Raw genomic sequence first — 71283 nt, forward strand, 5'->3', positions numbered from 1 at the left:
ACGGGTGGCACGGAGCCTCGGTGTGCGGCGTGTTCCCCGGCCGCCCGAGGTGGTGGAGACTGAGTGGGCCGGCCGGGGACGGCCACCGAAGAAACCGGCATCCGCCGGTTGGGCTCCGCCGGCCCCACGTGAGCCCCCTAGGCAGCGGGGGCTAGGGCCACTTAATGCTCTCAGGTGGGTGGCACCTGGGCAGTGGGGCGGGGGACTATGCCACAGGCAGGCAATCCACCCCCTGTCTATGACCCCCACCAGGGCCATCAACGGGGCCAGTATCGCCTGGGGTGACTGCGACCATGCCGGCCAGACTGACGAGGAGTCGGGCGGGACCCAGGATACCACGGGTACCGTGGGTCCCCAAGTGGGTGGAATGGGTTGTGTGGGAGCCGCGCCAAGGGCCGGCCAGCAGCTGGCTCCCCAGGTGCCTTGGCCCAACGGCGGACTGCCACCCCGGGCCAAGGCACCGCCCTTCGTGTCGCCCTCAGGTGCAGCGTGGGGGGACGCCCCGGACAGAAGCCCAGTGTCCCCGAACGTGGCCTCCGAGTTTGATCGACCGGGGCAGGGCTCTGCAGGTACGTGCCACGGCGCGGAGGGCCAGGGGGGTGCCCTGGGAAGCTCGGTCCCCAGCAAACCAAACCTATTCACATATGCAGGTGAAGGCGGTGGGGACGGTGACGGCGGCGAGGAAGGGGAGGGGCCAGCCCTGGACCTCGGGGCGCTCTCTGCCGAGAAGCGCCTACAACGGGAACGCAGGTGCCGCCGCCGCGTCGCGCTCCTCACCACTGTCGGGGAACGGCTACTGGAGCAGGGGGAGGAGGACCTGGACAAGCTGCGCTGTTTCCAGACAACCCTGCTGGAGCTCAGGAGGGCAGAGGGAGAGCGGGAACGCCAGGAGTGGGCGGAGTTCCATGCCCTGCACCGGGAGACGATGGCCGGACCAGCTGCCTCCCTCGCGACAGCAACAGGGGTCCTGGACCGCATCGCGACAGCCTTGGAGCGGATGACTCCTATGGATGGCGACTCTGGCCCTGCCCCTGCCATCCCACCGGCCGAGCCACCCCTCCACGTGCGCAGCATGGTCGAAAGTGACCAGACGCGCCCAGGTACCGCCCCTTCCCACCACGCCCCCCTGCCATCCGGCCCACAGCATCGCGAGGGGTGTGGGGACCGCCCCCGACGTTCCGGGGAAGCCGGCATCCCCCGGACGCACTGACGTGTGCCAGGAGCGCCTATCGCCGGCCACGCTGTCCGTGCTCCCTGGCCACGCCGTGTAGACCCCGTTGCCGGCCACATTCTTCGTCCGACATTCCAAGGTGCTGCGGCAGGAGTACTACCGTGTCGGCGAGCATAACGACCGGACGGGAGCCGAGCCAGCCACATGCCCGCACTACCGGAGGCTGGCCGATATCTTGGGGACGCGGGGCAGTGGGTGGCACGGAGCCTCAGTGTGCGGTGTGTTCCCCGGCCGCCTGAGGTGGTGAAGGCTGAGTGGGCGGGCCGGGGACGGCCACCGAAGAGACCGGCATCCATCAGTGGGGCTCCGCCGGCCCCACGTGAGACCCCTAGGCAGCGGGGGCCACGGCCAGGTAAAATACATTTATTACTTTGTATGTCTTCGTATACTTAGCAGAAATATCCCACAAGTTTATCACATGCTGCAGACGGAGTCTCTTGGCATTGTTTCTTAAAACTAGCAGAAGCCCTATGATATTATAACTTATTTCGTAGGACTTCAACTCACATATTTAACTTTGCTAGCAAAAGCTACTAGTGCTGGTTCCAAATTCTCCATTATTACTACATAGTGTCATGAAAATCTATCTTATACTGGGTATGATAGCCTAAAATACTTGTGTGCTAAGGAATAACTTTATGTCCCAGATTACATCCATACAAGGAATAGGAAATATACCTGCTAAGCATGGCTCACTTGAACAGGACCTGTTCTGCAGATTCATATAGCATGCATGCTTTCACTTACACCAGTGCGGTGTACCAAAATGTAAACAACATTTACAAAAGACCGAGTCATTTTACCTTTATTACTTTGTATGTCTTCGTATACTTAGCAGAAAAGATCCGGCAAGGTTATCACATGCTGCAGATGGAGTCTCTTGGTATTATTTCTCAAAACCAGCAGAAGCCCTATTATATTCCAAGTTAGTTTCTTAGGACTTCAACCGTGTAACTCACATATTTAACATTGCTACATATAGTTAAAGCTACTAGTGCTATTTCCAAATTCTCTCTTATTACGTAGTATTATGAAATTCTGTCTTCTACAGGGTATGATGACCGGAAACATTGTGGGCTAAGGAAATACTTTATGTCCCTGATTACATCCATACAAGGAATAGGTAATATACCTGCTAAGCGATGCTCACTTCAACAGGACCTGTTCTGCAGATTCATATAACATGCATGCAATAAACACCGTTCGTTTATACCAAAGCGGTGAACGGAAATGTAAACAACATTTACAAAAGACCGACTCATTTTACCTTTATTACTTTGTATGTCTTCATATAGTTAGCAGAAAAGATCCTGCAACGTTATCACATGGTGCAGATGGAGTCCCTTGGTATTGTTTCTCAAAACCAGCAGAAGCCCTATTATATTCCAAGTTAGTTTCTTAGGACTTCAACCGTGTAACTCACATATTTAACATTGCTACTTATAGTTAAAGCTACTAGTGCTATTTCCAAATTCTCTATTGTTACATAGTATTATGAAATTCTATCTTGTACTGGGTATGATAACCGTAAATACTTGCAGGCTTTATGTCCCTGATTACATCCATACAAAGAATAGGTAATATACCTGCTAAGGCCCATTATGCACGGCCCCCGAAACGGGGAATTTGGGTCACATGGAAAAAGCGGAGGGGGAAGACGCGAAGCATACCGGTTATGCACGGAACGGGTGTGACGGCGGCAAAACCCGGAGCGGTAGGTGTTGAGGCATCGATGCGCAGGCCAAAGGAAGCGAGGCTAGCGCGCAGCTGCGTCGGCAAGCGGACGCCGCGTCGGACATTGGAGCCAGGAAGGGCGGAAGCAGGCGCAGTCCTGCCGGGTACACCGGGCACGGAAGTGGAGGGAGCAAGCGCTGTAGCCGTGAGCCCCAGAAACACGATGGACCATAGGGTACCGGTGGTGGTGGCCGCACAGGTGGCATCAGCAATCGCTGTCATAGTAGGCGGCGTACACGCTCTAATGCTGGCGACGGCCACAGGTGTCCTGCAACGCGAGCGGCGACAAAGGAAGCGGAGGCGGTGCCGAGCCATGTCTGCATGGCGGAGATGGGGAATATGGTGGGGTGCCTCTCTGTCCTGGAGGCGAGGTGCCATCCGCCAGTAATTCCATTAGCCATTACATTTCGGTACACCGCATTGGTATTAGTGAAACCATGCATGCTATATGAATCTGCAGAACAGGTCCTGTTCAAGTGAGCAACACTTAGCAGGTATATTTCCTATTCCTTGTATGGATGTCATCTGGGACATAAAGTAATTCCTTAGCCCTCTATTTATCATACCCAGTAGAAATCATGCATGCTATATGAATCTGCAGAACAGGTCCTGTTCAAGTGAGCAACACTTAGCAGGTATATTTCCTATTCCTTGTATGGATGTTATCTGGGATATAGCCCACTATTTATCATACCCAGTAGAACATGGAATTTCATAATACTACGTACTAATAATAGAGAATTTGGAAAAAGCACTAGTAGCTTTTGCTATATGTAGCAACGTTAAATATGTGAGTTACATTGTGGAAGTCCTAAGAAACTAACTTGGAATATAATAGGGCTTCTGCTGGTTTTGAGAAACAATACCAGAGACTCCATCTGCAGCATGTGATAACCTTGCGGGATCTTTTCTGCTTATATGAAAACATACAAAGTAATAAAGGTAAAATGAGTCGACCTTTAGTAAATGTTAAATATGTGAGTTACAAGGTTGAAGTCCTAAGAAATTAACTTGGAATAGGGCTTCTGCTGGTTTCGAGGAACAATACCAAGAGACTCCCATCTGCAGCTTGTAAGCTATATGAAACTGCAGAACAGGTCCTGTTCAAGTGAGCAACACTTAGGAGGTATATTTCGTATTCCTTGTATGGATATAATTAGGGACATATAGTAATCCCTTAGCCAACAGGTATTTAAAGTTATCATACCCAGTATAAGATAGATTTTCATGACACTATGTAGTAATAATAGAGAATTTGGATACAGCACTAGTAGCTTTTGCGAGCAAAGTTAAATTTGTGAGGTACATGGTTGAAGTCCTACGAAACTAATAATAACTTCTGCTGGTTTTAAGAAACAATACCAAGAGACTCCATCTGCAGCATATCATAACCTTGCGGTATCAATTCTGCTAACTATATGAAGACATACAAAGTAATAAAGGTAAAATGAGTCGACCTTTAGTAAATGTTGTTTACATTTCGGTACACCGCATTAGTATAAGTGAAAGCATGCATGCTATATGAATCTGCAGAACAGGTCCTGTTCAAGTGAGCCATGCTTAACAGGTATATTTCCTATTCCTTGTATGGATGTAATCTGGGACATAAAGTTATTGCTTAGCCCACAAGTATTTTAGGCTATCATACCCAGTATGATACATTTTCATGACACTATGTAGTAATAATAGAGAATTTGGAACCAGCACTAGTAGCTTTTGCTAGCAAAGTTAAATATGTGAGTTACATGGTTGAAGTCCTATGAAACTAACATAATATCATAGGGCTTCTGCTGGTTTTAAGAAACAATTCAAAGAGACTCCATCTGCAGTATGTAATAGGCTTGCCGGATCTTTTCTGCTAAGTATACGAAGACATACAAAGTAATAAAGGTAAAATGAGTCGGTCGTTTGTAAATGTTGTTTATATTTCCGTACATCGCATTGGTATATGTAGCTATATGTAGCAATGTTAAATATATGAGTTACATGGTTGAAGTCCTAAGAAACTAACTTGGAATATAATAGGGCTTCTGCTGGTTTTGAGAAACAATACCAGAGACTCCATCTGCAGCATGTGATAACCTTGAGGGATCTTTTCTGCTAACTATATGAAAACATACAAAGTAATAAAGGTAAAATGAGTCGATCTTTAGTAAATGTTGCTTACATTGGTGTTAGTGAAAGCATGCATGCATGACACTATGTAGTAATAATAGAGAATTTGGAACCAGCACTAGTAGCTTTTGCTAGCAAAGTTAAAAATGTGAGTTACATGGTTGAAGTCCTACGAAAGTAACTTATAATATCATAGGGCTTCTGCTGGTTTTAAGAAACAATACCAAGAGACTCCATCTGCAGCATGTGATAAACATGCGGGATATTTCTGCTAAGTATACGAAGACATACAAACTAATAAAGGTAAAATGAGTTGGTCTTTTGTAAATGTTGTTTACATTTCCGTACACCGCATTGGTATAAATGAAAGGTGTTTATAGCATCCATGTTATATGAATCTGCAGAACAGGTCCTGTTCAAGTGAGCAACGCTTATTAGGTATATTACCTATTCTTTGTATGGATGTAATCAGGGACATAAAGCCCGCAAGTATTTACGGTTATCATACCCAGTACAAGATATCATTTCATAACACTATATAAAAATAGAGAATTTGGAAATAGCACTAGTAGCTTTAACTAGATGTAGCTATGTTAAATATGTGAGTTACATGGTTGAAGTCCTAAGAAACTAACTTGGAATATAATTGGGCTTCTCCTGGTTTTGAGAAACAATACCAGAGACTCCATCTTCCGCACCTTGCGGGATCTTTTCTGCTATATGAAAACATACAAAGTAATGAAGGTAAAATGAGTCGACCTTTAGTAAATGTTAAATATGTGAGTTACATGGTTGAAGTCCTAAGAAACTAACTTGGAATATAATAGGGCTTCTGCTGGTGTTGAGAAACAATACCGGAGACTCCATCTGCAGCATGTGATAACCTTGCGGGATCTTTTCTGCTAACTATATGAAAACATACAAAGTAATAAAGGTAAAATGAGTCGATCTTTAGTAAATGTTGCTTATATTTCGGTACACCGCATTGGTGTAAGTGAAAGCATGCATGCTATATGAATCTGCAGAACAGGTCCTGTTCAAGTGAGACATGATTAGCAGGTCTATTTCCTATTCCTTGTATGGATGTAATCTGGGACATGAAGTAATTCCTTAGCCCACAAGTATTTTAGGCTATCATACTCAGTATAAGATTGATTTTCATGACACTATGTAATAATAATAGAGAATTTGGAACCAGCACTAGTAGCTTTTGCTAGCAAAGTTAAATATGTGAGTTACACGGTTGAAGTCCTAATAAACTAACTTATAATATCATAGGGTTTCTGCTGGTTTTGAGAAACAGTACCAAGAGACACCATCTGCAGCATGTGATAAACTTGCTGGATCTTTTTTGCTAACTATATGAAGTCATACGAAGTAATAAAGGTAAAATGATCTTTTGTAAATGTTGTTTACATTTCCGTACATAAATGAAAGGTGTTTATAGCATGCATGTTATATGAATCTGCAGAACAGGTCCTGTTCAAGTGAGCAACGCTTAGACCCATTATGCACGGGGATTTTAACGCACATTCGGGGTGGAATGGCGGCGACTAAAATCACCGATAAAACACGGTGCCGGCAGCAACGGGCTGCAGATTCGATGCACGCCACCGGAAAAGTCGCGTTAGCGGAACGCGGAAGAAACCGCACCTTCCTTGACAACCAGGGTCCAATCAGACGTGGTGCCGAAGGCGCCGCGTACGTAATCGGGGAGTTCCGGGTTTAGCGGCAGAGCCAGAATCGAAGCCGCGGCTGGAACGCCGCGCCACAGAGGGCACCCAAAGGGAACGGGGATAGAAAGGCGCCCGGAGATCCCCAAAGGGGAGGGGAAGCAGGGGAGCCCTGGATGCAATGGGCTGGGGCGGTGAGGTCCAGCGCGGGAGAGGGGCAGCATGTCCCTATGAGGAACGGCACAGAGGCCACCACAGCGACCACCCACCAATCCCCGAAACCTCCCCCAAGCAACCCTCCCCCGGCATCGGCAAACACCGGCGAGCAGGGGGGACGGGGCCCTAGCTGGAGGGAGCATTAGGTCGTGGCTCTGTTGGAAGTCTGGGGCGCCCCGGACGTCCAGGAGGCCCTGCATGCATCCCACAGAAACCGGGAGGTGTTCGAACGTGTCTCCAGGGACCTCCGGGCACAAGGGGTCGTCCGGACGAAGACCAAGGCGCTGCGGCAGGAGTACTACCGTGTCCGCGAGCATAACGACCGGACGGGAGCCGAGCCAGCCACATGCCCGCACTACCGGAGGCTGGCAGATATCTTGGGGATGCGGGGCAGTGGGCGGCCGCAACGGGTGGCACGGAGCCTCGGTGTGCGGCGTGTTCCCCGGCCGCCCGAGGTGGTGGAGACTGAGTGGGCCGGCCGGGGACGGCCACCGAAGAAACCGGCATCCGCCGGTTGGGCTCCGCCGGCCCCACGTGAGCCCCCTAGGCAGCGGGGGCTAGGGCCACTTAATGCTCTCAGGTGGGTGGCACCTGGGCAGTGGGGCGGGGGACTATGCCACAGGCAGGCAATCCACCCCCTGTCTATGACCCCCACCAGGGCCATCAACGGGGCCAGTATCGCCTGGGGTGACTGCGACCATGCCGGCCAGACTGACGAGGAGTCGGGCGGGACCCAGGATACCACGGGTACCGTGGGTCCCCAAGTGGGTGGAATGGGTTGTGTGGGAGCCGCGCCAAGGGCCGGCCAGCAGCTGGCTCCCCAGGTGCCTTGGCCCAACGGCGGACTGCCACCCCGGGCCAAGGCACCGCCCTTCGTGTCGCCCTCAGGTGCAGCGTGGGGGGACGCCCCGGACAGAAGCCCAGTGTCCCCGAACGTGGCCTCCGAGTTTGATCGACCGGGGCAGGGCTCTGCAGGTACGTGCCACGGCGCGGAGGGCCAGGGGGGTGCCCTGGGAAGCTCGGTCCCCAGCAAACCAAACCTATTCACATATGCAGGTGAAGGCGGTGGGGACGGCGACGGCGGCGAGGAAGGGGAGGGGCCAGCCCTGGACCTCGGGGCGCTCTCTGCCGAGAAGCGCCTACAACGGGAACGCAGGTGCCGCCGCCGCGTCGCGCTCCTCACCACTGTCGGGGAACGGCTACTGGAGCAGGGGGAGGAGGACCTGGACAAGCTGCGCTGTTTCCAGACAACCCTGCTGGAGCTCAGGAGGGCAGAGGGAGAGCGGGAACGCCAGGAGTGGGCGGAGTTCCATGCCCTGCACCGGGAGACGATGGCCGGACCAGCTGCCTCCCTCGCGACAGCAACAGGGGTCCTGGACCGCATCGCGACAGCCTTGGAGCGGATGACTCCCATGGATGGCGACTCTGGCCCTGCCCCTGCCATCCCACCGGCCGAGCCACCCCTCCACGTGCGCAGCATGGTCGAAAGTGACCAGACGCGCCCAGGTACCGCCCCTTCCCACCACGCCCCCCTGCCATCCGGCCCACAGCATCGCGAGGGGTGTGGGGACCGCCCCCGACGTTCCGGGGAAGCCGGCATCCCCCGGACGCACCGACGTGTGCCAGGAGCGCCTATCGCCGGCCACGCTGTCCGTGCTCCCTGGCCACGCCGTGTAGACCCCGTTGCCGGCCACATTCTTCGTCCGACATTCCAAGGTGCTGCGGCAGGAGTACTACCGTGTCGGCGAGCATAACGACCGGACGGGAGCCGAGCCAGCCACATGCCCGCACTACCGGAGGCTGGCCGATATCTTGGGGACGCGGGGCAGTGGGTGGCCGCGATGGGTGGCACGGAGCCTCAGTGTGCGGCGTGTTCCCCGGCCGCCCGAGGTGGTGAAGGCTGAGTGGGCGGGCCGGGGACGGCCACCGAAGAGACCGGCATCCATCAGTGGGGCTCCGCCGGCCCCACGTGAGACCCCTAGGCAGCGGGGGCCACGGCCAGGTAAAATACATTTATTACTTTGTATGTCTTCGTATACTTAGCAGAAATATCCCACAAGTTTATCACATGCTGCAGACGGAGTCTCTTGGCATTGTTTCTTAAAACTAGCAGAAGCCCTATTGTCGTGGTTCGGTCCTTGGTGGCTTGGGAACGGGACCGAACCCCGCCATCAGAGGCGCCCGCGATCACGGAGGTAGGGCATGGTGATCATAGGCAAGCCGGCAGCTGGGCGCCCCACCCGATCGTTGAGGTGGCAATGGCCGCTAAAGAACCTCAATGTCCCCCTCCACCTTTTGACAAGGGCCCGGAGATGGCCCTTTGTTCCAGGAAAATGGGCCATCAGGAACCCCGGAAAACCTCGCATATGTGCATGAGTCATGATTGTATCAGCATGTTCCCTCCGCAAGTACTGGGTGGGGCAATACAGCCTAAGGAGGTGGGTTTTGTATAAAAGGGAGCTTCCACCTGGAGTTCGGTGGAAGCTCTTACTCCATACCAGCGGACTCCACGTTGCTGAAATAAGGCTTGTTCCTGTTGTATCGTTCACCAGGCCTGGCGTGACGTTTTCTTCAAAGGGGCACCCTGTTTTTTCAGTTAGCAAGCGGGTTCCCGACACCTATGATATTATAACTTATTTCGTAGGACTTCAACTCACATATTTAACTTTGCTAGCAAAAGCTACTAGTGCTGGTTCCAAATTCTCCATTATTACTACATAGTGTCATGAAAATCTATCTTATACTGGGTATGATAGCCTAAAATACTTGTGGGCTAAGGAATAACTTTATGTCCCAGATTACATCCATACAAGGAATAGGAAATATACCTGCTAAGCATGGCTCACTTGAACAGGACCTGTTCTGCAGATTCATATAGCATGCATGCTTTCACTTACACCAGTGCGGTGTACCAAAATGTAAACAACATTTACAAAAGACCGAGTCATTTTACCTTTATTACTTTGTATGTCTTCGTATACTTAGCAGAAAAGATCCGGCAAGGTTATCACATGCTGCAGATGGAGTCTCTTGGTATTATTTCTCAAAACCAGCAGAAGCCCTATTATATTCCAAGTTAGTTTCTTAGGACTTCAACCGTGTAACTCACATATTTAACATTGCTACATATAGTTAAAGCTACTAGTGCTATTTCCAAATTCTCTCTTATTACGTAGTATTATGAAATTCTGTCTTCTACAGGGTATGATGACCGGAAACATTGTGGGCTAAGGAAATACTTTATGTCCCTGATTACATCCATACAAGGAATAGGTAATATACCTGCTAAGCGATGCTCACTTCAACAGGACCTGTTCTGCAGATTCATATAACATGCATGCAATAAACACCGTTCGTTTATACCAAAGCGGTGAACGGAAATGTAAACAACATTTACAAAAGACCGACTCATTTTACCTTTATTACTTTGTATGTCTTCATATAGTTAGCAGAAAAGATCCTGCAACGTTATCACATGGTGCAGATGGAGTCCCTTGGTATTGTTTCTCAAAACCAGCAGAAGCCCTATTATATTCCAAGTTAGTTTCTTAGGACTTCAACCGTGTAACTCACATATTTAACATTGCTACTTATAGTTAAAGCTACTAGTGCTATTTCCAAATTCTCTATTGTTACATAGTATTATGAAATTCTATCTTGTACTGGGTATGATAACCGTAAATACTTGCAGGCTTTATGTCCCTGATTACATCCATACAAAGAATAGGTAATATACCTGCTAAGGCCCATTATGCACGGCCCCCGAAACGGGGAATTTGGGTCACATGGAAAAAGCGGAGGGGGAAGACGCGAAGCATACCGGTTATGCACGGAACGGGTGTGACGGCGGCAAAACCCGGAGCGGTAGGTGTTGAGGCATCGATGCGCAGGCCAAAGGAAGCGAGGCTAGCGCGCAGGTGCGTCGGCAAGCGGACGCCGCGTCGGACATTGGAGCCAGGAAGGGCGGAAGCAGACTGCGCAGGCGCAGTCCTGCCGGGTACACCGGGCACGGAAGTGGAGGGAGCAAGCGCTGTAGCCGTGAGCCCCAGAAACACGATGGACCATAGGGTACCGGTGGTGGTGGCCGCACAGGTGGCATCAGCAATCGCTGTCATAGTAGGCGGCGTACACGCTCTAATGCTGGCGACGGCCACAGGTGTCCTGCAACGCGAGCGGCGACAAAAGAAGCGGAGGCGGTGCCGAGCCATGTCTGCATGGCGGAGATGGGGAATATGGTGGGGTGCCTCTCTGTCCTGGAGGCGAGGTGCCATCCGCCAGTAATTCCATTAGCCATTACATTTCGGTACACCGCATTGGTATTAGTGAAACCATGCATGCTATATGAATCTGCAGAACAGGTCCTGTTCAAGTGAGCAACACTTAGCAGGTATATTTCCTATTCCTTGTATGGATGTCATCTGGGACATAAAGTAATTCCTTAGCCCTCTATTTATCATACCCAGTAGAAATCATGCATGCTATATGAATCTGCAGAACAGGTCCTGTTCAAGTGAGCAACACTTAGCAGGTATATTTCCTATTCCTTGTATGGATGTTATCTGGGATATAGCCCACTATTTATCATACCCAGTAGAACATGGAATTTCATAATACTACGTACTAATAATAGAGAATTTGGAAAAAGCACTAGTAGCTTTTGCTATATGTAGCAACGTTAAATATGTGAGTTACATTGTGGAAGTCCTAAGAAACTAACTTGGAATATAATAGGGCTTCTGCTGGTTTTGAGAAACAATACCAGAGACTCCATCTGCAGCATGTGATAACCTTGCGGGATCTTTTCTGCTTATATGAAAACATACAAAGTAATAAAGGTAAAATGAGTCGACCTTTAGTAAATGTTAAATATGTGAGTTACAAGGTTGAAGTCCTAAGAAATTAACTTGGAATAGGGCTTCTGCTGGTTTCGAGGAACAATACCAAGAGACTCCCATCTGCAGCTTGTAAGCTATATGAAACTGCAGAACAGGTCCTGTTCAAGTGAGCAACACTTAGGAGGTATATTTCGTATTCCTTGTATGGATATAATTAGGGACATATAGTAATCCCTTAGCCAACAGGTATTTAAAGTTATCATACCCAGTATAAGATAGATTTTCATGACACTATGTAGTAATAATAGAGAATTTGGATACAGCACTAGTAGCTTTTGCGAGCAAAGTTAAATTTGTGAGGTACATGGTTGAAGTCCTACGAAACTAATAATAACTTCTGCTGGTTTTAAGAAACAATTCAAAGAGACTCCATCTGCAGTATGTAATAGGCTTGCCGGATCTTTTCTGCTAAGTATACGAAGACATACAAAGTAATAAAGGTAAAATGAGTCGGTCGTTTGTAAATGTTGTTTATATTTCCGTACATCGCATTGGTATATGTAGCTATATGTAGCAATGTTAAATATATGAGTTACATGGTTGGTCCTAAGAAACTAACTTGGAATATAATAGGGCTTCTGCTGGTTTTGAGAAACAATACCAGAGACTCCATCTGCAGCATGTGATAACCTTGAGGGATCTTTTCTGCTAACTATATGAAAACATACAAAGTAATAAAGGTAAAATGAGTCGATCTTTAGTAAATGTTGCTTACATTGGTGTTAGTGAAAGCATGCATGCATGACACTATGTAGTAATAATAGAGAATTTGGAACCAGCACTAGTAGCTTTTGCTAGCAAAGTTAAAAATGTGAGTTACATGGTTGAAGTCCTACGAAAGTAACTTATAATATCATAGGGCTTCTGCTGGTTTTAAGAAACAATACCAAGAGACTCCATCTGCAGCATGTGATAAACATGCGGGATATTTCTGCTAAGTATACGAAGACATACAAACTAATAAAGGTAAAATGAGTTGGTCTTTTGTAAATGTTGTTTACATTTCCGTACACCGCATTGGTATAAATGAAAGGTGTTTATAGCATCCATGTTATATGAATCTGCAGAACAGGTCCTGTTCAAGTGAGCAACGCTTATTAGGTATATTACCTATTCTTTGTATGGATGTAATCAGGGACATAAAGCCCGCAAGTATTTACGGTTATCATACCCAGTACAAGATATCATTTCATAATACTATATAATAATAGAGAATTTGGAAATAGCACTAGTAGCTTTAACTAGATGTAGCTATGTTAAATATGTGAGTTACATGGTTGAAGTCCTAAGAAACTAACTTGGAATATAATTGGGCTTCTCCTGGTTTTGAGAAACAATACCAGAGACTCCATCTTCCGCACCTTGCGGGATCTTTTCTGCTATATGAAAACATACAAAGTAATGAAGGTAAAATGAGTCGACCTTTAGTAAATGTTAAATATGTGAGTTACATGGTTGAAGTCCTAAGAAACTAACTTGGAATATAATAGGGCTTCTGCTGGTTTTGAGGAACAATACCAAGAGACTCCCATCTGCATCATGTAAGCTATATGAAACTGCAGAACAGGTCCTGTTCAAGTGAGCAACGCTTAGGAGGTATATTTCCTATTCGTATGGATATAATTAGGGACATATAGGAATTCCTTAGCCAACAGGTATTTAAGGTTATCATACCCAGTATAAGATAGATTTCCATGTAGATTTCTATGTAGTAATAATAGAGAATTTGGATACAGCACAAGTAGCTTTTGCTAGCAAAGTTAAATTTGTGAGTTACATGGTTTAAGTCCTACGAAACTAATAATAACTTCTGCTGGTTTTAAGAAACAATACCAAGAGACTCCATCTGCAGCATATCATAACCTTGCGGTATCACTTCTGCTAACTATATGAAGACATACCAAGTAATAATGGTAAAATGAGTCGATCTATGGGAAAGGGTTGTTTACATTTCGGTACACCGCATTGGTATATGTGAAAGCATGCATGCTATATGAATCTGCAGAACAGGTCCTGTTCAAGTGAGCAATGCTTAGCAGGTATATTTCCTATTCCTTTTAAGGATGTAATCTGGGACATAAAGTAATTCCTTAGCCCACTATTTACATTCCGAGTAAAAATCATGCATGCTATATGAATCTGCAGAAGAGGTCCTATTCAATTGAGCAACGCTTAGCAGGTACATTTACTATTCTTTGTATGGATGTTATCTGGGATATAGCCCACTATTTATCATACCCAGTAGAACATGGAATTTCATAATACTACGTACTAATAATAGAGAATTTGGAAATAGCACTAGTAGTATAAACGAAAGGTGTTTATACCATGCATGTTATATGAATCTGCAGAACTCGTCCTGTTCGTGAGGAACGCTTAGCAGTTATATTACCTATTCTTTGTATGGATGTAATCTGGGACATAAAGTAATTCCTTAGCCCACTATTTATCATACCCAGTAGAAATCATGCATGCTATATGAATGTGCAGAACAGGTGCTGTTCAAGTGAGCAACGCTTAGCAGGTACATTTACTATTCCTTGTATGGATGTAATCTGGGACATAAAGAAATTCCTTAGCCCACTATTTATCATACCCAGTAGAACATGGAATTTCATAATACTATGTACTAATAATAGAGAATTTGGTAATAGCACTAGTAGTATAAACGAAAGGTGTTTATACCATGCATGTTATATGAATCTGCAGAACTGGTCCTGTTCGTGAGCAACGCTTAGCAGTTATATTACCTATTCCTTGTATGGATGTAATCAGGGACATAAAGCCCACAAGTAAGGTTATCATACCCAGTACAAGATAGAATTTCATAATACTATATAATAATAGAGAATTTGGAACTAGTATTAGTAGCTTTAGCTATATGTAGCAATGTTAAATATGCGAGTTAAACGGTTGAAGTCCTAAGAAACTAACTTGGAATATAATAGGGCTTCTGCTGGTTTTGAGAAACAATACCAAGAGACTCCATCTGCAGCATGTGATAACCTTGCGGGATCTTTTCTTCTAACTATATGAAGACATACAAAGTAATAAAGGTAAAATGAGTCGAACTTTAGTAAATGATGTTTACATTTTGGTACACCGCATTGGTATAAGTGAAAGCATGCATGCTATATGAATGTGCAGAACAGGTGCTGTTCAAGTGAGCAACGCTTAGCAGGTAAATTTACTATTCCTTGTATGGATGTAATCTGGGACATAAAGAAATTCCTTAGCCCACTATTTATCATACCCAGTAGAACATGGAATTTCATAATATTATGTACTAATAATAGAGAATTTGGTAATAGCACTAGTAGTATAAACGAAAGGTGTTTATACCATGCATGTTAAATGAATTTGCAGAACAGGTCCTGTTCGTGAGCAACGCTTAGCAGTTATATTACCTATTCCTTGTATGGATGTAATCAGGGACATAAAGCCCACAAGTATTTAAGGTTATCATAACCAGTACAAGATAGAATTTCATAATACTATGTAATAATAGAGAATTTGGAACTAGTATTATTAGCTTTAGCTATATGTAGCAATGTTAAATATGTGAGTTAAACGGTTGAAGTCCTAAGAAACTAACTTGGAATATAATAGGGCTTCTGCTCGTTTTGAGAAACAATACCAAGAGACTCCATCTGCAGCATGTGATAACCTTGCGGGATCTTTTCTTCTAACTATATGAAGACATACAAAGTAATAAAGGTAAAATGAGACGATCTTTAGTAAATGTTGTTTACATTTCGGTACACCGCATTGGTATAAGTGAAAGCATGCATGCTATATGAATGTGCAGAACAGGTGCTGTTCAAGTGAGCAACGCTTAGCAGGTACATTTACTATTCCTTGTATGGATGTAATCTGGGACATAAAGAAATTCCTTAGCCCACTATTTATCATACCCAGTAGAACATGGAATTTCATAATACTATGTACTAATAATAGAGAATTTGGAAATAGCACTAGTAGTATAAACGAAAGGTGTTTATACCATGCATGTTATATGAATCTGCAGAACTCGTCCTGTTCGTGAGGAACGCTTAGCAGTTATATTACCTATTCTTTGTATGGATGTAATCTGGGACATAAAGTAATTCCTTAGCCCACTATTTATCATACCCAGTAGAAATCATGCATGCTATATGAATGTGCAAAACAGGTCCTGTTCAAGTGAGCAACGCTTAGCAGGTACATTTACTATTCCTTGTATGGATGTAATCTGGGACATAAAGAAATTCCTTAGCCCACTATTTATCATACCCAGTAGAACATGGAATTTCATAATATTATGTACTAATAATAGAGAATTTGGTAATAGCACTAGTAGTATAAACGAAAGGTGTTTATACCATGCATGTTATATGAATCTGCAGAACTGGTCCTGTTCGTGAGCAACGCTTAGCAGTTATATTACCTATTCCTTGTATGAATGTAATCAGGGACATAAAGCCCACAAGTATTTAAGGTTATCATACCCAGTACAAGATAGAATTTCATAATACTATGTAATAATAGAGAATTTGGAACTAGTATTAGTAGCTTTAGCTATATGTAGCAATGTTAAATATGTGAGTTAAACGGTTGAAGTCCTAAGAAACTAACTTGGAATATAATAGGGCTTCTGCTCGTTTTGAGAAACAATACCAAGAGACTCCATCTGCAGCATGTGATAACCTTGCGGGATCTTTTCTTCTAACTATATGAAGACATACAAAGTAATAAAGGTAAAATGAGTCGATCTTTAGTAAATGTTGTTTACATTTCGGTGCACCGCATTGGTATAAGTGAAAGCATGCATGCTATATGAATGTGCAGAACAGGTGCTGTTCAAGTGAGCAACGCTTAGCAGGTACATTTACTATTCCTTGTATGGATGTAATCTGGGACATAAAGTAATTCCATAACCCACTATTTATCATACCCAGTAGAAATCATGCATGCTATATGAATGTGCAGAACAGGTGCTGTTCAAGTGAGCAACGCTTAGCAGGTACATTTACTATTCCTTGTATGGATGTAATCTGGGACATAAAGAAATTCCTTAGCCCACTATTTATCATACCCAGTAGAACATGGAATTTCATAATATTATGTACTAATAATAGAGAATTTGGAAATAGCACTAGTAGTATAAACGAAAGGTGTTTATACCATGCGTGTTATATGAATCTGCAGAACAGGTCCTGTTCGTGAGCAACGCTTAGCAGTTATATTACCTATTCCTTGTATGGATGTAATCAGGGACATAAAGCCCACAAGTATTTAAGGTTATCATACCCAGTACAAGATAGAATGTCATAATACTATGTAATAATAGAGAATTTGGAACTAGTATTAGTAGCTTTAGCTATATGTAGCAATGTTAAATATGTGAGTTAAACGGTTGAAGTCCTAAGAAACTAACTTGGAATATAATAGGGCTTCTGCTCGTTTTGAGAAACAATACCAAGAGACTCCATCTGCAGCATATGATAACCTTGCGGGATCTTTTCTTCTAACTATATGAAGACATACAAAGTAATAAAGGTAAAATGAGTCGATCTTTAGTAAATGTTGTTTACATTTCGGTGCACCGCATTGGTATAAGTGAAAGCATGCATGCTATATGAATGTGCAGAACAGGTGCTGTTCAAGTGAGCAACGCTTAGCAGGTACATTTATTATTCCTTGTATGGATGTAATCTGGGACATAAAGTAATTCCATAGCCCACTATTTATCATACCCAGTAGAAATCATGCATGCTATATGAATGTGCAGAACTGTGAGTGCACAGCTATTAATTTCCACAGGTAGCTTTAATTAATGTTTTCAGTTTTATGGCTTCCATTTCTTTTGGGTTATAATTAAAGACTGCAGCTTGCAATTCTTCCATTGTGCCAGGAATCAGCTCTAACTAAAGATTGTCCCCCCCAATAAGCTTCTATCACTGAAGCTGTCATACAGAAGGGGTAGCAGCCAGGCATCCTTTCATTGTACTTTGATAAGAGACCTAATCTCTAAGCACTTTAAAAATCTTTTAATTGGTATTTTTATTGGCTTTTCTTAACTGCAAGCCATTTTAGGAGACTTTCATTCTAAGTGTAAAAAATGAACTGCTTTCCCAATACTGAATTGCTTTCCCATTTTTTCCATACCTTGACTTTTCAAAAAACTAATTTTATTTTCCAAAGGCTCCGTGAGTTTCATCCAGCTTCATGTTGCCTGATATAACCAAGAGCCAGTTTGCTGCTCTATGCTGAAACCTTGTTCAACAAAGTTATCTTCTATCCCCTTATCTATTTAATCTATTCAGTTTTTACATAGATGATATAGTTAAAACAGTTTATATCCTAAATAATTGAGAACTGCAAATTTGAATTTATCCTGATGACACAGCATTATTATCCCATTCTGCAATAGGCCTGACAATAAATGTTGATAAATCAAAAGTTGTAGTCTTCACAAGAGGTTGTATTCTGAAGGGAAAAGACTGGAAATTGGCAAATGCCAGTATTGAAGAAGTAACAGCCTTCAGATATTTGGGTACGTTATATACCCAACATTTATCTTGGATAAATCAATTCCAATCCATTTTGAATAAAATAAACCCATACCTAAATGCTCTGCCATGATTTTTTCCATAGAGTCATAGAGTTGGAAGGGACCTCCTGGGTCATCTGGTCCAACCCCCTGCACTATGCAGGACACCCTATCGCTCATCCACTGTAACCTGCCACCTCCTTGGTGGAAGGAGGAAAATATTATCCCACACCCACACAAACTTTCTGGGTAAAATAAATCAAACATTACTTTATGGAGCAGGTGTGTGGACAGAAGGCATCTCAGAGAGCATTGATTCACTTCTTTGAAGATTTTTGAGGGAAATAACTAGATTATAATTAAAATGAGAATCTGAGATAGCCATCCACCAAATATTCGCAATTCCCTCATTGGAATCAGCAGCTTGGCTAGATGCCTTTAGAATTAAGATTCTCTTTAACAACAGATCTGAACTCCCACTCAGATTAAAAGATGATCCATTTCAAAGTACATGGAGAATGTTGGTCAACCAGAGACTAAACCAGCTTGTTTTTTCTTCAATGAACAACAAACGAAAGCAATTCAGGAGATCAACGAAGAACTGGGGACCACTCAATGCCTTTTACTGAGGCCCGGGGGGGGTAGTTTTCTCCTCTACTCTCAACCACTGCCCTAATGCTCTCTGATCGCTATGGTAATGTTTAAACATCCCTTCAAAATAAGATACAAACACGCCACAACAATGAAGTGTGTTGTAAAGGGCTGGGGGGGGAAAGGGCCGGGGTGGGGGGGAGAAGGCATCCTTCGGGGCCCACCTCCAATTAGTCGAAGGACCACATGTGGTCCGCGGCCCACAGGTTGGGGATCGCTACTTTAGAAGGTTCACAGCTAGACTTACATCACTCTGGAGGTAGATCCAGGTGGCTATGTTGGTCAGAAGCAACCAAACAGAGTTTGAGTCTGGTGGCACCTTTTACGATCAATAAAGTCCAGTGTTCCATGTAAACTGCCCAGAGCTGTAAGGAATGGGCAGTATAAAAATCCAAATAAAATAAATAAATAAACAAATAAACAAATAAATAAATACATTCTGGGTAGACGCTTTCAGGTAAAGAATGTGCATGAAAGCTTATACTTGAATGTACATGAAAGTTTATACCCAGAATTAAACTTGTTGAAATTAAAAGTCCTTCCTTCCTTCCTTCCTTCCTTCCTTCCTTCCTTCCTTCCTTCCTTCCTTCCTTCCTTCCTTCCTTCCTTCCTTCCTTCCTTCCTTCCTTCCTTCCTTCCTTCCTTCCTTCCTTCCTTTGGGAGAGCCGTGGGAGGCTGCTGGATGGTAAATCTTTGCCAGTGTAGGAAAATAGTTTCTGTGGCACTGACAAAGGTATTTTGGTACCCGAAGTAGAATGGCTCACTTTTAATTGACTGACATTAGAAATAGCCCTCTGGGGAGTTCTTCTGCTGAGGCTTCATTTGGAGTTAGTGGGAAATTAGTGGTCTCACACAATTCCCCTGCAGTTCCTTTGCTTCATAATGATGCAGACTTTCGGTACTGAGTAGATTCCCCAGAAACCCAAGTTGATTCAGCTGTGACATCTTCGAAACTGATCACTCCTCCTTGTTCGTCCTCCTAGATCCCAAAGGATGAAAAGCCAGCTCTCTCCTGGTCCATCTCCCTGTAGAAGTGAAGCAGGACCTCCAGTAGCAGCAACTTCTTTGAGGAACATCGCCCAACAATCAACCAATCAATGCGATTCATTTTAATCCAGCACTTACTAGGGCTGTGCATTCAGATTTATACGCTTATCAGTATTTTCGAGGATATGTCGCTTCCCAATTGCACCTGGCTTTTCTCAGCAAAAGTGGAATTAGAATTAAGATTCTCTTTAACAACAGATCTAAACTCCCACTCAGATTAAAAGATGATCCATTTCAAAGTACATGGAGAATGTTGGTCAACCAGAGACTAAACCAGCTTGCTTTTTCTTCAATGAACAACAAATGAAAACAATTCAGGAGATCAACAAAGAACTATTGATATTGGATTTTAAAAGTACAGTCCAAGAAGCAAGACAGAATTAACTTATAAATGTAAATCAAGGCCCAACGTTTTTATTACAGGATGTGGATCCATATACTGTCAGGTCTTGGCAACTTACAATTTGAAATTAATAAACTTATGATTCCCCCATGTGACAACTGACAATGGCTTAAGGCTTAAAACCAAAAAGCATTATAAATTCCCCCCCATCCCCCTGGAACCTTCTATTACTCCGAGGGAGGGGGGGCTTACTGCCCATTTTGGTAGATTCAAATGAGTAGCCATGTTGGTCTGAAGTAGCACAATAAAATCAGAGTCCAGTAGCACCTTTAAGACCAACAAAGATTTATTCAAGGTGTGAGCTTTCGAGTGCAAGCTGACGAAGAGTGCTTGCACTCGAAAGCTCATGCCTTGAATAAATCTTTGTTGGTCTTAAAGGTGCCACTGGACTCTGATTTTATTGTGCCCATTTTGGAAACTCCTAGAATGCATTGTTTGATGATGTCACTTCCAGCTCACGTTGGAAAGTGACATACTCATGTTGCTGCAATGTCAGCTGAGCTTCCCTCCTGCTCGCGTTGAGTCCTGCCCCCCCCCATTGCTTTAGGATGCTTAGGGCTGATCCTGCGTAGAGCAGGGGTTGGACTAGATGGCCTGTATGGCCTCTTCCAACTCTATGATTCTATGATTCTAGCCCTAACCCTAACCGTAACCCTTATCCCCATTCTATGTAACAATATTACAGCAATTGGCCATTGTTATGTAGAGCAACAAGTGGGGAGCTAAAAAGAGGGGCCAATAAGCAACGTTGTCTAGCCCCCTTATTTTGGGGTATTCCAATCAAAAGTTAGTTTTACATCCATAAAAGCTGCAAAGAAATTTCCCCATTTTATATATATATCCTATGCTGACTACCCATCTCCTCCGATGCCCCTGGAAGATACCTCTGCATCATGCACACTACACATTTGGATTTCCTGGAAGGTCGACTCTAGGGCACCATACCCCTCCCCCACACCCTGTCCTTCCCAAGCTCCGCCCCCAAATCTCCAGGAGTCTCGAAAGCTGGAGTTGGGAACCCTAGACTTTGAGAGAGATCCCTTAAGGGAGTGAGTGAACCAAGCCAGCAGGTGGGGAGGGAAACAAGGAAGCTGGGGGGGGGGAGTAATCAGCCTGGGGGAAGGAAGGCATGCTGAGTGGGGGAGGGAGGAACTAGGGATGCCAACCTCCGGGTGGGGCCTGCGGATCCCCCAGGATTCCAGCTCGTCTGCAGACAATAGGGACCAGTCCCCCAGGAGAAAACAGGCACCTGGAAGGGGGACTGTGTGGCCTCGGAAGCCCAGTGAAGTCCCTCCCCTCCCAAATCCTGCCCCCAGAGCTGATAACCCTGGGGGGAACTAGAAGGAGGCTGGAAATGGGGGAAAGGAGAGGGCAGGAGGAGAGGGAATGGGTGGGTGGGAACAGCAGGGGAGGAAACGAGATTTCCCCTTCCTTGTGGGTCCCTCTCTTGCCTGGACATGAACAGTTACTGTCAAAACCGCAATAGAAAAGAGTTGTTTTTTCTACACCCCGTTTTTCACTGTCTGAAGGAGTCTCAAAGCGGCTTACAAACACCCTTCCCTTCCTCTCCCCTCAGCACAAACCCTGTGCATTGAAGGGGGTGGAGAGATCTCAGAGAGAACCACTCTGGGTGAACAGCTCAGAGGGAACTGTGACCAGCTGCATGTGGAAGAGAGGGGAATGAAATCCAGTTCTCCAGATTAGAGGTTGCCGCTCTTTGACTGCCACACCGTGATGCTTCTCTTTACTTTGCCCGCTCTGAGTGTATGAATCTGCTGGGGTCCCCGGGACATTCACCAGGGACATGAACCTGGCCTCAACCAGGGCCAGGGCTTTTTCGGCCCCGGCCCCGGCCTGGTGGAACGAGTTCCCGGAAGAGCTAAGGGCCCTGCCGCAGTTATCAGCCTTCCGCAGGGCCTGTAAGACGGAGCTCTTCCTCCAGGCATATGGTTGAGGCCGGGTTGAGGTCCCGGAATGATCATCAGGGGGTCCCCTAGAGCCGGCGAGATCAGGACCCTCGCTCCTAAGGAAAGGGCTCCGGAATGCTAGCTGGACGGGGGGGGGGGGAGGAGACGGGGAGTCAACTCCAATGAATAGCCGTTTTTTAGAATCATAGAATCCTAGAGTGGGAGGGGGCCATGGAGGCCATCTAGTCCAACCCCCTGCTCAGCGCGGGATCAGCCCAAAGCATCCTAAAGCATAATGAATTGGGGATTTTAAAGGTAGTGTGGTTTTACTGTTTTATTGTAAACACCCAAAAACCTTCAGAGTGGTGGTATATAAATCAGAGTGGTGGTATATAAATCAAAGAATAAATAAATAAACAGCAGGTTAGGATATTCCTGGATTTGGGGGCAGAGGAGCGGGAAGGGTGGTATTTTGGGGAGGGGGAGACCGGGGTCCGTTTTCTCCCGGGTCCTGATTTCTGTGGCTTGGAGGTCAGCTGCAGTTCTCTGAGGATGCCAAGCCTCATCTCAGCGTTGTCCAAGTGATTGAAGCATCTTCTGCCCATTCTGGACCTTTCTCCCGGGACCACACGAAGCTGCCTGGGGCTGAGCCAGACCCTCGGCTCTTCCAGGGGGTCTTGTCTCCTCAGACTGGCCGCCGCTCTCTGGGTTCTCAGTCAGGGGTCTTTCCCACCCCGACGGCCAGATCCTGCTCCCTGCCCCTGCTGTGCCCATGCCCCTCACTGGCGGGCAGGAGAGCTGTGGGAGAGATCCTCCCATTCAGTTTGAGTTCTCTGTAGGATCAGGAGGGGTCCCAATAAAGAGCTGAAGGGAACTCTCAGGGCCTGGTCTTTGAGCCCACAGATTTCACAGCGGGGCTTGCAAGGGGGGAGGGGGAGGTGCCCCTGAGCCACAGCCCCTCCCCTGCCTCCTTACATCACCTCCACCTGATGATGCCACAAATAATGGTGTGATCTCATGAGTTTTCCCACAGCCCGGGGCAAGGGGAGGGCATTAGCTTTCGAGCTGAATGACAGGTGAGTGTTTTAACTCAGTAGTCCCCAAACTTTTCATCCTCGGGGACCGGTCAACGCTTGACAATTTTACTGAGGCCCGGGGAGGGGGTAGTCTTTTGCCGAGGGACGTCACCGCCACCGCTTGCTTTCCCGCTGGTGCCCCTGACTTTGAGGTCTTCAGATCTTGCCTTCACACCCAGTTCTGAATGTACGTCTCGCTCTCCCTTCTTGTCTAGTTGAAAGCCCTCTTCCCCAGGTGTGCAAGGGTTCTCCCCAAAATACTTTTCCCGCCCCTTGTGAGGTGCACGCCGTCTCCTGACAGTAGCCCCTCGTATTGACATCGTTGACCATGATCCAGAAATGCAGATTGTTCCCGTCAACACCGTTGACATAGCCAGTCATTTGCTTGCATGATTTTTCTCTGCCTTCCTCTGCCTCGGCCACTTGCAGGAAGGACTGATGAAAACACAGCCTGTGCTCCCAGGCCCTTTACCTTCCCCCCAGATCCACAGAGTCTTTCTTAATAGGTTCCATGCTCTGCTGGGCAGTATTACTTGTTCCTACATGGATAAGAAGGAAGGGGTAATGATCTGTGGGCTTGAGGAGCCTGTCCAGCCGTTCTGTCACATCCTTAAAGCTTGCACCAGGGAAGCAGCAGACCTCTGGAGACAACAAGTCAGGTCTACAGACTTCAGCCTCTACACCTCTTGGCAAGGAATCTTTATTTCCTGTTCTGCAGATTTCTTTCTCCTGTTACTGGTTGATTTGATCTTACATTCCTTTAGGTCCAGCATAAACATCTGAAGGGCAATATTCTTCTTCTTGGTGTTCTTGTTAAGAGCCAGCTTGGTGTAGTGGTTCAAAGCCGTGGCTTCTAATCTGGAGAGCCAGGCGTGACTCCCTGCTCCTCTGCATGCAGCTAGCTGGATGACCTTGAGCTAGTCACAGTCCTGATTGGTCTGTTCTCACAAAGCACTTCTCTCAGAGCTCTCTCAGCATCACCTCCCCCACAGGGGAAGAGAAGGCAACTATAAGCTGCTTTGAGACTCCATTGGGGAGAGAAACGTGGGGAATAAAAAACAACTCTTCTTCTCCTTCTATTATTGTTGTTATTATTATTATTATTATTTTAAATCCACCGACAACTATTCTGGCCCCTTCTGTAGAATTTCCACATTAGACAAGAATCCCTGTCCCCTGCCCCCTCCCTCACCCCCACCCCCTCTCTTTACCTGTTTGGTCATGTAACCCCATTTTATTATTTTGTTGAAATTTTAAACCCTATTTTTATATGTCTTATACTTTTTATGCCAATAAAAGGTTACTGACTGACTGACTTTACCTGCTGGCATGCCGTGTTGGGCTGGCCCCACCCCCGCCAGTCTCCTGAGGCTTCCCCCACTCTCCACAGGGTGGGAGCAGCCTCAGAGGACTGGCAGCGGCAGCCATGACCCCAGAGCAATGAGTGCACCTCGGTGTTCAGGCACCACTGCCGCGGTCCTTCTACTGCCGAGGTCCCTGGGGGCAGGACTATGGACGTCATGTCCCTAGACTTCCATTTCCATTAGATGTTCCACATCGCTCATAATAATTCCTTTTATGTGCTGCCCCTTCCAACAGCTCAGGGGAACTCACAGTATGCCAGGCATAAACTGATGTAAGATTGAATCAGCCTCTAGGGGGAGCAAACATGCCTAACGGAGGCAAAATCCTAAAGCAGCAGGCCAATCAAGAGAGGGGAAACGAGGATGGAGTAAACTCCCGTGTCTCCTTGACTGTGTTTGGTTAGTTTGGAAAAAGTCCCTAAATGTCTCCATTGCAGGATGAGTTCCGTGTCTAAAAAGGACAAACTGCTCAAAAGGAGGAGCCTTGAGAACGATGCAAACACCTCGGGTGAGAAAACCGACCATCGGGAAGGCCGAAGCCTCCCTCACCAAGCCAGATCTCAAGAGCCAGCTGGCCGGAGGAATGCCGAGCACCTCCCGCCTCTGACCAAGCCGGCAGCGTCCTCCGAGGACCAGAAGCCGACACTGACGCCTCCTCTCATGCTGCCCCTCCTGCTGCAGCGCCGACTGCCCAAAGCCACCGCTGGGACAAGCCAGGCAGATACGACCAAGGAGGCCACCCCATGGCCAAAGCTGCCTGTGAAGGCCGTCAGGAACAGCACCACCGCCGCAGGGAGCAGGAGAGCCTCGCAAGCTCTGGGAATCTCTGCAGCGCTGCCAGGTACCGGCCGGGCCCAGGAGTCGCCAGCTGGTCTGGGGTGGTCTCAGGGCAGTTGCGTGCTTGGGCAGAGGCTGCCGAGAGCCAGCGTGGTGGTGCGGTCAAGGGCAGGGGCCTGTCATCTGGAGAAGCGGGTTTGATCCCCCGCTCCCCCTCCTCCTCCACATGCAGCCAGCTGGGTGACCTCGGGCTAGTCGCCTCAAAGCGCTCTCTCGGCCTCCCTTCCCTCACAGGCCACCTGAGAGAAATCCTGATGGTGCTCAGAGACTATGGAAATCAGATGCAAGCGAGGAGGTCTCTTACTCTGGAGAAGACATCGGAGGTACAGTTGCAGAACCATTTCTTTCTCAGTTGATTTATCTCGCTTGCCGGAGCTGACCCCCCACCGCTCGGCCTCCCTAAGTGCTACCAAGTTCGAGCCTTAGGCATTAAAGCCCCCAAATAGAAAACTGTGACATACGTCCAGCCAGAGCTAAGAGAAACGGAAAAAAGGTAAGAACGGCAAAGAAAAAGGTTCAGCGGGGAAGAGGGATCATGCGGCTTGCTGGAGTGGGGGAGCCAGCTTGGTGGAGCGCGTAAGACCAGCGGCTTCTAATCGGGTGAGCTGGGACTGAGCTGAGTGACCTTGGACTAGTTGCAGCTCTGATAGTGCTGTTCTCACAGATCAGTCTCTCCCAGAGCTCTCTCAGCCCCACGTCCCTCATAGGGTGCCTATTTTGGGGAGAAGAGGGGAAAGAGATTGGAAGCTGCTCTGACACTCCTTTGCGGAGAGAAAAGCAGCATATAAGAACCAACTCTTCTTCTTCATGGAGGAAAGAGCCCCAAAAAACAAAAGCCTTACCCCAGCTGAATCTATTCTGAATTCAGCTGGAGCCCCAAAAGAACCCTAGGCTGAAGATATTTCTCAGTGGGCAGCATTGTATCAAAAAATATGGTCCTCGTCTCCTGTTTTTCTACATCTTTAAGCTTAATATGTGGATAAAAGAGTTGGTTCTTCTATGCCGCTTTTCTCTACCCGAAGGAGTCTCAAAGCGGCTTCCAGTCGCCTTCCCTTTCCTCTCCCCACAACAGACACCCTGTGAGGGAGGGGAGGCTGAGAGAGCCCTGAGATTACTTAAGAAGAAGAAGAGTTGGGGCCATTTCGCACGGCTTCAAAGTAGCAGAATGGTTGCTATTTGGAAACGCTACTAATTTGCCATAACCCACGACGTCGTAGACAATCTGCAACAATCCTGAAACCAATCAGCAAAAAGCGCTTCGTTGTGGCGCTTTCAGGGGAATCCAGAAAAGTGGATTCACCCTCCGGATAGCGATACACTCCTGCAACCAATCTGCAACAGTAGCGCTAAAGACCTGTGCGTTACCATTGTTGCTGGTTCTTCAAAGTCCCTCCCCCTGGCTCTCTCCTCCAAACTTCCGGCGAAGCGATCGCCATTTTTTTTTCTCCGAGCGAGCGGGGATAAACGCACCGGCGAGCCTCTTTCTGTTTAGAGGCTTCCCTGGCTTCAGTCCTTCACCTTTAGTCACTAAGCACAAACCACTGAAAAGCCCGTTTGCTGAAATAAAGTCCCTTTATTTTTTACAAATAAATTCAGCCGAAAATGGGGCCCGTGAGAGGGGGGGAGGGATTTTTTTTTTATCACTCGAGGCAGCGTGCAAACGATCATACAATCAAACGACAGCTCACATTAGGCAGCTGGATGGGTCTCTCCGTAGCAACGAATCTACCTAGATTCGTTGCTATGGGTCGTTTTTTTAAAAAAAAAACCTTCCTTAAAGGGAAAGGGGCTGTTTGGGAGCATGCTAACGGCTGCCCATTGGCTGCTTGACGGCCAGGGGCGGGACGAGCTTGGCAATAGCGCTTCCTTTCTAGCGATTTCTGCCGAGACCGGAAGCCTGTGGGAAACGCTAAAAAACGCAACTGATTCCACTACAAAGGCAGGTATGCATAACGACGAATTCCACTATTTTAAATGGCGATTTTTCATTCCGCAAACAATTTGCAACAAAGATCCCTGTGCGAAAAGGCCCTCAGTTCTTCTATGCCGCTTTTCTCTGCCCGAAGGAGTCTCAAACCGGCTTCCAGTCGCCTTCCCTTTCCTCTACCCACAAGAGACACCCTGTGAGGGACATGAGGCTAAAAGAGCCCAAAGGAACACGAAGTCCACTGAGCCAATTAGTTGTGTCTCAGCAGTTTGTCACCTGGCTAGGTCCGTCTGCTCAGATCTCAGCAGCTAAGCCGGGCTGGCCTTGGTGAGTCCTTGGGTGGGCGACCTCCACGGACATTCAGGGCCGCTAGACATAGGCCAGCAATGGTCAGCCACCTCTCTACCACTCTTGCCATGGCACACCCTGGCCCTGGGTTGGCTGTGCTTTCCACCAGGCAGAAATCTGGCTCTTTTAAGGCCTTTCCTTGACATTTTCATCTTCTTGCCTTTCTCCTGAACACTCTCAGGACCTGAGGGTGTCCAGAGGCTGATTCGAACTGTGCTGTGCTCAATATACGGCTGAATGGTTTCCCTTTCTTCCCCTTCACCTCCAGGATCTGCAGGGCCGTGTTCCCATTAAGGATCTCATCACATTGATCGAGTGCTACGGGCATGCGGCCGCTGGGGCCAAGACAGAAGACCTGCTCATGCTGATCGAGTTCATCATCTCAGAGCTGCTGAGACAGTTCCGTGCGGGCTACAAGGTACTGGGAAACATCCGGAGAGCCTAGCTGGATCTGGCCAGGGGTCCTCTAGTCCAGCATCCAGTCATAACCAGAGGGCAGCCGGTTCTTCTGGAGGGCCAACCACAAGGCAGAGAGGCCAAGACCTTCCCCTCTTGTGACCTCCTCACTCTGTGCTCCAGAGATTGACTGCTTCTGACTGTGGAGGTTTCCCCAGTCACCAGGGTTACTGGCCACTGATATACTTCTCCTTCCCGAATCTCTTGAATCCCCTGGAGAAAATGGCTGCTTCAAAAGGCAGATTCAGTGACATTCTGACCCCTCCCCTGCAACACCTGCCCTCCCCAGACTCCGCCCCCCAAATCTCCAGGAATTTCTCAACCTGGAGCTGGCAACCCTACCTTAACCCTTTCACATCATGCTGCGTTGCTAAGAATTCGGGTGCAAAAATAATGGGCCTTGTGGGTGTATTATTTCCCCAAACACACACGCAAAGGTGGCCCCATAATTGTTTATGACTCCATGGGAAAAAGAAACTGTGGAATGATATACCTGGAAGGGGGCCTAAAGACCACCCAGTCCACCCCCCTGCACTATGCAGGATGACCTACAGGATCCCCGAGCGATAATCCGGTAATCTGCTTCCGTTTCCCTCCCAGGAGGGAGAGCCCACACGTCTGGAGAAGCGAATTCCCCATGAGCAGCCTGCGTTGCTCAGAAGCTCCTCCCAACATCCGGCTGATATTCCCGCCTCCATCCTAGGGAAGCTCCGCCCACATTGCAATGACGTTCCTCCATCCCTTCCGAGGTGACCCGGAAGAGTCCTGCAGCGATGGCAGGGCAACGCTCTGGTCTTTGGGCAAAGACTGTGTGGTCCATTTGACTTCTACCCTAAAGCTTTCGTCCGAAAGCCAGAGTGTCACCTCACCACCACTGACCTCATGGCGTCACTTCCGGGTCACACCGGATGTGCCGTCCCCAACGGGATGAGGTCTCTTTGGGTAGTGACATAGATGTACTGCTGCAATATTGACCGGACCCCAGTCTTTTCTGGGTAAGGTCCCCCTCCTAGTCAGATCACTGGTGTTGGCCAGTGGGGCCTGGTGGCGAGGGACAGCCCCCTTCCACTGGAGGGTCTGGCCATTCTAGCTGAGATTGGTCTCCGTATAAACTCTGGGTCGTTCCCCTGGTGAAGACTTTCCTGGTGGTCCTGGAAGGGTTTCCCAAATTGCTGGGGGTTCATTTTGTATATCTATTTTTTCAGTTGTTAAACTTTTATCAGGTGATACGACCAGAAATGGTCATGCCAACCCCCCCCCCAAAAAAAATAAATTTGGGAGTTTCTTGAAGCCTAAAGAATGTTTCAGGGGTTTCTCAATTGTAAAAAAGAGGGGAACGTCCCAGCCAGCTCCTGGGATTGCCTGCGTGAAGGACGCTGGGATTCCCGTCTCCCCCCAGCTGGGCGCCTCCCCCCAGCACCCACTCCTGGAAGGTGGTCTAACCTCTCTGCACCCTGCTTCTTTCTCCTCCGTCCAGAATCAATCACTTAAAACAGCCTTCCTGAACTCAGTCATCCTGATCAGCAGAGCCCTCCAGGGGAGCCGGAGGCAAGATTGCCCCCACAAATCTGAATTGCTGAAATGCATAATAGTAAGTCAAAGTGGAGGGGGAAAGCAGGGAGGGGGCTTCTGGGGGAGCGAGTCTCAAGCTCGGGACGTGCTTGGAGTGCGGCCTTGGGGTCCTGAGGCTGCCAGTGGAGGCTCCTGGGACCCCCGTTCGACTGGCCCAGACCCTCACAGACTTCTCTGCATCGTAGCGACTCAAGTGAGTGCCCCTGCGGGAATGGGCGGCCGTCGTCTGGCCAGGGCTGCCACCTCTGTGTGGAGAAATGGGAATGGGGCCTGCGGAGGGCAGGATCTGGGGAGTGGAGGGACTGGAGCGGAATCCCAGGCTTTGTCTGGCATCTTCTGAGGGAACCTTTCCAGAATTGGAGTCCATGGACATCTGGAGAGCCACAGTTGGGCCACCCCTGCCTAAAAGCATCACTTGGAAGTGACCCTCTGTCTGTGTGTTTTTCCACTGCAGGAAATGATCGAAGAAGAGCCCCAGGAGTCAGTGTGCTTCCCGATCCTCCACCTTGCTCTGACCACCATTGGCTCCCTTACGTATGTACCCAAGGTTTCCTTCTCCTTAGCTCTCCTGGCCAGGCACCTTGTGCCTTGCAGTCGGAGAAATGCCAGGCATCCGTTGTGAAGAGAAGGGGGGAGGAACAACCCAAAGGAGACTAAGGAAAGGATGTAGTTTGAGGGCAGAAGAGCTTCAGGTAGGGTCCCCAGGTGCCCACTTCAAGGCAGACACTTCCTGTGATGGCAGCCCTTGTCCACCCAAGTGAGAAGTATCAGGTGCCCTCCGAGGCTGGCGGGCAGAAGCAAGACCCAAACCATGACCATTTCTGCATAGAGGTGGACAATTTGTGCCACCTCCTGCTTGTAAAAGTGCGGTTGTAAACTGCACACTTGATCGCTTGCTGATGGGAGACCCCTCCCGCATTATTCTGCCATCTCATCATGGCTTTTCCGTTCCCGACAAGGTGGCGGAGAAGCCGGAAGTGTGTACAACCTGCAGGTTTCTTCCTGCTCCTCAGGTTGTCAATCATTGTAAGCCACCAATCCCCTCTCAGTGGTGGTTTGGGGGATGCAAACATTCCCTTCTTCTTCTTCTTCTTCTTCTTCTCCTTCTCCTTCTTCTTCTTCTTCTTCTTCTTCTTCTTCTTCTTCTTCTTCTTCTTCTTCTTCTTCTTCTTCTTCTTCTTCTAAAGAGTAGTTGCAAAAAGTAGTTGCCTCTATGGGTGCCTCACATCAGCAGATCCTTCATGGATGCTCCTTGCTTGCTTCTGCAAAGCACCTGACCTTCTCTTCCTCAAAAAAGGAGGAAGTGGGTGAGCTCAGATTAAACAGAGCACATGGCTCAGAATTCCCTGCAACCTCACAGTGATCATTAGGTGTCACTAGTGAGCTGCTTACACTGCTGAACAACAGCCCCACAGGGCTGACTTCACCAAATTACTTGCTGATTGCCATCCCAACACAGCTCTCTTAGGGCTGTTTCCGCAGAGCAGTCCTGTCAGAGGACTCTCAGCCTCACCAACCTCCCAGGGTGTCTGTTGTGGGAGAGGAAGGGAACGGTCCCACTTCGGGACTCCTTGGGGTCGTGGATATTTAAAATCATCTCTACTTCTTCTTCTTCTTCTTCTCTTTAACTGGGACCCCTCAGACTTGGCATCTGCTCTGCTGTGTGAGAATAAAACATTCAGAGCAGATCCTGTTGAATCGACTGTAGGGGGAAGGTGTGTGCATCCTTGGCGGGGTGGTGGGGTCCTAATGTTTCTCCACCCCCACCTCCACCACTGTCTGTTTTATTTGCAGTCTCCTGAAGCCTGTGCTGGACTGTGAGGTCAGATCCAACTTAGTGAGCAAGACCATCAAGAAGGTGTATTCTTTACCAGCTCTCAAAATGACCAAGCTGAAAGCAGGCAGCTCTACGTACCCAACGCAAACTCAGGTGCCTCCCCCTCCCTGTCCAGGGGTCAAGACTGAAAAACATGGTCTCTTGGCCAGGAACTAAGTTCAGATTCAGAGACAGGGCAGGTGGGATGGGACTCATCTCCTTGCAATTGGACACAAGGGATCGCCTGACCCATGCCTGTGGTTTCAGAGCATGGACCCCCAGCGTGGTTTTTGTGGGCACCCTGAGAGCAGTCTACCGGGCGCCCACCAAGGGCTCGTGGCCCTGTAGTCCAACTGGGCTTCTGATTGGCCCCTGGGAATTTGGTAGGTTGTGCAGACTTCTTAAAAAGTCGCTTCAGCAGCAACCTCCCCCTCAGCCCAAGATGCTGGTTGGCTTCTTCTTAGAGATGCCTAACCTCATTCCCTGCCTTTTTGTGCCTGGCTCCGCCCCCTGAGGCAGCCATGCTGTGGCTGAGCCCATACTCTTGGGTAAGGATTCCAGAGGTGCCCATGGGCTTAGGAAGGGCGAGGAGCCCTGCTTGATAGGGGGGCCGCGTCGGCCTGCAGTCGAACATCTGGATCTGAGACTTTGTTGCTGGCAAAACGGCCTCAGTATTGCAGAAGAGAGAGTCAGTCAAATCCAGCGTTGCCAATTTATGGATTGGGAATTTTGTATAGGTTTGGAGGTGGAGCCTGGGGGGGCGGGGGTGAGATTTTGGAAGGGGATCCCCAGGACTTTCCCCCTCTGGAGTTGGCAACCATCAGCAGAGGGTCGCCACATTATCCTGGATTTTGTCCCTCAACTTTCTCCTGTCCTGCTGCATCTTCTTTCTACTGTTTTAGCTGCTGACTCGTGAAAACATGAGCAGAGCCCTCCTGGATCAGGCCAGTGGCCCATCCAGTCCAGCATCCTGGCTCACACAGCGGCCCACCAGCTCCTCCGGAGGGAGGGCCAGCGGCAAGGACCAGGCCTGCGCCTGAGTTTGCCTCCTGGCCCTGGGATTCAGAGGATTAGTGCCCCTGAATGGGGAGGATCCCTTTAGTCACAATAGCTCTCAGCCACTGACAGACGTCTCCTCCATGAATTGATCTCCTCCCCTTTGAAAGCTGCTTGTTCTTTTGGACATCATTGTTCCCCTCCTCGAATTTCACAACTCCCCCAAGCAAACATCCCAGCTGCTGTTTCTCGATTCTCCCACCCTCTCCCTGGAATGGCTGGCCCCAAGGGGGACTGTTTTTGCAACGTGGGGCCAATGGCCATTTGGCAGGAACTCATTCTCAGCCCAGTGGGACTGGTGGGAAAGGGCTCAGTCGAAGCTGCCAATCTCTCCCTGCACCCTTCTTCCCAATGCCAAGAACTCTCCCCTGACCAGGCCCTGAGGATCGGGGCCCCAGGGGGTGGCAAAGTGGACCCATCCCCTGCCCTCTCTCTGGAAAGAGGAAAAGGGTCTTTCTCTCTGGTTTCTCAACGGTATCTACGTAGCCATCTTCTTGGACCCCACACATAGTTGCCTGGTTATTCTCCTCTTATTGTCCCCTCCCCTCTCCTTTTCTCTCTCCCTTTAGGGCTAGCAGAGAGTATGCCAGCCTCCAAGTGGGGCCTGGGGATCCCCCAGAATTGCACCACATCTCCAGACGGCAGAGATCAGTGCCCCTGGAGGAAAGGGCGGCTTTGGAGGGGGGACTGGGTGGCCTTGGACCCCACTGAGGTCCCTGTTCTCCCCACACTCCTCTTTCTGCAATGCCACCCGTTTGCTTTTTATAAACGCAGCCTCAGGAATGGCGGCCATTTGGCAAGTGAGAGCTGTGTCCCAGAGGCTCACCCTTGGGCCTGTCCTGCTTGCAAACGCGTCTGGATATTCCACTGGAATAGAAGCTCTGCTTTCAGCAGCCCTGGCCACATCTGGCAGACTGATCTTCTCCGTGCCTTGGCTCATGCTAACGGCGTTGTCTTCTCTCCCTTTAGGACTTCTACGAGCAGACGATGAGCGCATGCAATTCAGTGCTCACCAGCCTCCTGTCCGAGGTGCCCAACATGGATGGACTTCAAGAAATATTGATAGTAAGGGAACTAGTAACTACTCTAAGGCCTAATAAAAGCATAGTATCATAGAGTGGGAAGGGGCCACCCAGGCCATATAGTCCAAGCCCCTGCTTAATCCAGGATCGAACCATAGAGTGGGAAGGGGCAGGACAAGCGTCTAGTCCAGCCCCCTGCTCAATGCAGGCCCAGCTTAAAGCATCTATTCCATGGCATAGAGCAGGCATGCATGGCCTTTAGGGAGCTGCTTAGGTGGCCTACTTGGGATTTCCCTGGGCAGAGCCCAAGGAGAGGAACATCCATCAAGGCCACCGCCCAAAGTGGCTGTTTTCTTGGGGTGAGCTGTTCTCTGCTCCCTGGAGGTCAGGAGAGAAACTCTAGATCAGCCTTTCTCTACTTTCTAACCATTGAGAAAGCCCTGAAACATCCTTCGGGCTTCGACAAACCCCAGGAGGGGTACGATCGTGCAGAATACGGTTGGGAAGCATAACTGTGGCCATGCCCACTCGGGGGCCCACCCCTCCCCACCCCCTCCGGGCCCATCACTGGCCATTTTGGGAGGGGAGAGCAGACTGGCATGACCATCTGCGGTCATATCACTTGAGGAAACGTTTAACAAATTTAAAATATGTTTACAAAACCCATCCCCTCCCACCCCTGCAGAAAACCCTTCCAGGGCTGTTCCAGGAAACCCGGGCTGAGGAAGCCTCCTCTAGGGGGGAGGGCGCTCAGGGGCACCCGCAGCAAGGCCTGCCCACAGCGAGGAACAAGCCAGCTCTCCAGTGGGGAGAGGACCAGCCCATCGAGAAAGGAAGACCACTCCATGGGAGGGGAGAGCTGGGCAGGACGGGGACCTCCGAGGGGTACGATGCCGTGGAGCCCACGCCAAACACCCATTTTTGCCAGGGGAATTCATCTCTGCTCTCTGGCGAGGAGCCATCCTTCCACTTTAGACCCCCAGAACTCTCTCTGTGCGTCTTCAGGGTGCCACTGGGCTCAAACGTTGTCCTTTCCCAACTGGCCATTCTGGGAGTGGTCCTGGAACGGAGACTTTGCTGGTTCTGGTTTTGCTCTCTGTCTCCAGTGTGCTCTTTCTTCACAGCACACCAACGGCTGGATGGAATCGGAGATGTCCCACGAGCGGGAAAGAGCCATGAGGAGCACCAGCCATGTGCTGAAGTTGGCCGCCGAACACCTCGATTTTGACGTGAGCATCCTTGGGAGCGGAAGAGCCCGTCCAAAGGGGCACATCCCATGACCGAAATGCCAGGCATCTTGTTGGATCCCCCGAAGCAGCTCCAGCAGGGCTCTCCTGATGTTCTTATGGAGGCCACAGCCTCTGGGCTCTGTTGCGGGCCTGCCCCAGGAACTGGCGGCCCCGCGTGAGACAGGAGGCTGGACTAGATGGACCCCCACTGGTTGTGCGAGACCTCTGAACAAACAAGCAGCGTCTCATGAAACCTCCTGACCTGACAGCAACGCTGTTGAGTGTTTCAGGTGCTGCTGCAGCAGTGATGCCTCCCAGTCCAAATGCAGCCCGTCAGCTGCAGGAGAAGAAGTGGGGGTCCAGGGTGTTTCCCCTTTGAGGGGGAAGTGGGGGGGGCGAGTCTTCTCTCTAGGCCAGTGAGGCAGCCTTGGGCCCTGCAGAAGGAAAGCACGGCAGGCTTCCTGGGGGCCCCTTCCCACCTCCCTCTCCCTTTCAGGTCTCGCAGGAATTTTCCTTGCTTGGCCAGCTGGTGGCGGTGTTGGGCATGCGGACCATGGACAGCGTGAAGGAGATCGGCCTGCAGGCGGCCCAAGCGATGTACCACCTCCACCACCTGACCATGAGCAAAATGGGTGAGGGGCATGCTGGGAAATCTGAAAACCACCAGCTCAAAGCTCATCTTTATTTATTTGTTTACTGTTGAAATGCTGATTCCGTCCTCTCCTGGCAGACTCGCGGGGGGGGGGGGATCGCAGCACTATTAAAATCCCATGAAGTCCTAAGGGGCCAGATGAAATGTAGTTTGAATTAACGTTTCCAGCAGCAGACAACTGATGGGCAACAAAACTACCCGACTCTTTTCTGTCTCCTGGTGAGACAAAACTGGCCTCATCCTGGCCAACAGATGCTTGTGGATTTTGTCCCTTCTAGCAGGATCGGACTGCACCCCCCCCCAACAGAACCCTCCCTATGTGTGATGAAGCCCCCTCCCAATTCATATATATACATATATGGCCTTTCAAGGCTTTTAATATATATTAAAAGATCTCCTTTTCCCAATTCCTCAGGGCAGCTAAGGAATTGTAATTGTAAAATCATTGCAGCGTAGTATCATAGAGTTGGATCAGCCCCAAGCATCCGGGATAAGGATCTGTCCAGTCACTGCTTGAAGACAACCAGGGAGGGGGAGATCCCCACCTCCTTAGGCAGCCCATCCCACTGCTGAACTAGACTCCTAGAATCCTTGAGTGGGGAGCGGCCATGCAGGCCACCTAATCCCACCCCCTGCTCAGTGCAGGATCAGCCTCAAGCATCCAGGAGAAGGATCTATCCAGCCGCTGCTTGAAGACGGCCAATGAGGGGGAGCTCCCACCTCCTCAGGCAGCCCATCCCACTGCTGAAGTACTCAGACTGTAAAGAAAGATCCCTTGATTTGTAGCCTGTACCTTTCTACCCATAGTTTAAATCTATGACTGTGGGTCCTATCCTCTGCCATCAACTGTTCCCTGCCCTCCTCCAAATGACAACCTTTGAGATACTTTAAGCGAGCCGTCCTGTCCCCTCTCCACCTCCTCTTCCCCAGACCTTTCCTCACTTGGCTTGGCCATCTCCTCTTCACCGTCTCCATTTTGTCCATGTCCTTTCTGGAGTGGGGCCTCCAGAACTGGACATGGGATTCCAGGAGCAGTCTAATCAATGTGGGATGTACGGTGGGACTCGGACATCCTGCGATTTTGATGGGATGCCTCTTTTCATACAGCCCAAGGCTGCCTTTGCCTCCTTTACCGCCGCATCCCACAGTGTGGAAACGGCAAGATATAATGCAAAAGCGGCAGTAGGGACCAGTGGCCCATTCTGCACACACTGGATAATGCACTTTCAGTGCACTTTTGCAGCTGGATTCTTCGAAAGGGCATTGAAAGCGCATCATCTAGCGGATGACCACATGTGGTCCTTCGACTAATTGGAGGTGGCCCCGAGGGACACCTTCTCCCCCCCACCCGCCCTTCCCCCCCGGCCCTTTACATTACAACACACTTTGGGTGTCCTTGTCTCCCATCACTCCCAGATGGGACTATCTCGTTGCAGAGAAACAAGCTCAGGGTAACCATTGATTTGTCATTGTCATGAGTTAAGATTTCCATGACAAGAAAATGTTCCTTATGTTCATTGTTGTGGCGTGTCTGTATCTTATTTTGAAGGGATGTTTAAACATTACCATAGCGATCAGAGAGCGTTAGGGCAGTGGTTGAGAGTAGAGGAGTAAACTACCCCCCCCCCACCGGGCCTCAGTAAAAGGCGTTGAGTGGTCCCCGGTGAGTGGTCCCCGGCGTTGAGTGGTCCCCAGTGATAAAAAGGTTGGGAACCACTGATCTAGCGTGTGCAGATGGGGCCCAGGCGGGCTGCCTGAAGTGGGGAACAGCCGGCGGATGGGGAAGAAACTAACGCTGACTTTTCCCTCCCGAAACATTCTGATTAGTTAAGGAGATGGACAAGAGACCCAAGAACAAGAAGGGGAATATCGTGAAATGGGAGCGAGAAGACCTTTTCATTTCCGGCCCTTCCGTCTTTCATAACGACGCCTCTAAAGTGGCCCAGGTACTTCCCGAGACCGCCGAAGGTCAGAGTCCTCTGTCCTCTCAGGCGAACCCTTGGTTTGATGACTGTGGGGTGGTAGGAGGGTCTTTTTAGCCACCTTGGGCTTTAATGGGGCTGAGCTTTTATGGGGTGTGATCATGTCATCCGCCTTGAGTCCCAGGAGGAAGGCAGACTATACATTTAATAATACTAATAGAATCCTCCTAAAAATAGTCTCCCTCCCAGGCCTTTTCTTCTCCCGCCATCTTTCCAGTTGACTCCCATGGGTGTCCCCCTAAAACCACACTCCAAAAGGCCACGTGGCAGATTTCCCTTTGGGTTTGGAAACTTTCTGGGCTGCGTTTTTAGCAGGACACCCATGGGAAGCCATTCACACTGAGCATGCCTGGGGAAAGTCCATCTCTGGAAGAGAGTGCTAGAGGAACTTCCCCCAGACATGCGCAGTTTGAATGTCCAGGTGAATTCTTTGAAGGTGCAGTTTGTGTAGCCAGCTTTTGGCCCCCCACAGGATTTCCAAAGCCCAAAATTCACAGGTAGTTTCCCCGCCTCTGCTTCGCCACCCTGGAATTCTTCTTTGTGGTCTCCCATCCACGTGTTAGCCAAGGCGGACCCTCTTGAGTTTCCGAGGTCTCATGAGACCAGGCTAGCCGCGGCCAGGAATAACAAAAGAGAAGCCCTGTTGGATCAGGCCAGGGGACGAGTCAGTCCAACACTCGGGGTCTCACAGGGGCCAGAGCCCAGGGGCCTTCGGGTGGTCCACCAGCAGGGCCAGAACTCCTGCCTACTATTACTATAGGAATTTTGGAAGTCATTCATAGGGACATCCATGCTACAGCCCTGAAAAACCTTCAGATTTGGCTGTTCCGATCATTCCAGGAGCGTTGCCATGTTGTTCTGCTGTAGAAGAGGTCGATTCAAGTCCAGTAGTACCTTAGGAATGAACCAGATTTTCTGGGTCTATGGCATGGCCAAACTGTAGCTCTCCAGATGTCCATGGACTGAAATTCCCGCGCAGGGGTTCATGGGAGTTGTAGTCCATGGACATCTGGAGAGCCAGTCTGGCCTTCCCTGGAGACTTCAAGAGTCACAGCTTATTGGATATGTGAGAGAGAGCCAGTTACTGGACCCGAATCTAAGATTCAGATCACATATTGAAGCTGCTATACTGGAGAGGCAACTATGTGAATCTGCCCCCCTTTATCTGTGGGTGGCTCCTGCAAAGGCCAGTGGGCCTCTGGCAAAATCCTCTCTTGTCGAGGACGGCTGGACAAAAGTTAGTTCCCCCTCAGGGTGCTGCAGGGCTCCTGCTTGGTCTCGTTGCTCTTGCAGTTTTCCTTCCCGCTCGGTGTCGCCATGAACAGCCGGGGTGAGCAGCAGGTCCAAGGAAAACCCTCTTTTTGCTTTCTCTCTGTGTCAGGCTTTCGGGGAGCACCTCAGACCCGGTCAGCTCACAGAACTGGTTCTCAAAACCACCAGCAACCTGATTCACGGAGACAGACTCATCTCTCAGGCTGCATCAATGCTGCTGAGATCCTTCCTGGAAGAGTGCGGGACGGATGTGGAAGATGTGAGGAACAAGAGGAAATTGGGGGGGGGGAGCTTGTCTGGTAGTTGTGGACATGGGGGCAGAAAGGGGGGGTCCTGCCTCCTTCCCATATCAGCCCGGGAAGCTGCCCTGCGCTGAATGTGGAGTCCCTATGAATAAGAAAGGAGAGTTATCGAGGAGGAGGAGGAGGAGGAGGAGGAGGAAGAGTTGGTTCTTATATGCCGCTTTTCTCTACACAAAGGGGTCTCAAAGCGGCTTCCACTCGCCTTTCCTTTCCTCTCCCCACAACAGACTCCCTGTGAGGGAGGCGAGGCTGAGAGAGCCCCGATATTACTGCTCCGTTTGAACCGCTGTATCAGTAAAGAAGAGCTGGATTTCTGAAACCCGCTTTTCACTACTCAAAGAAGTCCGAAAGTGGCTTACAAATACCTTTTCCTTCCTCTCCCCACCCCAGAGGTAGGTGGGGCTGAGAGAGCTCTAGGGGAAACTGCTGTGCGAGAACAGCCCTAAAAGAACTGGGACTAGCCCAAGGTCCCCCAGAGAGCTGCATGTGGAGCCGTGGATTCTAATAGGCTCCTCCAGATTGCAGTCCGCCACTCTCAACCACGCTGGCTCTCTCAGGGAGCACAGTCGAGAAATGCATACCCATAAATAGGAAAATGAATGTCCTTGAAGGTGGCGCTAGGTTTTTGCAGGTTCCAGACGGTCTCTCTGACCCCAAGCAATGGATCTTCCGACTATAACTGAAAACTGGCTGGTGGGAAGGCAGGGGCGAGAGGGCAGGCAGGTTGCCTTCATGCTCCCCTTTCCGTCCTGCAGCTGCCCTTGACTGTCCAGGAGATTTACAGCCGCCTCCCCATCATCCGGGATGCCTTCGCCAAGCAGGAGGCCAAGAGGGCCATCTGCTCCCTGGCGTGCAGGCGTGTCGGCGGAGTGGTGGACTGCCTTCTGGAAGTCTCCGTGGGCTGTGACGGGTAGGTGGGGCAGCTGTTTAGGGTGGGTTGTGGGGTCGGGAGATTCCGGGAGGTTGGGGTGATGTTTGGGGAGGAACACAGCAGAGCAGGGCTCCCCAATGCGGTGGCCACGCCCTGATCTTTGGCCTGACACCTGCCAAGTGCTTTCGGGAAGCGGGTGGGGCTAGAGGGGACTTCCCTGAGCCACTTCCCTGAGGGGCCGTGGGAGGTCCAGTCGGCTTCGCAGGGTGGGTGGGGAGATGGGGCTTTGGCGGCAGCTGCCCCCCTGACCCAGAGATCTCACCATGGGACGGAAGGCCTGCAGTTGGGGCCGCCAGTGGGAGTGTGAGCCAAAGCCTGAGTTTCCTTTCTTGCTCTGTTTTTAAAACCGCAGCAATGCCAAGGAGGTGTGGAAAGCCCTGGTTTCCGATCCCTATTCCAACACCAGGCTCCTGAGGCCGCTGCTGAAACGCCTGCAGGGCGAAGACCCCCGCTCGGAAAACTCTCGGAGGCGCAACAGCAAGTCCCTCCTGCCTCTGGCGGTACAAAGCCCCACCAGGACTGCTCTGGGTCCCTTTGGGCCGCCAGCTCCGGGTTGGGAAGAGCCTGGCCATCCAGGGCCGGGGAGGCTGGGCAGGAAATGTTTTGGAGGTGGGAGGAGGGATCTCAGAGGGGGGACAGAATTCCCACACCACAGGAAAAGCTGTGTCTAAAACAGGACAGTTTGAGAAGCCGTAAGCCCACTTGCTTGCCGTCTTTTTCTTCATTGCCTTTTCCTTGCGGTGACACGCAAAACGGTCGTTTCTGCCAGGCCGCTTCCATCAGTTGAGCAGAAAAGCGCTTTGCAGTATTTTACGAGTAACAGAGGGCTTATAAGTCATGATTCTAGTGTAAAAATGCATTCATCATACCATCTCCCTCGTTGTTATGATTGTTGTTGCTTGTTATTCTTGTTCAGCTAAGTTATCTGTAATCTTTGCTGCCTTTAAAGGTGCTGTTAGACTCAACTTTTGTTGTGCTACTTCAGACTGACACGGCTACGCACTTGAATGAATATGAATCAATAAGTATTAAAGAGTACATAAAGTATTAAAGAGTACGCACTTGAATGAATATGAATCAATAAGTATTAAAGAGTACATTTCGTTTTGTACAAGACATTTTGACACTTACTGTTATCTGTAAGTCAATGAACTCTTAAAGATTCTCAAAATTCTAAGAGGACGTTGTTCTCTTAACTGGAAAAAAGAGGCAAGCATCCATCCAGAAAAACAATTTATGCTGCAAAATTGATAAAGGCTTCCCAAGTGAAGGTGACATCAGCAGCCAAGGAGAATTGTTACCCGTAAGCCTTTGTTCCTGGAAATTGTAAAAAGAAATTTGCTTCGACCATAGCTGCTGAAAGCCATTGTTTTGGGTGTCACTACAGTCAAAACCAAATTCAGAAAAAGAGAGCAAGTTTGTTGATTGCATCTAAAATTGTCCTGTTTTAGACGCAGGTTTTCCCCTCCTGAGTCTTCTGTTGTGGTGGAGGGATGGTGCCTAATGCCAGACCTGCAGAGTAGCCCTTGTCTCCGGGGGAACTGGTCTCTGTGGTCTGGAACTCAGCCCCTGGTCTCTGCGCAGGGTCCGCAGGAGGGGCTGCCTGGCAGGTTCTCTGGTTCTTGGTGGCCTCTGTTGAATCCATCCCTCCTTCTCCTCCCCCCAGGCCACCAATGCCTTGCGCTGGATCCTGACCCTGCCCAACGCTGCTGAAGTTGTCCAGGGAAAATTCCCACACCTGCTGATAGCGCTGGTGACTCAAATCAGTTACTCCCTGGGATCGAGCAGGAAAGGATCCAGGAGGTCAAATTATTCTGAGGCCTCAGAACCATCCGGAGTAGTGAGGTAAGAAGCCAAGATCGGAGATGGGCCCGGTTCTGCTCTCCCATGAGACAGGGACGGATCTCACCTGTCCTTCAGGTACAAGCTACTCGCTTCCCCCCACAATGGCAGCTGACGTCTTTTGCCCCTCCTCCATTTTATCCGCACAACAACCCTATGAGGTAGGCTAGGTGGAGAGCATGCGATGGGCCCATGGACATCCACTGAGATTTCACAACATGGGATTCAGACTTTGTCCTCCTGGATCCTGTCTGCGCCGGAGGAGTGAAGTAGCACGTGTAGATTAGGAACGTCCTGGTCTTTTCCAAACACTCTGCCCGTGTCCTCATTGGCTCCTGCTCCTTTGAGCACACTTGCTCCCAATTGCTTTGGGAAGAAAACTATTAGTCAGTTAGACTGTTAGGACCATCTCTCTCCTCTCTTCTTCACAAAGCTGCTTCTCTTCTCAATAAGCTATTTAGTCTTCCAGCAGCCAGGGCATCTATAAACTCTGCCAACAGAAAGGATGACTACAAAAGGTCTGCAGAGGAAGGCAATGGCCACCCACCTCTGCCTTCCATTGGTCTTGGAAGCCCCTTCCGGGGGTCCCCATCAGTCACTTGCCCTTGGAGGGCTCTGGGGTGTGTCTGTGCCCTCCACAGTGGCCATACCCCTGATTTGGCCAGGCCAGGCTAGGCTAGCAGCAAAACCCAAGCAATAGACATGCAAAGTGTGGCTCTCCAGATGGCCATAGACAAAATGGCCAGATGGACTTGGACTACAGTTCCCATGAGCGCCTGCCAGCAGGGGCCACCCCTGTCCTTAGAGGCGGTCCGGCTGGGCAAAACGGCTTCTGGGGACACCTTCTCCTTTGCTCCGTTCAGCTCTGGCGTCCAGGCCCTGAAGAACCTCATCGCATGCATGGGCTTCTGCAGGGTGTACAACATATTGACGATACAAGGCACCTGGGACAAACTGCAGCAGCCGGGTACTTTCTTCGAAGGGGTTTTTGAGCTCGTCAGGTAAGAAGAGGCAGGCCAAGAGGGACGGGCCGGCCGGCCAGAAGGAGCCAGCTGCCTCACTAGAGAGCCTTTGGTGGTGGAGCAGAGAATCGGTGGGATTGGGGGCAGGGGGGACCTGAGTGGAGGAGAGGGCGAGGGAGTCCTCCCTCCCAAGCAGCCCTTTTCTCTAGGGGGACAGATCTCCGTCCCCTGGAGAGGAGCTGTGGAACGGGGGGAGCCCCAGCTCCTACCTGGGGTCTGGCATCCCCGTTGTCCATTAGATGCTGCTTCCTAAAAGACAGCACTTTCGGTGGGGCTCATTCTGCAGCCTCCTGAGACAGATTTGGGGATGCCGCATGCGCTGCAGCCGCCACAGGGGTAGCAGGGCCCAGTCGTTCCTGACTTTGAACCTTCGGAGTCGCTGACCCTTTGGGGATTTCGTATTTTTCTAACGCAGGGAGCTGTTTAAATTCACCAAAGTGCACATGATGACGACCTTCAAACTGGCCAACGCATATTTGTACCATCACGAGCTGAAGGAGAGGACAGTTGGAATGGCTTTTTTCACCGAGGTGAGCCCTGGATGACCGGGACACATGCAGACACTTGTGCTGGGTCAATCCGTGGATCATGGCCTACTGGACTCTTGACCTCCTTGAACCCGTTCCCAGCCAGGCAGGACCACAAGGAGATCTCCCTGGGGGCACCAAGACTCTGTCCCATTCGCGGCTCTCTTGCTGTTTCTCATCCGGGGTGTGTAGCGTAGCCAGCAGACCTGGGGGCTGTCTGGCAGCCAGGCCAGGGGCGTGGGCAGGTGGTTGGCCCTTTCCTGGGTCTGCATCCTGACCCCTCGTGTTCCTGGGAGGAACTGCCCCCCAACCTCTTGGAGGCCTCCCCTCCAGAGACTGGCCAGGGCATTGGCTTGTCTCCGGAGATCGGATGGGATCGGGCTTGCTGGAGCTCCCTTCCCGGCGGTGGGGAGGGTGAGGGTTGTCGGGAGGATTGCCCAGAGATCCCTGGAGACCGGGGGGCAGAGGCTGGGGGGTGCTGCTGGGGGGAGAGTGTCCTGCCACCCCGCCGACCTTCCAGAGCGGCCCATTTCACCAGGGGAATGGGTCTCTGTGGCCTGGAGGGAAAGCAGGAGATCTCCCGCCCCCCCCTAGGAGGTGGAGGACTTCGGGGGTCGCTGAGGTCATTCCAAGGTCTGGGGCAAGGACCACGACGGTTTCCACGTGAGGAGGCCTACCTTGTCTGAGCCTCCCCTTGGATTTCCTTGGGAGGCTGAGAGTCGACTCTCGCCTCTCCGCATCTGGGCTTTTCTCCCCTCGTTTCCCAGGGTGAAATTCAAGAGACGCTTTCCGCACCGAGTCCCACGGAGGCAGCCTCCCATCATGCTTTGCTCCCTTCCCCTTTCCCCCAAAATGTGTTTTTTACAACATGGAACAAAAACCAAAAGGGGGGGGGGACCCGGAAGTGGAACCCTAAAAACCCAACGGGTGACAGTTAGGACCTTCAAGGGTTTAAGGACTGTATATATGTCAAAATGATATTACTTTCATATTACTTTTATTGTGCACAATTTTTTTACAAAGCCAAGGAACTAAAAACATCTATGCAGCGCAAAGGCTCTTGCAAAACAGTGTGCTGTGCATTCTATGAACCACTGGAACGACCAAGACGCTCTAGGGGCCGATATGCTCTAAGGGCCGAAACGCTAGGAGGGCCGATCTGCTCGAAGGGCTGGAGTGCCTCAGACGGGGGGGGGGGCCTGGAAAGACCCCTCCTCTCCAGGCAGCAGAGTTCTGTTCCCCCAGCTTTGATGGGCAGACTCCATGGTCTTGTCCCCCAAACCACCCCCCATCCCCAGCCGTTTCCTCCCCCGTGGCAGGCAGCTGGAAGCCCTGTGGGCTGTTTCCTGGGCCTTCTCTCCCCTCGCCATTGTCGTCCCCCAAGCACTGCAGACACACAGTGCAACATCTGTCGTGAGCTTTCTAAGTGACCTCACAATCCCGTGCATTTGACCATTGGGAGGATTGTTTTAATGAGTCGTGCTTTCCTGTTGTGACCTGTTGTCAAGTGCCCCGAGCCAGTATCGTGGAGGGGCCGTGATCTCAGTCCAAGGAGCCCACGTAATCCATAGAGAGTCCACCTCCTAGAGGTGAACGGATCTTCCTCTGTGGCCTGGGCATCAGGAGGGGGGTGGTGGTGGTGGTCCTGTTTGCCCTTGCTCACGACGGGGGTTTTGTGCCTCAGCTCCTGTTCCACAGAGACATCGGACTGAAGTTTGTGAAGCAGGACATCCTGGACGTCCTCAGAGGGTGGATGGCACAACCGTGTCCACAAATGCAGCTGTTCGGTATCCGAGGCCTGGGACACCTGCTGCAACACAACCTGGAAGTAAGCGGATGCCCGCGGGCAGCGATTCCATAGGATGGCCAGCTCTGGATCGAGAAGAGCCTGGAGCTATGGGGGGTGGAGCCTGGGGAGGAACAGATTTGGGAAAGGACTTCCTTGGGAAAGACTCCTTTGCGCAGAGAGAGAAAGATGAAAAGGTGGGATTTGCTGCCAGAGGAGGTTGTGATGGCCAAGGAACAGGCAGCTTGAAAAGGGGATTAGACCGATGAACGGAGGACAAGTCTCTCACTGGCTACTAGCCACGGGGACTGAGGGGAACCTCCACATCCAGAGACAGTCCACCTCTGAATCCCAGAGCCAGGAGGCAACCTTAGAGGAAGGCCTCAGGCTCTACTCCCTGTTGCTGGTCATCCTGAAGAACTGCTTGGCCCCTGTGTGAGACCAGATGGTGTGATAGAAGATAGAGACAGAGTTCAACGAGATCTGAACACAATGGGGAAATGGGCAAATGAGAACAAGATGCAATTTAATAAAGATAAGTGTAAAGTTCTGCATCTGGGTCAGAAAAATGCAAAGCATGCCTACTGGATGGGGGATACGCTTCTAGGTAACACTGTGTGTGAACGAGACCTTGGAGTACTTGTGGATTGTAAACTAAACATGAGCAGACAGTGTGATGCAACGGTAAAAAAGGCAAATGCCATTTTGGGCTGTATCAACAGGGGCATCACATCAAAATCACTAGATGTCATAGTCCCATTGTATACGGCACTGGTCAGACCACTCCTGGAGTACTGTGTGCAGTTCTGGAAGCCTCACTTCAAGAAGGACGTAGATAAAATTGAAAGGGTACAGAGGAGAGCGACGAGGATGATCTGGGGCCAAGGGACCAAGCCCTATGAAGATAGGTTGAGGGACTTGGGAATGTTCAGCCTGGAGAAAAGGAGGTTGAGAGGGGACATGATAGCCCTCTTTAAGTATTTGAAAGGTTGTCACTTGGAGGAGGGCAGGATGCTGTTTCTGTTGGCTGCAGAGGAGAGGACACGCAGTAATGGGTTTAAACCTCAAGTACAACGATATAGGCTAGGTATCAGGAAAAAAGTTTTCACAGTCAGAGTAGTTCAGCAGTGGAATAGGCTGTCTAAGGAGGTGGTGAGCTCCCCCTCACTGGCAGTCTTCAAGCAAAGGCTGGATACACACTTTTCTTGGATGCTTTAGGATGCTTAGGGCTGATCCTGCGTTGAGCAGGGGGTTGGACTAGATGGCCTGTATGGCCCCTTCCAACTCTTCTATGATTCTATGATAGACGAGCGAGCAGGGCTCTTCCGATGCTCTCAGGAAGGCTCTCTGCCCTGTTCTTGGCCCTCCAGGGGGACTGTGTGAGGCAGGATGCTGGGCTAGATGGGCCACTGGTCTGACCCAGCAGCGCCCTTCTTAGGTTTTTAGGAAGGCCTCGGGCCCTATGCCTTGTGGTTGGCTGTCCAAGCTCTTCCCTAACAAAGTGCCCTCCCCAAAGCTCCGGGAATTTCCCAGCCTGGGACTGGACAACCTTGCCTGGGAGGAAGGAAGAATTCCCGCCAGCTGATTGAAAGGAGGTCTCTCTGAGCTCACCATCAGCTGCATCCCTCCCTTGGTCATGCGCGCTCTCTTTGGACCGCGAGGGGGAACATTCTGTCAGGAGAGAAAAGTCAGAGGCAGAATGAGTCCTGCTCTCGGTTGGCGGCACAGGCCATGTGCCTGCGCAGGGAGCCCGGAAGAAAGGTCTGAGCGTGTCTCACCCTCGGTGTGGCCACCTGGTCTCATCCCTCATTTCCTCCCTTCAGGACGAGTCTCTGGAGGCCCTCCTGACTCCTCTCACGACTTGCGCTGTCAGCATGGACAAAAGCATAGTGAAGGAGACCATCAAGACCCTGCAGTCTGTGTTCGATAGAATCGACATGAAAAAATACACCTCCCTTTGCGTCCAACTGATCCAAACAATGCTCCAGTATTTCCATGATGTAAGGCAGCAAGCAGGCAAGACCGTACCGTTGCCACCTCCGTATCGTTGTCCTATTGTATAAAAACCAACTCTTCTTGTTCTTCACTCTTTCCTTCGGCCCCAAATTCATCCCCAGAGATTGTCAGCAGCCTGATGCACTGAATTGAGGGGTCCCAAGAAGGAAGGGTGCATTTGCTCCAAAGCATTAGATGGCCACTTGATTGATTTAGCCACCACCTCCCCCCCCCTCCCATCAAGGCCCCCGGAATTTGGGATTGACTGACTGGATTCCCATTCGTTTTAGGAGGATGACGAATTGAGAAGAATCTCCATGGAGCTCGTTGGCATTTTAATGAAAGGGGTGGCCGTGTCAGATGGCAACTGACACTCCGTCAAGGAGGTAATCTTCCGTAGCCAGGTGCCCCTGCTGATCCAGCTAGCAGATCCTGTCACCAGAGACTTGAGCAGGGGGACAGAAAGCCATTTTGGGACGGTCTGTGTGCTTGGTCTGTTTAGCCTGGAGAGAAGACGATTACCACCTTCTAGTACCAGAATCAATGGGATGAAATGAATTCAAAAGCCTGTTCCACTGAGGAACCGCTCTCACTGTCAGGAACTTCTTCCGGATGTTTGGACGGAATTTCTTTTGAATTTATTTCATCCCATTGGTTCTAGTCTGCAACCCTGGATTTCCTCAGAGGTCTCCCATCCATGGATTAACCGGGGTTGACCCTCTTTAGCTTCCGGTGCTGGACAGATCTTGACTGGTTCCCCCTCCCCCGGTGAGCTAGGAGACCAGTGAGCCATTCTTCCATAGCAGGGCTGTAAAAGTATGTTTGCATGCCCCAACCACCACGCCTTGTAGTCGGGGACCGCCTCCGAGGGTGGAAGAGAGCCGGCGGCCCGGCCACAGCAGCTACATGTAAACGCACATGCGCAGTTGCCGCGCATGCGCGTTTTCACCACTAGGTGGCGCTAACGCGCATGCGCAGAACAGCCGCACGTGTGCGTTTTCGGCAGCAGGGGCGCAAACACGCACGCGCGGCACCTCCGCGCGTGCGCGTTTGCGTCGCTGCCGTGCCAGCGGCCGCGCCTGCCTCTTCCCCCCTTTCGCTGCGGGGGGAGGGGAAGGCAGGCGCGGCCACTGGCGGCCCGGTACCATGGCCTTAACGGCCCGGTACCGGGCCACGGACCGGGGGTTGGAGACCTCTGCCATAAATATCATGAGTTCCTCTGAGACAGTTGTGGCTTCCCAAAAGAAGCAGCTTAGGTGGGAGGAACAACCCAAAGGAGACTAAGGAAAGGATGTAGTTTGAGGGCAGAAGAGCTTTAGGTAGGGTCCCCAGGTGCCCACTTCAAGCCAGACACTTCCTGTGATGGCAGCCCTTGTCCACCCAAGTGAGAAGTATCAGGTGCCCTCCAAGGCTGGCGGGCAGAAGCAAGACCCAAACCATGACCATTTCTGCATAGAGGTGGACAATTCATGCCACCTCTTGCTTGTAAAAGTGCGATTGTAAACAGCACACTTGACCGCTTGCTGATGGGAGACCCCTCCCGCATTATTCTGCCATCTCATCATGGCTTTTCCCTTCCCAACAAGGTGGCGGAGAAGTCGGAAGTGTGTACAACCTGCAGGTTTCTTCCTGCTCCTCAGGTTGTCAATCATTGTAAGCCACCAATCCCCTCTCAGTGGTGGTTTTGGGGATTCAAACATTCCCCTCTTCTTCTTCTTCTTCTTCTTCTTCTTCTTCTTCTTCTTCTTCTTCTTCTTCTTCTTCTTCTTCTTCTTCTTCTTCTTCTTCTTCTTCTTCTTCTTAAGAGTAGTTGCAAACAGTAGTTGCCTCTATGGCTGCCTCACATCAGCAGATCCTTCATGGATGCTCCTTGCTTGCTTCTGCAAAGCACCTGACCTTCTCTTCCTCAAAAAGGAGGAAGTGGGTGGGGTAGCTCAGATTAAACAGAGCACATGGCTCAGAATTCCCTGCAATCTCACAGTGATCATTAGGTGTCACTAGTGAGCTGCTTACACTGCTGAACAACAGCCCCACAGGGCTGACTTCACCAAATTGCTTGCTGATTGCCATTCCAACACAGTTCTCTTAGGGCTGTTTCCGCAGAGCAGTCCTGTCAGAGGTGTCTGTTGTGGGAGAGGAAGGGAACGGTCCCACTTCGGGACTCCTTGGGGTCGTGGATATTTAAAATATATATATAAATTAAAAGATCTCCTTTTCCCAATTCCTCAGGGCAGCTAAGGAATTGTAATTGTAAAATCATTGCAGCGTAGTATCATAGAGTTGGATCAGCCCCAAGCATCTGGGATAAGGATCTGTCCAGTCACTGCTTGAAGACAACCAGGGACGGGGAGCTCCCCACCTCCTTAGGCAGCCCCTTCCACTACTGAACTAGACTCCTAGAATCCTAGAGTGGGAAGGGGCCATGCAGGCCACCTAATCCCACCCCGCACTCAATGCAAGGCTGCCAGTGAGGGGAGCTCCCCACCTCCTTAGGCAGCCCATCCCACTGCTGAACTAGACTCCTAGAATCCTAGAGGGGGAAGGGGCCATGCAGGCCACCTAATCCCACCCCCTGCTCAGTGCAGGATCAGCCTTAAGCATCCAGGAGAAGGATCTGTCCAGCCGCTGCTTGAAGACGGCCAATGAGGGGGAGCTCCCACCTCCTCAGGCAGCCCATCCCACTGCTGAAGTACTCAGACTGTACAGAAAGATTCCCTGATCTGTAGCCTGTACCTTTCTACCCATAGTTTAAATCCATGACTGTGGGTCCTCTCCTCTGCCATCACCAGGAACTGTTCCCTGCCCTCCTCCAAATGACAACCTTTGAGATACTTTAAGCGAGCCGTCCTGTCCCCTCTCCACCTCCTCTTCCCCAGACCTTTCCTCACTTGGCTTGGCCATCTCCTCTTCACCGTCTCCATTTTGTTCACGTCCTTTCTGGAGTGGGGCCTCAAGAACTGGACATGGGATTCCAGGAGCAGTCTAATCAATGTGGGATGTACGGTGGGACTCGGACATCTTGCGATTTTGATGGGATGCCTCTTTTCATACAGCCCAAGGCTGCCTTTGCCTCCTTTACCGCCGCATCACCCTGTCTGCTCGCCTTTAGCTTCCCGTCCCCAAGTGCCCCAAGATCTCATTCACACACCCTGCTTCCCTGAAGTGTCTCTCCCACCCAGAGTGCTTGGCTCCCTTTTTGGGACCCAAAGGGAGAACTCTGCACTCCTCCGTTCTCACTGGCCCTCTTTCCAGCATGTTCCGATCTCACTGAATTCCATCTCTGCCTTCGGGGGTGTTCTTCACAACTGAATCCCAACCAAGTAAAGTCCCAAATCCCTAAATACCTGCTATTTATATCCCATTAGCCCCCTCCCGGAGGAAATAAATTGGCCTTTCAGGGCTTCCTAAACTTTTCTAAGGTAGGGTCTCCCCCCCCTCCTCAGGGCACCCACAGTGTGGAAACGGCAAGATATAATGCAAAAGCGGCAGTAGGGACCAGTGGCCCATTCTGCACACAGTGGATAATGCACTTTCAGTGTGCTTTTGCAGCTGGATTCTTCGAAAGGGCATTGAAAGCGCATCATCTAGCGTAGTGATCCCCAACCTGTGGGCGGCGGACCACATGTGGTCCTTCGACTAATTGGAGGTGGGCCCTGAAGGATACCTTCTCCCCCCCCCGGCCCTTTACTTCATCCCCCCCCCCGGCCCCTTACATTACAACACACTTCGGGTGTCATTGTCTCCCATCACTCCCAGATGGGACTATCTCGTTGCAGAGAAACAAGCTCAGGGTAACCATTGATTTGACATTGTCATGAGTTAAAATTTCCATGAAAAGAAAATGTTCCTTATGTTCATTGTTGTGGCGTGTCTGTATCTTATTTTGAAGGGATGTTTAAACAGTACCAGGGCAGGGCATCCCTAGCCTAGCCACGACAGAGCCACGCTATAGCCCGCCCGCAGGCGAAGACAGCCGTCCACCAGAAGGAGCCGCCGAGGAGACGCCGCCGCCACTGCACACACCACCAAGCCGCCTGGGAGCCGCTGCCCGACCCGTCGAGGAGCCGCCACTGCCGCCACCGCACACAACACCAGGCCGCCTGGGAGCCGCCGCCCGACCCGCCGAGGAGCCGCCGCACACAACACCAAGCCGCCTGGGAGCCGCCGCCCGACCCGCCAAGGAGCCGCCGCCGCCGCACACAACACCAAGCCGCCTGGGAGCCGCCGCCCGACCCGCCGAGGAGCCGCTGCCGCCGCACACAACACCAAGCCGCCTGGGAGCCGCCGCCCGACTCGCCGAGGAGCCGCCGCCGCCGCACACAAAACCAAGCCGCCTGGGAGCCGCCGCCCGACCCGCCGAGGAGCCGCCGCCGCCGCACACAACACCAAGCCGCCTGGGAGCCGCCGCCCGACCCGCCGAGGAGCCGCCGCCGCCGCACACAAAACCAAGCCGCCTGGGAGCCGCCGCCCGACCCGCCGAGGAGCCACTGCCGCACACACCACCAGGCCGCCTGGGAGCCGCCGCCCGACCCGCCACGGAGCCGCCGCCGCCGCACACACCACCAAGCCGCCTGGGAGCCGCCGCCCGACCCGTCGAGGAGCCGCCGCCGCCGCACACACCACCAAGCCGCCTGGGAGCCGCCGCCCGACCCGTCGAGGAGCCGCCGCCGCCGCTGCACACACCACCAAGCTGCCTGGGAGCCGCCGCCCCAAGCCGCAGCCTCCCTTCTCCATTCCTTTCTTTGCCCGCCGCGAAAACAAGCACGCCCCACCGCCGCAGTCCGCCACTCTCAACCACGCTGGCTCTCTCAGTGAGCAAAGTCAACAAATGCATACCAATAAATAGGAAGATAAATGTCCTTGAAGGTGCCGCTAGGTTTTTGCGGGTTCCAGACGGTCTCTCTTACCCAATGGATCTTCCGACTATAACTAAAACCTGGCTGGTGGGAATGCAGGGGTGAGAGGGCAGGCAGGTTGCCTTCATGCTCCCCTTTCTGTCCTGCAGCTGCCCTTGACTGTCCAGGAGATTTACAGCCGCCTCCCCATCATCCGGGATGCCTTCGCCAAGCAGGAGGCCAAGAGGGCCATCTGCTCCCTGGCGTGCAGGCGTGTCGGCGGAGTGGTGGGCTGCCTTCTGGAAGTCTCCGTGGGCTGTGACGGGTAGGCTGTGACAGCTGTTTAGTGTGCGTTGTGGGGTCGGGAGATTCCGGGAGGTTTGGGTGATGTTTGGGGAGAAACACAGGCAGGACACTCTCCCCCCAGCAGCACCCCCCAGCCTCTGCCCCCCCCCGGTCTCCAGGGATCTCTGGGCAATCCTCCTGACAACCCTCACCCTCCCCACCGCTGGGAAGGGAGCTCCAGCTAGCCCGATACCATCCGATCTCCGGAGACAAGCCAATGCCCTGGCCAGTCTCTGGAGGGGAGGCCTCCAAGGGGTTGGGGGGCAGTTCCTCCCAGGCACACGAGGGGTCAGGATGCAGAGCCAGGAAAGGGCCAACCACCTGCCCACGCCCCTGGCCTGGCTGCCAGACAGCCCCCAGATCTGCTGGCTACGCCACACACCCCGGATGAGAAACAGCAAGAGAGCCGGGAATGGGACAGAGTCTTGGTGCCCCCAGGGAGATCTCCTTGTGGTCCTGCCTGGCTGGGAACGGGTTCAAGGAGGTCAAGAGTCCAGTAGGCCACGATCCACCGATAGACCCAGCACAAGTGTCTGCATGTGTCCCGGTCATCCAGGGCTCACCTCGGTGAAAAAAGCCATTCCAACTGTCCTCTCCTCCAGTTCATGATGGTGCAAATACGCGTTGGCCAGTTTGAATGTCATCACCATGTGCACTTTGTTGAATTTGAACACCACCCTGTGTGAGGAAAACACGAAATCCCCAAACGGTCAGCGACTCCGAAGGTTCAAAGTCAGGAACGACTGGGCCCTGCTACCCCTGTGGCGGCTGCAGCGCATGCGGCCCGGTCATTCCGGCCACAGCAGCTGCATGTAAACGCACACGCGCAGTTGCCGCGCATGTGCGTTTTCGCCACTAGGTGGCGCTAACGCGCATGCGCAGAACAGCTGCATGTGTGCGTTTTCGCCAGCAGGTGGCGCAAACATGCTCCCGCGGCGCTGCGGGGGGAGGGGAAGGCAGGTGCGGCCGCTCGTGGCCCGGTACCATGGCCTTAACGGCCCAGTACTGGACCGCAGACCGGGGGTTGGTGACCTCTGCCGTAAATATCATGAGTTCCTCTGAGACAGTTGTGGCTTCCCAAAAGAAGCAGCTTAGTGTTTTTTTTACCCCAATTTCTCTACTCGAAGTAGTCTGAAAGTAGCTGACAACTGCTTTCCCTTCCTCTCCCGACAACCAGCAACTCAGGAAGCAGGTGGGGCTGGGAGAGCTCTGGCAGAACTGTACCTGGCCCAAGGTCACCCAGCTGCCTGTATGTGGAGAAGGAGTGGGGAATCAAAGTGGGAGAATTCACCATTCTCAACCACCCCACCACACTAGCTCTCCTTGTGAGGTCAGTGGGGCTGGGAGAGTTCCAGGAGTCACCCAACAGGCTGCATCTGGAGGAGCGGGGAATCAAACTCAGCTCTCCAAATCAGAGGCCTCCATACGTAACCACTACAAACACCCTGGCTCTCCAAGGTTTGGCCCCTGTTTCTTTTGGGTTTCACTTGGGCCCATTATGCACGGCCGCCGAAACGGCGAGTTCGGGTCACATGGTAAACGCGGAGGGGGAAGACACGAAGCAAACCGGTTATGCACGGGACGGGGCGCGGCGGCGGCAAAACCCGGAGCGGCGGGTGTCAAGGCGTCGATGCGGAGCCAAGGGGAAGCGAGGCATCTGGGGGCTGCTGGCTTCTCTGGGGACGTGCGGGGCGGTCCTGGTGCCCCTCGCGAGAGTCTGGCCCGGATGCCACGGGGCGTGGTAGGAAGGGGCAGTAACAGGGCTTGTCACTTGTGACCATGCTGCGCACCTGGCGAGAGCGGCGTGACGGGGCTCGCTGGCAGTGTCGGGCAGGGGAGCTATTTCTGCTCCACTGCCTCTCCATGGGCCACGCACGCCGCTTGATGACCAGCCAGCTGGTCAATTGCTTTGACGTCTTCCGGGGGGCGTCAGAGTCTCTCGAAGTGGCCGGGTACTCCCGGACGCCCCGGCAATGCCGGGAAAAGTTTGCCCGGCTCCGGGAGACTTTTTTCGCTGCCCTCCGTGCCATCCAGGCGGACACCCCGGGGCCGCCTCCACCGCACGGGGATCTCCTGGATCTAATGTGGGCGGAGGCAGGCGCGCCCACAGGGATGCTGCATCGGCAGGAGGGGGTGTGTGGCGGCATACAGCAGCTGCGCGATCCCGAGCCACTGGCCTGGGCGTGCGGCGGTCCCTTGCCGTCATGGCCCTCGAGGGAACCCAGCTCCAGCCATCACTCTCACAGACATCCTGTCTTCCCGCCTTGCAGGGGATGCCTCGACGGACAGCGCGGATGCCGGGCCGTCGTCTTCAGCGCCCACGTGAGCTGCCGCCGCAGGTGCTGCCTCCGCAAGGCTGGACTTTGGGGGGGATTTGTTTGGCCCATGTTTCCCCTTCCCCTTCGTTTACTCCCCGTTCGCCTCTCCCCTTCTTTCCTGGCCCGGTTCCTCTGCCCCATAGGTTTCTCCTTTCTATTGACTTTGTTATAAAGTTTTTGCATTTCCTTACAGACCTCTCCTCCGTTCTCATTTGTGGTTGGGGGGGGTGTTTGGGAATGGGTGGGAGGTGGGTGGCCGGCCTCTCTGCCATCCTTAGCCGCGGCGATCCCCTCGCCCCCCTCCACTGTGAGCTCTCTGCCCGCCTTTCCATCCGTGTTCCCTTGGGTTCCCCCCGGCCTGCGCCACTGTTGGTTCCAGCGGCCGCTTGAGCGATCGCTCCGCCTCCGACCCACCGGCCTCCCCGATTATGCACGCGGTCCACTCGGCGCCGCCTCTGGTTGCGCCCTGGTCGCCCGGGAAGCTGTGCTTTCTTCCGCGTTCTGCTAACGCGGCTTTTTCAGCGGCGTGTACCGAATCTGCGGCTGGTTGCAGCTGACTCTGTGCGTTATCGGTGATTTTAGTCGCCGCAATTCCACCCCGAATGTGCGCTAAAACCCCCGTGCATAATGGGTCATACAGAGCCCCCACCATAGGCTGGTCTAGAGCTGCAAATGCCAGACTCTCACGTACACACAGGTGGAAGGTCTGTGGTCCTTCCGTAGCGCCTCTTCCGTCTCCCAGGTTGAAACACGCCTGAAAGAAAGAGGCATCCACAGATACGGGGTGAAGGTGGCTTCTGCCCAAGGAAACAAGGGAGCTCCTTCACCTTCCTGTCGTCCTGTTTGCTCTTTCAGCTATGGAAAAACAAGAACAAGACACCGGAAATCCTTGCACAGACTGTCCAGTGTTTAAGGAGCAAACTCGCTCTGCAGCGAGAGGCGGCTGCAAAATTCATAGGTCATCAGGGGCCAGAACCTGGGCTCTGGGTTGTACGCTTGTCCTGGGTCCCGAAGTGAAAAGCCAGAGAAAATGAGACGAGGATTTGAACCTGGGTCACGCTGGAGTCAGGCTCAAGAAGAAAAAGCAACTGCACTGGCAAGGGGGTGGGGAGACTGAAGGTCAATAACTGAGCGTCTGCTTGGCCTGCGGAGGGTCCGAGGTCCGATCCCTGGCATCTCCAGGGGTTGGTTTTCTGAAGGACCAGGCGGTGGGTGACGTGAAAAACCTTGCAGGAGAGCTGCTGTCAGTCACAGGTGACTGGTTTGATGGGTGACTTGGTGTAAGCCTGCAGGCAGCTTTAGAATTCTGGGGCAGGAAGTAAATTAATTAATTAATATTTATATCTATAGCCTTCCTTCCTGGAAGTTCAGGGTGGATGGCAATAAGCAAGCAGAATATAAAATCACAGAATAAATATAACCAGTAAAACATTTTATTCCTGTAGCCCCCTGCAAGTTTAGGCGGGGGGAGGGTCAAATCTGTAGAGGGCAGATCTGTCTTCTGCTTCAGCCGCAGGAGGAACAGTTAACTGCCAAACGGCAAATGCCAGCGCATCAGGTGGCACATTATTTACTTATCTATTTTTTTATTTATATTCCGCTCCTCTCCGTTGCCCGTCTCGTGGTGGTTTTCAAAGAAAGGGAGGGACAGAGGGGGTGGCCATCGCCTACCTCGGACTTCCTCCGGGGTGGACTTCCATCCAGGACCGGCCTTGCTTCGGCTTCAGTCCCTGAGGGGCAGGGGCCGGCCTGAGCCCTCTCAGTCTGGGCCTCTGGCTTTGAGACATGGGTCCTTGTGTCCAGTCTCATGACCCTCCTTCCTGTCTCCCTAGGGATCTATGCGCCGCTCTTGACCGCGGATACAGTCAGTGTAAAATGCATTGAGGAGGCCTATTTGGGTGAGTCCAGAATATCTCCTGCCCAGCTCTGGTTCCTTTTCTCAGCAGCCGTCCCAAAGCAAACCATTCCTCGGCACTAATCTTTCCCCTCCCGTTATTTTTATTTTATTTTATTTATTCAATTTATATCCCGCCACTCCCTGGAGGCTCGTGGTGGTCACAATATAATATAATATACAGTACATACATAGGTAAAGGTATCCCCTGTGCAAGCACCGGGTCATGTCTGACCCTTGGGGTGACGCCCTCTAGCGTTTTCATGGCAGACTCAATACAGGGTGGTTTGCCAGTGCCTCCCCCAGTCATTACCGTTTACCCCCCCAGCAAAAGCAAGCTGGGTACTCATTTTACTGACTTCGGAAGGATGGAAGACTGAGTCAACCTTGAGCCGGTTGCTGGGATTGAACTCCCAGCCCCATTGGCAGAGCTTTCAGACTGCATGTCTGCTGCCTTAGCACTCTGTGCCACAAGAGGCTGTTCAATTTATCATGTTATCTGTACTGTTTTTATTCCAGTTCCATGTCAACCGCCCTGAGCCTCAGGGGAAGGCGGTATCTGTAAACTGCTCCGCGGGAGGGGTAAGAATAAAGCCCTAAGGGCTTAGTGGGCGGAGAATGGGCGGGGCCAGTCCGTGATAAAAACTCTACGGTGGCCAATTGGGAGCCGCGAAGTGGCTCCCCATTGGCCCCTCCAACTGTCAGTCCAGCCCGTATGCCCAGAGATTCCATTTTGCTGCTTGCTGCTTGCTATCAGGAGGCGCTTCGTGCCTCCCAACCCTTCCACCCCCCTCGCCTCCGCCGCATGTCTGCTGCAAACCTGCCCACCATAGCCACCAACAAATGCCCCACCGCCAACGGGCCGCCATTGAAACCCCCGGGCCGACTTCCTACTCGCCCGTGAGCCCTACAGACACAAGTCTGACGCTTCCCCCCTTCTCTCTCCCTCGCCCCAATGCAGCTCCCCGAATGCTCGCCTCGACTCGCTGGCCACATCAAACGCTGCGTGCTCCATTCTGCACCCTTTCTCCCCTTGCCATCCCCAGAGACATGGAGGAGGGGGAAGACAGATTGCGGCTGAGAGACGCTGCAACACACGAATGGCCAGATAACATGGGGAACACAGGAGGGAAGGAGAGAACTTCGGCAGAAGGGGGAGTGGGGCCGATAAAGACGCAGACACTCACAGCCAGCCGCAGCAGAGAACACAGGAGGGAAGCAGAGAACTTCGGCAGAAGGAGTGGGGGGGGCACAACAGACGCAGACCCTCACAGCCAGCCAGAGCAGGGAACACAGGAGGGAAGCAGAAAACTTCGGCAGAAGGAGGGGGGGCACAACAGACGCAGACCCTCACAGCCAGCCAGAGCAGAGAACACAGGAGGGAAGCAGAGAACTTCGGCAGAAGGAGTGGGGGGGGCACAACAGACGCAGACCCTCACAGCCAGCCAGAGCAGAGAACACAGGAGGGAAGCAGAGAACTTCGGCAGAAGGAGTGGGGGGGGCACAACAGACGCAGACCCTCACAGCCAGCCAGAGCAGGGAACACAGGAGGGAAGCAGAAAACTTCGGCAGAAGGAGGGGGGGGGCAGACGCAGACCCTCACAGCCAGCCAGAGCAGGGAACACAGGAGGGAAGCAGAAAACTTCGGCAGAAGGAGGGGGGGGGCACAACAGACGCAGACCCTCACAGCCAGCCAGAGCAGAGAACACAGGAGGGAAGCAGAAAACTTCGGCAGAAGGAGGGGGGGGGCAGACAGACGCAGACCCTCACAGCCAGCCAGAGCAGGGAACGCAGGAGGGAAGCAGAAAACTTCGGCAGAAGGAGGGGGGGGCAGACAGACGCAGACCCTCACAGCCAGCCAGAGCAGGGAACACAGGAGGGAAGGAGAGAACTTCGGCAGAAGGAGCTCTTCTCCCCCCTCTGCTTTTTTGCAGAAGGACGGCTGCCTGCTGCCGGAGGATCTGACGGGTGGATGGCTTCCACATGACTGTCTTGGAGTGTCAGGATGGACGGGCCAGCTTGCCCCCACCCCTACCCCCCGACCTTCACACTCTGTGCTTGTTTGCATTCCCTCCCTGTTAAAGTAGACCTTTCATCGGTGGTTGTTTCCTCCTGTGATTGTGAAACTTATCCTAGAGGTTTTCAATATTTCAACCGACTCCAAGTTGTAATCGAAATTCTATGCACATAATACCGGCCTTTAGGTCGCAGGGATGATGGGAGAGCTTTGCCCAGATCCCACTTCAGTAACCTCGGGGCCCTCTCAGCCTCACCCACCTCACAGGCTGCCTTTTGGGGGACCTCCATGCCCCCTCTTGACACTGCCCCTAAGAACAGAAGAGGAGCCGCTCCTCCTGGAAACAACAGGATCTGTACATAGACAAACAGTTGTTCTAATGTCTAAATGAAATTATGTATATTCAATTACTATTAAGCTGTATTCCCAACCGGCCCTCTTAACTGCAAAGAGGGAGCCCGATTTTTCTGATGTTTTTGTAGCTGGTGGAGACCGGGGTTTTTCAGTGATACTTTCCTGGTCTCCGCCATAGGCTCTGCAGAACTGTTGAAGGGTCCTGATCTCATCTGGGAGAGCGATCACCACGTTGGAGCCAGCACCGAGAAGGCCCTGGCCTTAGTCAAGGCAGTTCTTCTTCTTTGGGGCTGGGGATTCCCGGGCCCCACCTGGGGACTGGCATCCCTGAAGTTGTCATCCAGACCTCATCTGACTGGCATCCAGACCTGCCAATGAAAAACAAGATGCCATTTCTGAGTTTGGCACCAACTGCAGCTAGGATTTCTAGTGCCGTCCCTTTGAATAGGTCTCTTGCCAGATTAAGATGGAGACAGGGGTGTTTTTAAAAAGGGGCCCGTTTGATGTTATTGGATCACTGGCCCCAACCAAATGCTTAGAGGAGAACTCCATTTTGCAAGCCGTACAGAACTGACTCCCGGAGGCTCATCTCCTGAAAAATTCGTTCTTGGCAGAGTTTAAATATGATGAAGAATTGGTTATTATCCCCCCTTTTCACTGCCTGAAGGAGTCTCAAAGAATCTTACATTCACCTTCCATTCCTCTCCCCACAACAGACACACTGGGAGGAAGGTGAGTCTGAGAGTGCTCTGACAGGACTGCTTGGTGAGAACAGCACTATCAAAGCTGTGACTAGCCCAAGGTTACAAAGTTGGCTACATGTGGTGGAGTGGGGAATTGAATCAGATCAGAAGCTGCTGGTCTTAACAATTGCACCAAGCTGCAAAGGAGGATTGGAGCAACAGTTGCTCAAACCATAAAATAGTTTCATTGAGAAGAGAAACAACTATGTGAATACGAGGGGAGTGAGATAGTCTGTGGTGCAGGCCTAGTGTTTGTGTGTGTATTGCTAAAGTGAACTGCTGAACACACTGTTATCGCAATGCAAGTAGAAAGCACAAAGAACAATAGCTGCTTGTACGCTTACATGCAAGAAGCTTCTGGGTTTGAGTACCGGCCTGAAGGCCAAAAGAGATACATGGATACATGTTATGTGCAAGTGACGTTAATAAAAGATGCTGTTCTTCGGGGGGAGCTCGGCGGAAAATGGGCAGACTTCCCTTACACTCAGATACCTGCGTGTGTGTCTGAATCTCTCTCATCCCAACAAGTGGCGCCCGAGCCAGGGACCATCACCTACTCATCAACGCCTGGAACAGGCCCCACAGTGCACTTCACGACCCCTCATTGGAGTATGGGTTCAAATCTAACACAACCTCAGAAGGAACATGTTAGAGAGTTAAGGTTTCTGTGTCAGAAAAGTGGCAGGTCCATCTCTGACTGAGATATTCAAGAATTACTGGAGACTATTTATAGACAATGTCCCTGGTACCCGGAAAAGGGCTCACTTAAGATCAAAGACTGGGAAAAAATAGGGAAACATTTGCACAAAGAACCTCGTGCCTCAGTTCAGATTCTTCACACCTGGCATCAGTGTCGTTTTGCTATTGATTGTATCTGTCCTGTTTCTTCTTCTGCCTCTCTTCTGCCAAAAGAAAATTCAGACAGCATTCCTATTGCTCCTCAACTCTGTCCTGCCTTGTCTGCTTTGCCTGTTAGTCCGTCTTCCCCCACTCTCCCGCCTCCTCCTCCGGTGCCTCCAGATAAGGAAGCTTTTTCTCCAGTTCCTCATCGCATTTCTCCTAGGGAAGCTCTTCAAAAACAACTTTCTCAAACTACAGATCCAGAAACTATTCTTGAACTTAATGAGATGTTGGCAGTCTGTCCTGTAATTCAGACAGGCAGACAAAATGCTCAAGGACAGAATATAGTTGAATATCAACCTCTTTCTTATAAAATTCTTCATAAACTACGCAGAGCAATTATTGATATGGGAATTCAAAGTACTTTTGTACAAGGCATGTTTGAGGCTACTGCTCGTAATAATGCCATGATTCCTGAAGATTGGAAAGTGACTATGAGAATGCTTATGACACCTGCACAATTTGTTGTGTGGGACAGTGAGTATAGTAATGAATGTCTTACTCGTGGTGCTGCATCTGGTGGTGTATACACCTCTGATCAATTTTATGGGTCAAAGCAATTTGCCTCCCCTGTACTTCTGCTTTTCAAAAAGTTCTTGTTTCAAGAAAACCCTCCTCCTCTTTTTCTAAGTTCCTAGTGCCTCCTGGCCATCAAGGTCTCATCCTGCCTCGCTCTGAAGCTCATCAAAGAGGTCTTTTTGTTGTTCCTTTAGTTCTTCCTGAGGGCACTCTCCAATTACTATGCAGTTGTGGGTTAATATGCCACAGTCTCTTCCTTCTGACATAAGTCCAGCACATCTCATTTGTTTTCCCTCTACTTTGTGTGAGCCTCACAGCCCAATGATTGCTTTCTCTACTCCTATTTCAGCTCGTCGGCCTAAACACAAGTTTTTGGTGGAAGGCCGAGAGCTAGAGGGTCTTTTGGGCACAGGGGCTGATGTAAGTGTTATTAGTCAATCACTTTGGCCCTCTGATTGGCCACTTGAAAGGTGTCCTTCTGTTTGGGGAGTTGGTGGTCAACAACCTGCTTATCAAAGTGCTTCTTTGCTTTCTTTTTCTTTGTTAGGTTCCTCAACTAGGGTGGTTAAGATTCGTCCTTATGTCCTCCCTATTCCTATCTGTCTTTAGGGCAGAGACTTATTAGAGAAATTAGGGGCTCAATTGACTTTTGAGGATGAGTAAATCTGCTCTGTTTTTCTTAGTCCTCAGGTCTTACAAGATCTCACTGCTATCTATTTCTGGTCTTCACATTGCCCCAGAAAAAATTCAGCGTGTTGAACCATTTCTCTATCTTGGCAGACGTCTTTTAGCACAAACTGCTATTCCTCATCTTCCTTATCTGCAATGGCCAAAACCTCTAACCTTAGTTGCTCTACAACATCTTTTAGGAACGCTTAATTGGCTGCGTTCATCTTTTCCATTATCAACAGACCTGCTAAGTCCTTTGTTTCATTTGCTTACGCAGGGTAAAGCCCCAGGGGATATTATTGTCCCATCTCCAGAGGCTTGCAAAGCTTTTAATCAAGTGTCACTAATTTTTAGTCAAACTTTTGTAGACTGAATTCCTCCAGATTTTCAAGGTTTACAACTGTTAATTCCATCACAAAAATCTCTTCCTGTTGGATTGCTTATGACTACTGACACAAAGACCTGTCGCTTGTATTTTCTGGAATGGTTGTTCCTACCCCACACTCCTTCTGGCAGTCTTACTTCACTCCCTGACCTGGTAGCTGATCTGATCTCCCAGGGCCGTGAACGTGCTCTTATCTGTGGTGCTACAGACCTTTGACAAAACATGCTTTTTCCCTAGCATTTCAGCATTCTTCTCTTCTACAATGCGCTTTAGCAGATTTTGTGGGACAGATCTTTTTTCATCTTCCCAAAGATCCTTGTCTTATTCTCTTTGCTAACTCTTCCTTAAAGTTCCAAAGTCTTCTGTCTTTCACTCCCTTACAGGGAGCGCCCACAGTCTTTTCTGATGGAGGAAAAACAAGAGGTGCTATTGTTTTTAAAACTCCTACAGGCACTTGGCAATCTCTTTACACAGCTGGCCAAAGCTCTGCCCAGCGAGCAGAGTTGGCTGCCATAATCCTGGCTTTTCAAACATTTCCTTTCTGTTCTCTTAATATTATTAGCGATTCGCAATATACAGTAAGATTGCTGGCTGGCATATCCAATGCTCTCCCCATCTCTCGATTGTAATCTTTTATCTCTTTTTTTAACTTTGCGTGAACTCCTATTGGCACGAAAACATGCTTTTTTTATACCGCACATTCATAGTCATTCTCTTCCTGGACCTCTCACTGAAGGGAATGCAAAGGCAGATGAAGCTACACATGCCTCCCCCTTACTTGGGAGGGCCTTCACTGATGCAGTTAGCAGTCATCAATTTTTTCATCAGAATGCTCGCAGTCTTGCTAAGAATTTTAACATTCCTCTTGATGAAGCACATCACATTGTTCGTTCCTGCTCTCAATGTGCTGGTCTCACTCCTCTGGCTCCTGAGGGTGTGAACCCACGGGGGCTGGAGGCCTGCCAACTCTGGCAAATGGATGTTACTCAGGAACCTCGCTTAAATCCCTGGAAATATCTTCATGTGTGCATGAATACCTATTCTGGCGCTCTTTGGGTTACTGCCCAGCGTGGAGAAACCACTAATCATGTCATATCTCACTGTCTGGCTTCTTTTGTGGCCTTGGGTCGGCCAGCTCAACTCAAGACTGACAACGGTTCTTCTTACTGTTCACAGGCTTTTGCTGCTTTTTGCTCACGCTGGGACATTCAGCTCATTCATGGTTTGCCCTATAACTCTACAGGCCAGGCCATAGTAGAACGTGCTAATCGTTCCTTCAAATCCCTACTTTCTAAATTAATAGAAAAGAGTGGACATCCCCCTACCCAGCAATGGGCTTTTAATCTGGTCTCCAAGGCTCTTTTTGTTTATAATGATTTAAATTTGACACCCTCACTTGGCTCCTCTGTAACAACGGTTTCAGCCTTGGACCGGCATTTTCGGGCACGCCCAGTCCTACCCCTGCCCATGGTCTTTTATCGTCTTTTACCCAATAGGTCCACGTGGCATGGACCAGCTCCTTTGTTAACCTGGGGGAGAGAGTATGCATCTGTCTTATCGTCCACAGGTCCAGTCTGGGTTCCTGCTAAGTGTGTTCGTCCGGCGCATGGCTTGGCACCAAGGCCAGCCCAACCCAGTACCGGAGTTCCCGAACATCTCTCTCCAACACCACAGAGTGCCAATAACCAACAAAGCAGTTCCCGTGACCTGGGGGGCTATCAAAGCAACAACTCTCCAAGCTCACCAGCTTCTGCAACAAACCGGAGCCCAGGAGACACCAGAGAATCTGTTCCTTGCACTTTCTGCGGCTATCACTGCCAATTCTGCTCACACACCCTCTTTGCATCATGAGGTCACTTTTCCTTCTGTTGGGAATTTTTCTGCTGCTATCCACCAGCCTGGTGCAACTACTTCTCAACCGCCTTAAATTTAGGGCCATTTCGCACAGAGCTCAAAGTGGCTATTTGGTTGCTGTTTGCGAAATCGCTACTTCAACTAGCGAAATGTAACTAGCTGTGCCCGTAACGCACAGCTGGGGTTTTGCGGAATTTAGCACTTTCACTTCTCGTCACTTTCGTAACCCATAGGCTTCCGGTCTCCGTCTTATCGCTACAAAGGAGGTCCCTTTTTAGCGCTTCTGGCCTCCCGTGCCCGTCAATCAAACTGCAGGCACACCTTTGACCTCGACCCTAAAGCCGGACTTGTCGGGGTTCCCTTTTTTTTAAAAAAACCCAGGAAACCCCGTAGCAACGCGTTATCGTCAAATCATTGGCGCCGTTGGAACGTGTTTTCTATTGTTTTCTATTAACCAGTGGTTGATGCATTGATATGTTTGATTGGTTAATCCCCGCCCACAGTACACGCCCACAGGTTACCTGCTTATATGCACCTGGGCAGACACGTGGTCGGCCTCACTCTTTGTTTGCGTAGCCTACTGCCCGCAGCACAGGTTAACGTTGCAATGGAGAGGATTATTTTTCAATTGTTGGCTCAGATGCTTGCGGTAGTCCAGCATATCCATACCACCGTGCGGCATAGGAGGGCTGCTATCGAGGACTACCGAGAACGTATTGCCGGAACGATGACCACCAGTAGAAGATGTTCTCTACGGGCAACCATGGCGGCAAAGAAGCACTGGCAAGCTCTGGCAGAGGTCCGGTTCCCCACCCGGTTCTGGGTGGACGAAAGATCCTCTGACTGGTGGGAAAATTTTGTGTGGTCTCGCTGGGATGATGACCACTGGATTGCCAACTTTAGAATGTCTAGGGGAACATTTTTTGAACTCGTGGAGGCTCTACGTGGCCGCATGGAAAGGCAAGTCACTGGCATGCGGCGCCCCGTGCCAGTGGAAAAAAGGGTGGCAGCCGCATTGTGGTACTTGGCCACCCCTCAGTACTTCCGGACAGTCGCCCAGCAATTCGGACTCGGAGTCACAACGGTTGGCGATATCCTTAAGGAGTTCTGCCTCGCCATGGAGGCGGAATTGTTCAGCAAAGTGGTGTGCCTCGGAGACCGCCTTGGAGCGGTGAGTGTCATTCTATCCCCTTTGCCCTTTAAATTTTTTGTTCTTGTTTGACAGGTCAGCAACGAAGATGCGATGCACCCCACGCTGACAGGCCATGGTTTATATTCTTTTCTTTCCCTTATTCCAGAGTATGGACGGGTTTGCCAGGCTTGGATTCCCGCATTGTTTTGCGGCCGTCGATGGAAGCCACATCCCTATCCGTGCACCCGGGGGAAGCATAAAGGAGTACGGGAACAGGAAGGACTTTTGCTCTGTTCTCCTGCAAGGAACTGTGGACTTCTCCGGATGGTTTATAGATGCCGAGGTGGGGTGGAGTGGCAGGAGGCATGATGCCCTTGTTTTCAGGGAATCTAACCTCAGGAAAGCCATGGACGAAGGGGTCTTTGTTCCAGGAAACCCCACCGCCACCATTGAGGGCGTGCGTGTGCCGGCGTTGGTGCTCGGGGACGGAGCCTACCCATTACGCCGCTGGCTCATGACTCCCTATAAGCGGCCAAGGACAGACGTGCAGAGCCACTACAACCTCAGTCACTCCCGGGCAAGGAATGTAGTGGAGCGTGCCTTTGGACGTTTGAAGTCACGGTTCCATTGCTTGATGTCACGACTCCATGTGCATATAGACAATGTGACTCCGCTGATCATCGCATGTGTCATTTTGCACAACATCTGCGAGGACAAGGGACATAACATCCCCTTCCCTGTGGATGAACCTGATCCTGTAGTCCTTGAGGACACACAAGACATCCCTGAAGCAAGGAAAAAAAGGATCTATGCGGAGGGGTGCAAGGTTCGGGACGCTATAGCCACCCACCTCTACAGAAATAGGAGGCGTGTTTGATTTTTTTTTTCTACTCTGTTGTACAATAAAGGTTTATGTTCTTTGTTTAACCTTGTCTTGTGCGGTTTGTCTATTTAGCCAGCCAAAAACCGGAGAATCTCTGGTCCTAAAGCACTGTGACAAAAGCACCCTTCATGCTAACTCCACGCTGAAGTTGACAAACACAGTACGGAAGCGCAGAACAGGGAAAGGTTGGGGAGGCGGGTAGCCAGGAAGTATTGGCGACCCCTGTCAAACTGGAGGATAAAACCACTGATGTTCCAAGCAATAATTTTATTGGTGGGCCGCTTTGATACTTTTAAAATAGGGGTGGTCGATCGGAGCAACGCATGTTCGTTCCCTAACCGTCATTCCGAAGATGCCGAAGCCACGGAAGGGTTCCTTCTGGCAGCGCGCCGAGGCTGAGGCACTTCTGGAGCTGGTTCTCCATTCCAAAAGTGTTGGCCGCCTTATGGCAAGCACCCACTGCCACACCAAGGGTGCTTACCTGGTGTTGGCGTCCAAGCTGAGGGAGAGGGGCTATGTCCGGACCTGGGAGCAGGTCCGGACGAAATTTAAGAGGGTGAAGCTGGACTTCCTAAATAGTCTAGAACAGTGGGGGGGGGGTCCCGCAGCCAAGTGGGAGAACGGTCTTCCACGACCAGATGGTCAAGATATGGGAGAAGGCTGGGAAGCCCCCCCTGGACATGAGGAGGCATATGGGTGAGTGCTGCCCTCCTTATGTTTTACCCTTAAGCATGCATGGAATGTATAGATGCCTCTTTCCCCTACTGTCTCCATTATATTCGAGAAAGTATTAAGATGCTGTCAACTCCCTCTGACTTAGCCCGCCAGTACTGTCCAACCACTTTGGTAATGCGTTTTGGCTCTGATTGTGGTGTGGCCATAAGCTGTGTTTTATCTTTGGTTTGTGTGCTTTTACTTATGATTTCTCTTTTTCTTCGCCCAGCTACACAATCACCATCCAAACTTGCCAAATTACCTGAGCGTGAGGAAGGGGAGGAGGAGGGACCTTCCACCTCAGGACAGGCTGCAGGTGAGAGTTTTATTTCTTTGAGGGAGACCCATGTGTGTGTACCCCCATGGAGCCATAAGGGAGCCTGCTGTGATGCTTCCATTTGAAGTGTGATTGAATTCTTTATTTGATTTCTATAGCAGAAACAATGGAGGCAAGGATGCGTGCCATGGAGGCCAGGGTGACATCCTTAGAGGCAGAAGTGGCTGACCTAAAAGGGGAGATGGAGAGGCAGAGGCAGCAGAGGGAGGCGGAAGAACGTAGGTTGTTCCCCACTGCCCAACTCTTCTCACACTGTGGCTAAGGCCAATAAAAAGTGTATCCATGTAAACTCAAAAATTGGAAAATATGTGTGGCACTAATGTGTACTTTTTCTCCCTCCCCACACAGTTAAGAAGAAGGAGGACGAAGACCTGTTCCGCCGCAAAGTCAGGGGAACAATGGGACGGTTGTGCAGAAGAGTGAGGGAGATGGAAGGGGCTGGTGAGGGGAGCAGTGGGACCTGAGTGTTGTTTTCTGTTTGTGTTTAGGGGTGGGGGGTGTTGGGGGGGGTCCAAGTAACATTCCCTAATTTTTTATCCCTGTTAAATATATAAATTTGTTTTAAAAAAGTTGGCTTTCCTGGAGGGTGGTGGGGGGGGGGTCCAAGTTACATTCCCTAATTTTTTTCCCCTGTTGAACTGTTTTTGAAAATAAAATGTTGTTGCAAATTTTCTGAAAAAGACTCCAGTGTGACTCCTTACACTCGCACACCTTTCACCCCACACTCCTAAAACACCTTTAACCTTTAAAACTCCAACCTCCACCCTTTAAAACACCCTCCAACCTCCAACCCACACAACAGTACCAGAATAGACACAATCACTAGAGAGGGTACACAGAGACAGAGTCAAAAATATAAACTTTATTTAACAAACAACAGCAAACAGACAAACAGACAAATAGACAAACTGGCCCAAACTAGGAGGGGGAGAACTTGTCCGCGGGTTTTATTATTCTCTTCCCGAGAACAGTCCTCCTTCTAGTTTGGGTCGAGGCATTCTGAGACGGGGTCGGTGGGGTGGGTGCTGGAGGTGGTGGTGTAGGTGTGGGGGGGGGGGACGTGTACGGTAATCTGAGGAGGGTTGGCCGTCTCCATTACCACGACCGCCCTCTCCATCAGTCTCCTTATCAGTCTCACCTCCTCCACGCTTTCGCGTAGGGATTGGTTTGACTCCCTAAGGATTGCCCGCAGTTTTTTCCCCTCCTGGGCCATGAGGCCGAGCATTGCTTGGTCTGCGGCCGCGGCACGCCTTGACTCCTCCTGGCAGTGCTCAAGGATCCTCTCTCCAACGCTTGTCAAGACGGAGACGCGCCTCAGCCTGCCGCGTTCCCTTGCAAGCCTCTCCTCTGCAGGGAGAGCACCTCTAGGTGGTGAGCTGGCTGGACCCAGGGCTGGCTCATCTTCATCTGAAAGGACCTCTGTTGGCAAAAAATGAGAAACAGAACCGTTAGTAGACAGTCAAAACCCACCCTGGTGCACATGGTGGCCTTTTTTGGTTCCATATTGTTAAACCAAGACTCTAAACAATGCCCGGGGAGCACATAGTTAGTGTTTGTTTGCCCATGGTGGGCTTTTTCCTTTTCCTACTTTCACAGCCAGACTCACAACAATGAAAAGGGAGCACATGGTTAGTGGCCTGCGACATTGTCCTTCAGCTATGGCTCGAAAGGAACAGTTCATGCACGCTCACCATCTCGAATCTGTATCCGCCTGCGCTGGGCAGGAGGTCCAGCCACCCCACGCTCCTCCTCCTGTGTCCCGGGTATGAAATCTGCGAAGAAGAAAAAAAACAGATCTAGGACCAAAGGGTGGCAAAGCAAGCGTCAAAGCCTAAAGCAGCAACGTTGAGGGACTCTCTTCTGTCTCTTAGCAGTGCTGCTGCCCTGCACAAACAGAAAAGCACAAAGCAGTTAAAACAGCTCCCCCCCCCTTATTGTAACTTAAACTTACCAATGTTTGTTGATGCCCCAGAATCACTTTCCTCGTCCACCGCTGCTGGGGACTCGAGGGGCCCCGTCTCTGGCATCTGTGTCTCTGTGGACAAGAGCAGAAAATAGTGAAAAAGGAGCAAGCATACAACCTGAACCACACAGCAAGCTCCCAAAGTAGTGGCTAAAGCACTGCAGAAGGCCTATGGCTGAGGCATGCAGCAGAACTTTTTGGGTTGTTGGTTAAACAGTACCGTTTTAAAAAGCCACCATAGCAAGCAGTCCACAAACAGGCTAACATATTATGCGTTGCAACGAACACAAGGCATACAATAGTGAAAAAGGAGCAAGCATACAACCTGAACCACACAGCAAGCTCCCAAAGTAGTGGCTAAAGCACTGCAGAAGGCCTATGGCTGAGGCATGCAGCAGAACTTTTTGGGTTGTTGGTTAAACAGTACCGTTTTAAAAAGCCCCCACAGCAAGCAGTCCACAAACAGCCTACCATCTCATGCGTTGCAACGAACACACGAGAAAACGATTCCCAAACGTCAGAACACACATTTGCTCAAAATTAAATATAAAATTAAAATAAAAGTGCTTACCGGAGGCAAGGGGCGTCTGCTGCGGAAATTCTTCTGGCTCCCCAGGAACGATGGCCAGTAGGTCCAGCGTCACCATGTCCGCGCCTCGTTGCTGGACGGGGGGTGGAGGCCGGACGGTGGACGAGGTGCCCTCGCCAGGATCCTCCTCAGCGGGTGGTTCCTCCACCGGGGCAGCCGGCTTACGAACCACCTTCAGGCTCCTCCCGACGCGCTTTGGCCTGCCGGCTCCTTCCCCGTCGCCGTACAGTGGGCGCTGCTCCTCGAAGTACGGGCAGGTCACCTTCTCATTGCCGGAACCCTTATTGTGGTTCACGGCACGCATGTACTCCGCCCGCATTGTTTTTGTTTTTGACCGGCATTCAAGGCCGGTCCTGTTGTGGCCCAGGGCACGCATCTTAATGGCCACTTGCTCGAAAACCTCCCTATTCCTGTGTGAGGACTGGAAGGCGTCCTGGATTTTCTCTTCTGAGAAAATAGCGATCAGGTCCCTGATCTCCGCGTCCCTCCATGTTGGCCCCCTCCCGGTTGCCTGGACGGACGACGGCTGTGAAGAAGATTCCATGCTGCCTTCGCGAGTAGCTAAGCAAAATGGAGGTGCGAGTTGCAGGGTGCAACGGATCATATACCTTCCCACACACAAAGACAAAGGGACTAGCCGGCTCCTGATTGGTGGTGGACAGTAGGGGACACGCACATTGGCCACATGAGGTCACATGTCACGTTCAAAACTCCTCGCGCGGGAACAGGATCTGCCCCTAATGGCCAGATTGGCGCTCTTGTTGTTTGACTTCTCGCATGCGCTGATTCGTCTACACGCGAGAAGAGCAGTTTGTACATGCAGCGGGAGCCATTTTACTGAAATGTCCGCCATTACAAAAACGCATGCCGGTATTCAACCGAGAGCAAGTGCAGCGGTACTCGACAGTTCCCCAATAATATTCACCAGCCAAAGCATAAATCAATGACATGTTACTGGCGAAAGTTCGTTGGCACGCTCAGAGGAAAGTTTTTAAAAATGAACGGCGGACGGCGACTCCGCTTGCCGGAGGTCTAGCCGCCGATGGAAGGGGTTGTCCGCACCCAAGCACAACCACGCACCCGGAACCAAACAAAGACCCACTACACATAAACCGCCCCTCATGATATCACCTATAATCATTTCTATTGAACCCCTCTAAGCTAAACAGGAGACTGCGAGCGGCGAACGTTCGTTGGCATGCTCAGAGGAAAGTTTTTTAAAATGCTCCCTGTACGTTGACTCCGCTAGTACTGGCCGAAGGTAGACGGGGTTTTAAGCTTTGGGCAAATTTTGTGAACGTGAAGGTGTGTGCTACTGTGCTTTTGAAATACTCTTGTGGTGTCCGGGCAGAATTTCCGAAAGTGATCGTGCTAGAAAGCCAGTCGCTGTCTCGTTGCCTCGTTGATCTGTGCT

The 71283-nt window shown here is 50.9% G+C and overlaps 1 protein-coding gene across 1 annotated transcript; it reads left to right on the forward strand.

The window, feature by feature from the left end:
* The first annotated feature begins 26216 nt into the window (after positions 1–26216).
* LOC143830970 (maestro heat-like repeat-containing protein family member 7) lies at positions 26217–47558 on the forward strand. Its single transcript, XM_077324190.1, has 18 exons — positions 26217–26231; positions 28225–28374; positions 29890–30003; positions 30439–30518; positions 31779–31914; positions 33826–33921; positions 35003–35107; positions 35604–35739; positions 37587–37705; positions 39123–39272; positions 40071–40225; positions 40599–40746; positions 41913–42091; positions 42952–43089; positions 43526–43640; positions 45322–45465; positions 47247–47423; positions 47541–47558. The coding sequence occupies exons 1-18, from the start codon at positions 26217–26219 to the stop codon at positions 47556–47558; spliced, it is 2175 nt and encodes a 724-aa protein (XP_077180305.1).
* Positions 47559–71283: the final 23725 nt, after the last annotated feature.

Source organism: Paroedura picta, chromosome 2 (assembly GCF_049243985.1).
Source record: "Paroedura picta isolate Pp20150507F chromosome 2, Ppicta_v3.0, whole genome shotgun sequence".
NCBI lineage: Eukaryota > Metazoa > Chordata > Lepidosauria > Squamata > Gekkonidae > Paroedura > Paroedura picta.

What these genes read in the sequence shown, in the direction of transcription:
- LOC143830970 (XM_077324190.1), top strand. An exon ending in AGTTCCGTGCGGGCTACAAG is followed by an intron (nt 28,375 to 29,889) that starts GTACTGGGAAAC and finishes TCCTCCGTCCAG; the next exon opens with AATCAATCACTTAAAACAGC. An exon ending in CCTGACCATGAGCAAAATGG is followed by an intron (nt 35,740 to 37,586) that starts GTGAGGGGCATG and finishes CATTCTGATTAG; the next exon opens with TTAAGGAGATGGACAAGAGA.